Raw genomic sequence first — 72,089 nt, forward strand, 5'->3', positions numbered from 1 at the left:
GAAGAACGCGAAGAACATTGACGCTCGGTAACAGTCGCAGAAAGTGTCGTTGTTTAACAGCTGAAGAACATTAAGCTGTTCAGGGCAGTCTTATTCTAGGGTCTTAAAATCAGCGACAAAGCAACAGTTTTTCTGTAACAGTTCCATTGTAACAGCTTTTTGCAACACCAATACACTGTTGCAAACAGTCTGTGTTATTACTTTTCACTCTTTTAATCATCTTTTGAGCAACAAACACATATTTTGAGATCATGATTAATATGAGGAGCTAAACCCCATTGCTGAGGCGATAGAGGAAGCTATTTTTCCAACAAAAAGTGGTATATTCTATTTTATCTTTTTATTTGCAATAATTATGATTATTTGCCTTGAACTATTATTGAATATGATTTTTATTTGAGTGATTGTGATCTATTTTGATGGAGTATGCTTAGTTTTAAGACTTTTGATGCTTCATACTTGGTATTTACAATTATTACTTTTGAAAATCTACTTGTTGCAATATTTTAGAATCAAATTAAACAAGAAAATTGCATAAATATAAGTATTGGTTTAATCACTTTGAACTTGGAAAATAGTGGAATCTTAGCCTCAGTGTTTCTTTTAGTATTGATATCATCTTTGATTGAGTTTGCTATAATTTTTAGTGAGTTTTATTTTAATATTAGAATTTAAGTCTAATTAATATCCTTCACAAGTCTGAGAATCGAACCACTTTTACCACTATCTACAAATCACATCAATTTTTGGCGCCGCGCGGACTTGTTTTTAGGGTTTTAGATTTATTTTTTTTTTTTTTTTTTATTTTTTGTCCTTTTTTATGTTTTTGGGTATTTATCTTGTGTCTACAGGTTCTGGATCATAAAGAAAATTGAGCCAAGGAGTTTGGTGATTTCATAAAGACTTGGAGCTAAAGATTAAAGCAAAAAGAACAGAAAAGACAATTTTATTTTAGACAATTTTAGTTTAGGGTTTGTTTATTTTATTTAAAAAAAAACTGTATTAGGGTTTATTATTTTTGTAATTTTTTTTTTTTTTGGACTTTTGGACTTTGGACTTTGGGACATTATTTTTTTTATTACCCTACGGAAGGGTACTTTAAATATAAATGTTTGCAGAGAAGGAGGACAATTACGATATTGTCTCTGCACCTTGGGTTCGTACACTAGACATCGGAGTCAGTGGCCCGAGTCGACTACAACCGATTCATCCCCCGTCTGGAACGGGAGGTAAGATTCTAAACACTCGCGAATCCCCTGTCAGCGAGTTACTGGACTCCTTCGTATGCATATATGTTGAGGACTGAATACGGACATTTATTTTTCTAGTAAAGGGCAAGGCCTGGCCATACAAGATAAGGGTTCGGATTTCATCACCGTTCTCTTCTTGCCCGCTTTAGGAACACGTAACCTACGCGAACCTAAGCCTAAAATTTTGACTAGAACGAGACCGATAGGGTAACGAGCTTAACAGGAAAGTCATTCGAAAAATATTGGTTACTCTTTTAAGCATACTTCGAAGTTCTTGACGGTTTCTGTAAGTTGAATGCGTGACTGCGCCGCCTTGTAATACCGGTGAGGCCTTGGGTATCAAAGCTCCACCGAGCTTCCCTCGCCTCTATTCAACTTACGTTAACTCGGATTGATTCCAGAGGGGTTTGCTTAAATTGTAACGAATTCCCGTTCGAAGGATTAGAAGCTGGTCTAGAAACAATCTAAGTGGAGCCATCATGCTTTTTGTTTGCTAGAAATCAATAGGTTTGATTTGGTTGAGTCGGCCTTGATCTGTGTTTGCTTACCCTTCCAATTTAGAAAATTCTATTGTATGCCTGAACGTAAAAGAGACGCACTAGGTAGATTTGTTAAAGAGAAACCTAGTAGTTCGAAGCGTCTCGATTACCTTAATCTAGAAAGTCCGGCTTTTGAAGAGTCTGTTTTTGAACGTTCTTTGACTGAGGAGAGAATCCTGTTGCTCCGATAGCGCCAGAAATGGCAACTTTGAAAGCTTTGTTGAATCCAACTAGGACTACCCGTCCTTCGTGTATTAAGTTAGCTGAAACGGAGGCACCCTATGAACTGAAACCTGGGACCTTACAGATGCTCCCAATCTTTTTAGGGAAAGAAAATGAAAACCCTTATTACCATGTTAGGGATTTTGAGGAAATTTGTAGTACTCTAAGAATTAGAGGCTTAGATGATGATGCTTTGAAACTTAGGTTATTCCCATTTTCCCTGAAAGATAAGGCCAAGTCGTGGCTGTATAGTTTGGACTCCGAGTCAATTGAGACATATGAACAACTTACATCTGCCTTTTTCAATAAGTTTTTCCCTAGGCACAAAACATCGTCTATTAGGACGCAAATATGCACATTTTCACAACAAGAGGGAGAATCTTTATATAGGTATTTGGAAAGGTTCAATGATTTATTATCCCAGTGTCCTCATCATGGTTTAGAAAAGGTTAGGCTAGTTCAGATCCTTTATGAGGGTTTAGATTATTCCACAACGACCATGGTTGAGTCTCTATGCACTGGTGGATTTGAAAACCAAACTGTTGATGCGGCGATGGAATTTTTTAATGAAATCGCCGAAAAAACCCAGCAATGGGAAAATAGTAGGGCACCCCAGAAAACAATTCTTTTAAGTAGAGGAAACGTTAATAGGGTAGAAGGAGGCTATGAATCAGATGCCAAAATTGCTGCTATAGCAAAAAGGTTAGAAGCCTTAGAAGTGGGCCAGACTAGTGGTAGAGTGGAGCCTTTTTGGGAAGGCCAGAATATTGAAGAGCAGGCCAATGCTCTTTATAATAACACTAGATTTGATAACCGTCAAAAGATTGACCCATATTCAGAAACCTATAATCCTGGTTGGAGAAACCATCCGAACCTTTCGTGGTCTAAGGGCCAAAGTCAAGGTCAGTTTAGTAATTCTAATGCTCCCCCAGGTTTTGGCTATACTAAGAATCCTTCAGGACTAGCTCAGTTTCAGAATCAGTCAGATAAGAAAATCCTAAGTTTAGAGGAATCTCTCGCCTTGTTAACTCAGCAAACTGCAAAATTCCAGTTATCCGTAGAACAGAGTCTACAAGCTAGTAACAGGATAGGACAAGAAAATAGTCAGGCTATTTCCGAGTTAAAAACCCAGGTTGGTCTGATAAGTGATTCTTTGAGAGAAAAAGGTAAGTTTCCTAGTCAAACACAACCCAACCCTAGAGGAGTTCATGAATTAGGTGCAAAACCATCGAATCAATTGAATGTGTTAGAACCCTTAGAAGTGGTAGAGTTGTAGACAATAAGGTAACCATGCCCGATAGTGAACATACTGTAGTTCACCCCTCAGGATCTCACCTCTCAGGACCAGTAGCTGAAGAGACTGATAAAGTTTCTGATGATGTGAATTCGGTTCCTGAAAGGTCTGATTTTAGGCCTAGAGCCCCATTTCCTCAGCTATTAGTACCAACAAAGAAGGAATCGAACTTTAATGACATAGTGGAGGTTTTTAAGCAAGTTACCATAAACCTTCCCTTATTAGATGCAATTAGGCAAATTCCTGCTTATGCCAAGTTCCTTAAGGATATGTGTACGCGAAAGCGAAAACTTAGCGTCCATAAGAAAGCCTTTTTAGCTAGTCACGTAAGTTCAATCATTCAGAACACCACAACTCCAAAGTACAAAGACCCAGGTTCTCCTACCATTGCTTGCACAATAGGTAACTTCCGGGTAGAAAAAGCTTTACTTGACTTAGGAGCCAGTGTGAACTTACTGCCATTCCATGTATACTTACAGCTAGGACTTGGTGAAATGAAACCTACTCAGATGACACTGCAGTTAGCTGATAGGTCTGTTAAAATCCCTCGAGGTGTTATCGAGGATGTTCTTATTGAGGTCGACAAGTTTATTTATCCAGTGGATTTCGTGGTCCTAGATACCCAACCTGTCCCTGACCCAGAGAACCAGATACCTGTGATTTTAGGTCGCCCATTTTTAGCTACGTCTAATGCGATCATTAACTGTCGAAATGGTGTGATGAGTTTATCTTTTGGTAATATGACTATGGAGATGAACATTTTTAATGTCAGTAAGCAACCTCATGAGCTAGATGACACATGGGTTGTTGAGGTGAACATGATAGAAGCCTTAGTTCAGGAGTCATTACCAAACATCTTGTCTGAAGACCCATTAGAAAGTTGTCTATCCCATTTTGGTTTAGATTTTGACGACGATAGCACTATTGAACAGGTGAATGCTCTATTAGATTCTACCCCTGTGTTAGACACTGATAGATGGAAAGCTAGGTTCGAACCGTTACCAGTTTCTGAGACTACCCTAATTCCTTCTTTAGAAGAGCCCCCAAAGTTGGACCTTAAACCACTACCCGATACTCTAAAGTATGTGTTTTTAGGCCCATCTGAGACTTTACCTGTGATTGTAGCTTCCAATTTGGATAGTGATCAGGAAAGTAGGCTAGTAAATGTACTTCAAGACAATAAGGAAGCTTTAGGGTGGACTATAGCAGACATTAAGGGTATAAGTCCTACTGTGTGTATGCATCAGATTCATTTAGAGGAAGACTCCAAACCTTCTAGGTCGACTGAACCCTAACATGAAAGAGGTAGTTCGAAAAGAGGTGCTTAAGTTGTTAGATGCGGGTATTATTTACCCAATTTCAGACAGTAAGTGGGTCAGCCCTGTTCAGGTTGTCCCCAAGAAATCAGGTATCACTGTAGTCCAGAATGATAATAATGAATTAATCCCAACCCGAGTGACCACGGGATGGCGTGTGTGTATTGACTATAGGAAATTGAACAAGGTCACAAGGAAGGATCACTTTCCCCTTCCTTTTATCGACCAAATGCTAGAGCGATTAGCTGGACATAGTCACTATTGCTTCTTAGATGGCTACTCCGGTTATAATCAGATCGTTATTGCCCCAGAAGACCAAGAGAAAACCACTTTTACCTGTCCCTTTGGTACCTTTGCGTATAGACGCATGCCTTTCGGGCTATGTAATGCCCCTGCAACTTTTCAGCGTTGTATGATGAGCATATTTTCTGATATGGTAGAACGGTTCTTAGAGGTCTTTATGGATGATTTTTCAGTGTTTGGTTCATCTTTCGATGAGTGCTTGCATCATTTGACATTAGTGTTGACTAGGTGTAAGGAAAAAAATTTAGTGCTTAATTGGGAAAAATGCCATTTCATGGTTAAATCAGGAATTGTATTAGGGCACATCGTCTCTTCAAAGGGTATAGAGGTAGACAAAGCCAAAGTTGACCTTATTAAGACTTTACAGGTCCCAAAAACCGTAAAAGATATTAGGTCATTCCTAGGGCATGCAGGTTTTTACCGTCGATTCATTAAGGATTTTAGCTTGATTTCTAGACCTCTTTGCAATTTGCTTGCAAAAGATGTTAAGTTTGTCTTTGATGATGCTTGTTTAGAGGCTTTTGAGAAGCTTAAAACTTTACTCACTACTGCCCCGATAGTCCAGGCACCTAACTGGAACCTACCCTTTGAGATTATGTGTGATTCTTCAGATTATGCTATAGGCGTCGTTTTAGGACAACGAGAAAACAAATTACTTCATGTGATTTATTATGCTAGCAAAACTCTGAATGATGCCCAAATGAACTACACAACTACCGAGAAGGAACTTTTAGCCATCGTGTTTGCCTTGGATAAGTTTAGGTCCTACCTATTAGGTTCTAAGATCATAATCTATACAGATCATGCTGCTTTGAAATACCTTTTATCTAAGAAGGATACCAAACCTAGATTGATTAGATGGATCCTATTGTTACAGGAATTTTCCCCAGACATTAGAGACAAAAAGGGTGCAGAAAATGTAGTAGCAGATCACTTGTCTAGGCTAGTTGTTAGTTCCCCTAGTGATTCCCTTCCTATAAGGGATAGCTTTCCTGATGAACAATTGTTCTCTGTTTCCCAATCACCTTGGTATGCAAATATAGTGAATTATCTTGTTACTGGTCGAACCCCTCAACATTGGGGTAAGCAAGATCGTTCTAGGTTTTTAGCCGAGGTTAAGCATTTCTTTTGGGACGATCCTTATCTGTTTAAGTATTGTCCGGACCAGATTATTAGGAGATGTGTATCTGAGAGTGACCAGTCTAGTATTATCTCCTTTTGTCATGAACATGCATGTGGGGGTCATTTTAGTGCTAAGAAGACTGCTGCTAAGATTTTGCAGTGTGGATTTTACTGGCCTTCGTTGTTTAAAGATTCCCATAGTCATTGTGTTTCTTGTGAGCGTTGCCAGAAGTTAGGAACCATTTCCCGTAGAAATATGATGCCTTTGAACCCTATTTTAGTGATTGAGGTCTTTGATGTGGGGCATTGATTTTATGGGTCCATTTCCTATTTCGTTTGGTTATCTTTACATACTTGTCGCTGTAGACTATGTGTCTAAGTGGGTTGAGGCGGTTCCGTGTAGAACGAATGACCACAGGGTCGTAGTCCAGTTTTTGAAAGAGAATATACTTACACGTTTTGGTACGCCGCGAGCTATAATTAGTGATGGAGGTTCACACTTTTGTAATAGACCGTTTCTCTTTTAATGAAACAATACGGTATTACCCATAAAGTAGCAACCCCATATCACCCTCAGACTAGTGGTCAGGTAGAGGTTTCCAATAGGGAAATTAAACGTATTCTAGAGAAAACAGTTAATCCAAATAGGAAAGACTGGTCGTCGAGGCTTACTGATGCCTTATGGGCTTACCGTACTGCGTTTAAGACACCCATTGGAATGTCACCTTATAGTTTAGTGTTTGGCAAGGCATGTCACCTGCCTGTTGAGTTAGAGCATCGAGCCTATTGGGCTATTAAGAACTTAAACTTTTCACTTGACAAGGCAGGAGCTCAAAGAAAGCTCCAGCTCAATGAGTTGGACGAGATTCGTAGAGATGCATACGATAGTGCTAAGGAGTATAAGAACAAAATGAAACTTGTGCATGATAGGAATATTTTACGAAAGTCATTTTCTCCAGGTCAAAAAGTTCTTCTGTATGACACTCGTTTGCATCTATTCCCCGGGAAGTTGCGCTCTCGGTGGACCGGTCCTTTTGTGGTCCGTACTGTTTTTCCTCATGGCGCTGTTGAGATTGAGACACCAGATGGTAGTAGTTCTTCGAAGGTTAACGGTCAGCGATTGAAGCCCTTTTTAGAGCCTTTTCCTACAGGTGATGTTGAGGAGGTCCCTCTGGAGGACCCTGTTTACCTTGATTGACCATCGAGGCGATTTTGTATGTTGTATAATATTTTTGTAGGTTTTTGGTTACACTTCACCCAGGTACTATCTTTCCGACTTCTCTCTTTACTATTTCCTCATGTTACTTATATTTTTGGTACTGTTCTTTGATTAGAAACATTGAGGACAATGTTAGATTTAAGTTTGGGGGTGGGGTAGAACTTTTTGTTACCTTTTCGTTGCAATAAATAAACTCCAGAGCCTAGAAATTTATCCCTATTAAGGATGGCACTAACCAATCTAAGTGGATGGAAGCATTTTGGTTGTAGGAGTTGAGGAACCAATCTGACTAGATGGCAACATCTAAAGAGTCTATTCATAAAAGCACAGAGCTCAGGTGTTAGAAATAACATGATAGTTTCACCATATCTCGTTGAGTCCTTTTCACTTCTGTTTTTATTTTGTTTTGTTTTTAAACTATGTTTCTCTAAGTGATTAGGTGGGGCTCACGATTCAAGTTGTTACCAATGCTAGGGTGAATTAGAGTGATTGAGATACAAAAAAAAAAAGAGACCAGACCATCAGACCAACTGGAATAAATTCAATAAAGTCGACCACTGGAACCCTTGTATATGCCAGTTGTGTTGACCTAGAGTTAAGATTATCAATCACTGGTTCCCTTGTATATGCCAGTGTGTTGATATTAGTCAGACTAGTATCTCAGTCCATTAGGATAGATTCATTTTGGCGGAGGCCTTCAGACAGATATGAGAAACACCGTTCACCTAGTAAACATCAAAACCATCTATGTTTTTCTATATCCATCTTCTTGATCTATCCATGTGATTAGTTTTGACTCCGGATATTGATGTCCATAGTGCGACTATCTGAGTAGAGCTCTGTCACTTCATATGAATTTTAGTATGCTTGAGCGCAAACTCGTGTACAACAATTGGAATTTCGCATCAGGGTACTTCCTCCTGTAGTCAATAAGTATGCAAACCAAGGAGATTCTTTAGTGCCTTCCAAGGTTCTGTGTAGATAGTCAGGGTCTGGAGTAAAAAGGTTTTGTGGGTATACCTCTGGTAAGCCCTCCGGAGAAAACACTCTGCCACTAGGGACACCTAGGGGTTTAAAGGCTTATTGCATACGCTAAATGCAATCGACGATGCCTGCGACAGTGAGTTAGGATTTTATTTCTATTTTATTTTTGCTCGAGGACTAGCAAATAATAGGTTTGGGGGTATTTGATAGACACATTTTTGTGTCCGGTTTGTCTCGATTCTATATGTTGTTAGGGCTTATTTTTGTACTTATTATGGTGTTTTATTTATTTGTAGGTATTTTTGGCCAATAAACATTTTTGGAAAAAATTGGCTCGAAAAGTTGTCGGAAAGCACCCGGAGGACATTTGCTATTCAGACTCTCATATTGGATAAGGGGTAACCTAATTACTAAGGGGCATCCCACTTCCAGGCAGTTTCTAATCGCACCCCTACTCTGGATAAGGGGCAACCATCTTCAACATTCAAAAAACAGGTTTTTGGCGGGAAAAAAGTGCAGTTAAAGAGAAGTTTTGGCAATCGTGATTTGAAGGAGTTTAAGGTCGATTAAATCTATGATTTTCATAGGATAGACTCCTTATGGGTCTAGGAATCTGATATGGGTGTTTAAATCGATTAGAATGGGCTCAATCGACGGATTTTTCTCATAACAAGAAAATATGGAAAGTCACGTGTGTGACCTGTTTTAGGGAATTTTAGAGAGATTAAAACGTTGTAAACCTTCCCAAAGATTTGTATCTATCTAAGAAAGAGTTTAGAATAAAAAGGAAAGCTCAGGAACGCGTAGAAATCCTAAAACAAGAAATTTTCGCAACTTGGCCGTGAAGAGAAGGAAAGAGATTTTGGAAGATTTGGGAGAGATTTAATCGGTATTTTTGATATAAATAGATGTCTTGGGTCATATAGAAGAGGTGTAGAGAGCTTGGGAACCTAAAGAGAGCCAGAGAAGAAGAAATCAGAGCTTTACCAAACTCTGTTTCTGCTGCTGCTGCTGCTGAAGAAGAACAACGCGAAGAACATTGACGCTCGGTAGACAGTCGCAGAAAAGTGTCGTTGTTTAACATCTGAAGAACATTAAGTTGTTCAGGGCAGTCTTATTCTAGGGTCTTAAAATCAGCGACAAAGCAACAGTTTTTTTGTGTAACAGTTCCATTGTAACAGCTGTTTTGCAACACCAATACACTGTTGCAAACAGTCTGTGTTATTACTTTTCACTCTTTTAATCATCTTTTGAGCAACAAAAACATATTTTGAGATCATGATTAATATGAGGAGATAAACCTCATTGCTGAGGCGATAGAGGAAGCTATTTTTCCAACAAAAAGTGGTATATTCTATTTTATCTTTTTATTTGCAATAATTATATGATTATTTGCCTTGAAATATTATTGAATATGATTTTTATTTGAGTGATTGTGATCTATTTTGATGGAGTATGTTTAGTTTTTAGACTTTTGATGCTTCATACTTGGTATTTAAAATTATTACTTTTGAAAATCTACTTGTTGCAATATTTTAGAATCAAATTAAACAAGAAAATTGCACAAATATAAGTATTCATTTAATCACTTTGAATTTGGAAAATAGTGGAATCTTAGCCTCAGTGTTTCTTTTAGTATTGATATCATCTTTGATTGAGTTTGTTATAATTTTTAGTGAGTTTTCTATTTTAGTATTATAATTTAAGTCTAATTAATATCCTTCACAAGTCTGAGAATTGGACCACTTTTACCACTATCTACAAATCACATCACCGCCAAACCCTAAATTAGCTACAACACCAAATTCCATGGTTTATGCCAAAACCCCTAACTGAGCCGCGCCTAAAAAATGCGCGAGCATGTTGGCCATGCCGCCATGCCACAGCTTCCAGCACGTCGCTATGCCACGGCTACTGGCAAGCCACCATGCCACAGCTGCTAGCACGTCGCTATGCCACGGCTACTAGCATGCCACCGTTACACAGCTGCTAGCATGTCGCTATTCCACGGCTACAGGCATGCCACCGTGTCACAGCTGCTAGCACGTCTCTATGCCACGGTTACTGGCATGCCCTCGTGCCACGGCTACTGGCATGCCCTCGTGCCATAGCTTCTAGCACGTCTCTATGCCACGGCTACTGGCATGCCGCCGTGCCACAGCTGCTAGCACGTCGCTATGCCACGGGTACTGGCATGCCGTCGTGCCACAGATGCTAGCACGTCGCTATGCCACGGCTACTGGCATGCCGTCGTGCCACTGCTGCTAGCATGTCGCTATGCCATGGCTACTGGCATGCCACCATGCCACAACTCCTAGTACGTCGCTATGCCACGGCTACTGGCATGCCACAGCTACTAGCACGTCGCTATGCCGCGGCCACTGGCATGCCACCATGACACACGTAGCAACTTGCTACACATTTTCCACGAAAACATTCGAGACATCAAAACATGTCACAAATAGGGGGATACTCATCAGGGTATTGGTCTGACGGTTTACAACGTGCGGCGTGCAATACGCCCGTTACAAGAAAGTGCCATAAGAGTGAGGTGGTTAGTAAATACAAGAAGTAATGGTGAAATGTTTTCTTCGTTATGGAAACATTAATTCCAGACGTTACCCGTTACCACTTTCTTCCATTACCTAACCGTTTCCACTTCTTACGAGGCCAGGGTACGTTTCATTACGATTTGTATAAATAGGTTTCACCTATTTCCACCAAAGAAAAGGTTTTGGTCAGGAGAACAATACACATACAGAAATCACCTGGTAGCTTTCCATTCAGCTCGCCAGTTCAACTTTCGGATACAAGTCGCAAAATACCCACACTTCCAGAATCAACTATTCTGGCCTAAACACTTTCTTCGCTTCCCTCCCTAAGACCAACCTTTCTACTTCACTTTGTGACCGAAGCAATACTGGAACAACCATTTCTTGGTTTAGGCCAGGATTGTACAGATTGATCTCTCGAATCAAAAGCACTCCCGTGCAATACAATATTTTGAGTTTAGATTCGTTTCTCACCCGCACTCACACGAAATTACCGAAAACAGCAGAAACGGTTTTCACCCACAAACAATTGGCGACCAAGTGGGAGATTAATCTTTCGGTCAACTTAGGTCTCGGAAGATGGGAGCAAATAATCCGATCAGGATCGACGGATCAGTTACCAACAATTATCAACAATCACACGACGGGGAATAACTGGGGACTTCTCGCGAGCAATACGACGTCGCCCATGAAGCGCGGATTTACGCCCTGGGATCCGTTCTGTTGGAAGGGACCATAAAATCAAGTAAGCCTGATGATTTTATACTTACACTCGAAATTCAGACTTTAACATATCAAAAGACTATTGTTCCAAAATAATCCGAAACTCCTATAAAAGCAATCATCTATCAATCCAAAACCAGAGAAAACCAAACCATAAACTAGGCGTTTCTTCGCCTTTCAAAAAAAAAACCCTAAGTAATAGGAGTTTAGAAAACAAAAAAGTTCAAGGAAAATTGCCTAACAACGGCTCGTTCTTCTTGGAGAAAGCGTCCTTCATGCTTTGAAAAGACGCTTGTTTCAGCTTCAACTCCTGAGATAACTTCTCCAACTCCCGGGACAACTTATCAACTTCTGCCTCCTGATGATTAATCAAATCCGCGGAAGGACCATCAACCGTTTCAGCCTGCAGTCTTTGGATCTCAGAAAAGTCCTTGCAGAACCAGGAGGCATTAAACTTAAAATCTACACACATATCCCGATGAAACTTCCAGCTTGATACCACATCTTCGGAAATGGTGTGGCCATTCACGTTGCGCATATGGTGAATTGAAGATAGAGCTTCTTCCACACGCTTGACCAATGCAAATCGGCTAGTGAGTTTTTTGGTCGTGGAAATATGACCATATTTTTCCCATATCCTGGTATACAACTCGGCATTCTTAGATGGTACACTGAAGCCTCCAATCAACACATGGTCTCGTAAGGAGTCAAATATGAAGGCACAAAAATGGCGCCCGCAACTGAATCTGTGACCGACAAAGAATCCCTGACTACGATTGCGCCAATGGTCGCTGGAGTACTTTCCACCATCTGGGTCTCAGTGTTATCAACACTCATTTCCAAATCACTAATATGCGCGGCTTCCACGGTTGGACCTTCATCGTGGCACGTCTCCACCTCAAGGCCATCTTCAGAAACAATTCCTCCCTGCAAAATTACGATTTAGTTTTGTTTCAAAAAAGCAAAAAGAAGAAAGGGGAGGAAAATGCGGAAACTTACCAACTCATTTGTGGACTCGCCGGAGAAAGACTCAACATTACTTTCAGAAGCGCTTTCATCATCACTGGATCCCGAGATTTCCTCTTCTTCGGATTCCTCTTCATCTTCAGGAAACTTATTGGTCGACTTTTGTGCAATCCTGGTAAAAGCATTTGTGTTGTCAAGATCCTGAGTTGTGAAAGAAGAAAAGATGTTCAGCAACAAAACAGAAGACTTGGGTAAACCAGTCAAAATTAGTAAGGAGTCGTACATACCCGTATGTTGGAAGAATTGAAGGTCACGGGTACTTCCGTGTACGACCGAAAACCACCCGCACGGTTTTTAGACCTTCGTTCCCTTTTCTGAGAACGTCCCGTATCCAGGCTGGGAGACTTTCGCTTAACAGAAGAAGGCTCCCTTAACAGCGGATGCCCCGCCAAAGACGCATGAGTAGGTTTACCACGGGTATTCTCCGCTACGACCTTCACGAATTTTTGGATGGAAAGGAACTCACCCTGCCAGAACGCGTTATACTTGGAGGTCGTCGATGAATCTCTTTCTGAAAGCAAGAAAGGGAGACTTTTACTCGGCACGAGAACACTAGCATCAAGAACGGCTGGTAACGAATCCTCTGGAGCAATCGGCTGACGGAAAAGAGGGACTCCTTGGTCGAAACCCATATGCCTAGCTGCACGATCGATATTGTAAGAGACTGTCTGACACGATCCTCGAAAGAAAGACGGTATGTAGCCAGGCATACAACTTCGTATGAATACAACCTCTCCAACGCCCATGTTCTTTTCGTCATAGAGCAAATACATGCTCGGAGCGGAAGCAAAGGTGTTAATCTGAACTACAGATGCACACACCGTGGCCCATGGAAGAAAGTTGACCGCTTACGAGCTATCGAGGAAATCAATCAGGTTTGAACCTGCTCTTGGGCGCCTACTCGACCAGCGAAGTATCCTCGAACCACCACAATACTTGGAAAGAAAAGTCAACGGTTTAGGAACATATCTCCTGAACTGTTCCCATAACCATGCCTGGAGAAAAGCGGCATGAACATACGAGTTCACTTTCATGTGACCATTTGAAACGCGCATGTCCGCAACCAGGTGATCCAAGTGTGTGTACAAAGAACCGAGAAACAAGTCGCCGATGGGGAGAACGACGCCTTTCGCCAGTTTGATGGAAAATTTAACAAGCCCTAGCCTTATCTCCTTTTTACTGGAGCCGTCATCAAAAATGTCTCTGGACAGCCACAGTGCTAAAAACGCAGCAACATGGAGAGTGTCGTCTAAAACTAGGCCTGACTCCGACTCATCAAGGAACCACTCAGACACCCACCAGATGTAGAAGCACTTCGTCTCGTAATCCTTCTGAACGAATCTTTTTGACTTCTCTAAAAGAGTGGCACATATTTCTTCTTCATCGTCGGAATACGTGATGTCAAGATTCCCTGTTATGGGAAGACTCAACAAAACAGCTACACTCTCTAAAGAGATGGTCATTTCACCCCACCTGCATATGACCGTGTAAGTATCGGGACACCATCTGGAGATGAAAGCAATCAGACCCGGTATATCTTTCCTAATTTGAAGTGTTGCAGAAGCCATGACAACATCAATGATTTGCGCCTTGGTCAAGCTATCTCTTACACAATCTTGACTTATCATGAATCGCACCCATTTGTCAAAAGAACGCGATGGACTCGCGGAGATTTTAAAATCAACAGGAGAAGGGAAGTACTCTTTTCTCTGAAGGCAAAACCGTATTACATCCCCTGACGGAACCGACCGAATCCCTCCTTCACTCTCCGGACCGGTTAGAAGGATCGGCACAAACTTGGAATGATTTCTCCTAGTAGAAAATATCATGAAGAATTCATCATCCGTGTTTGGATTGGAGTTGCCAACGTTTTTCGATGAAGTGGCAAGACTTTTCTCAGGTGACATCTTAACAAAATTCCTTATGCTTTTGAAGAAACTGCAACGAAGCAAAATGAAGAATTACTACTTTAGAGAAAAGCATACATAATGTCTTATCAAAATCGGTTGCGAACAACAACACATTCACTACGGAAATTTCTCTTCAGCCACATGTCATGGCATTCACGGCTAAAGGGATGGGTACTGATGTCGCTCAATAGGGTGTACGAGATGCCGCGGGAAATGCACTCTTGGATGAAACTAGACAATGCCGCGGGAAGCATGCAAGGTCGCGGACGATACAACCTGGGTCAAGTTATGGGAACATGCTTGCGACCAAGAGAGGGATGTTTTCGCACGACCACAAAAGGGAAACGAAACCCTGAAACTAGGTTTTCACGAGAAGAAAACTAATGACGGCAACCTATTCACGCATGCACACTTTGCATAATACTTGGTTTTTCTTACCGTCGACGTGACGGCTAATATTACTATGATACTGCTAGCAAGGAAGAATCATTCATACAAACGTATTTATACGGGTTCATGGGGAATATATCTATGGATAGGGTTTGCGCCGACAAAAAAAAAAAAAGAAAAAAAGAAAACGTTGAAGCAGATATCTGGAATATGCTCGCCTACTTCTCTGCTTCATTGCTAACCCGGAGATGTGGAAACAAAACCAGTACTACAAAAAATACAAGAGGCGCGACACCCTTTATATGTATATTGCTTTGGAGTTTGGGTGAAAGAAGGTTTCCTTTTATAAGCACAACACTTTTGGAATTAGGACGGAAGAAGGTTTCTTGTTTAAACTACGCACGAAAAAGGCAATCGGGCCCACGGAGGCAATGCTCCATGACACAACCATTCCGCAACCAAGGCAACGCCACAATGTTCGCGCCTTCCGTCAAAGCCAAGCCAAGTCTCGCCTAAGCCGAGCCGCGCCCAAGCTAAGTCGCATCCAAGCCGCGTCCGAGTCGCAGCCAAGCCGCATCCAAGCCATGACCAAGCCACGCCGAGCTAAGTCGCGTCCAATCCACGTCGATCCAAGTCGCGCCCAAACCAAGCCAAGCCGCATCCAAGCTGCGCCAAGCCAATTTGCGTCCAAATCGCGCCCAAGTCGCCCATCCGCTACTTCAAGATAACGGTGCCAACGTCCCATGGTCAAAGTGAATCTATGCAAAATCCTCCAACACAAGGATCACAAGTTTCTAACACCTTCCACTTAAAGGTTAGTTGAATTTTCTCGACAATCTCGTCACGTCTTGCTCTCTCGATTTTACTCTCGTCTGTCACCATCTCATGCTTACCTCGCAACAATGCTACTGTTGCGTGCTAGGCAGGGGACTTAATGTTGATGGTGGTTTTTAACTTAGGGTTAAAATCGTAAAACCTTGCATCAGATGTGACGTCACTCTACAAGGAAGCCGTGTTGCGAGTACTAGCCTCTCCACCGACGCATTTATTGAACCGCTTAATATACTTTAAATTTTGGCGCCTCGCCAATACTAGACTCGCTGAGTACTTTCATGTGCTATGTTCCTCAGCAGAACCCTTAAATCAGTATGGCATGATGGATTTATGTTCACTCGCAGCTGAGTAGCATGAAACCTCCAAGTACCAAAATTAAGGCCATTGCCCGAAAGTCTCAGACAGGAAGCATACTGCATTCTTTAAGTAAAATTTTTTATGACAACATACGAAAATCCATCTAATAATTGTGATAACTTGCAAAGAACTCATAAACCCAACTAAATTGAAAATTAAGGTTTTGCGCCTCGCGCCATATACTAGACCCCGTTGGTCGAAACCATGCCTAGCCAAGCTCGGCAGCCAAATTCGACGCAGCGCGCTAAAAGTGCGGCCGCGCCCTAACATCTCGGCCCTCTTTTCATTGACCAATCAGGTCACTTCAAAACCACCACCGCGCGTTGGAAGTGTAGCCACGCCCCTAGCATGCTGGCCCCACTTTCCGACGACCAATCAGGTTGCTCCAAACCTGCCACGGTCTCAAAAGAAGTCGCTATACTAAGCTAGCTTCCCAAAAACGTGCTTGTTTCTCAAACGTGCTAGCTTCCTAAACGCGCCACACGCATACTACACGCGTTAATTAGGGTTTCAACACACTAAACCCTAATTTGGGCAAGTTGCAACCAAACTCGTTCACGATACTTTGGCCACACCGTAACTAGCATACTGCTATGCCGTGGCCACTGGCATACCACCAACATGTTGCCAATATCGCTATGCAAACAAGATGCGGCCACAATCAATGGCCATCTTTTCTCCTGAGATGCAAATCTCAGCCGCCTGAACTCGCTACCAAACCGCAAGAGTTGTGGCGACTTTTGGCCACAACGCCAAATCCCTTTGTTTTGTGCCGCCAAACCCTAAATTGGCTACAACACCAAATTCCATGGCTGATGCCAAAATCCCTAACTGAGCCGCGACTAAAAAATGCGCGAGCATGTTGGCCATGCTGCCATGCCACGGCTACTGGCATGCCACCATGCCACAGCTGCTAGCACATCCCTATGCCACGGCTACTGGCATGCCACCGTGCCTCAGCTTCTAGAACGTCGCTATGCCACGGCTATTGGCATGCCACCATGACACAGCTGCTAGCACGTCGTTATGCCACGGCTACTGGCATGCCACCATGCCACAGCTGCTAGCACGTCGCTATGCCAAGGCTACTGGCATGCCACCATGCCACAACTTCTAGCACTTCGCTATGCAACGGATATTTGCATGCCACCATGCCACATCTGCTAGCACGTCGCTATGCCACGGCTACTGGCATGCCACCATGCCACATCTACTAGCACGTCGCTATGCCACGGCTACTGGCATGCCACCATGCCACAACTACTATCACGTCGCTATGCCGCGGCCACTGGCATGCCACCATGCCACACTTAGCAACCTGCTACACGTTTTCCATGAAAACATTCGAGACATCAAAACATGTCACAAACTGGGGGATACTCATCAGGGTATTGGTCTGGCGGTTTACAGCGTGCGGCGTGCAATACGCCCTTTACAAGAAAGTGTCATTAGAGTGAGGCGGTTAGTAAATACAAGAAGTAATGGTGAAAGTTTTTCTTCATTATGGAAACATCAATTCCAGACGTTACCCTTTACCACTTTCTTTCATTACTCAACCGTTTCCACTTCTTACGAGGTCAGGGTACGTTTCATTACGACTTGTATAAATAGGTTTCACCTATTTCCACCAAAGAACAAGTTTTGGTCAAGAGAACAATACATATCTAGAAATCACCAGGTAGCTTTCCATTCAGCTCGCCAGTTCAACTTTCGGATATAAATCGCAAAATACCCATACTTCCAGAATCAACTATCTGGCCTCAACACTTTCTTCGCTTCCCTCCCTAAGACCAACCCTTCTCCTTCACTTTGTGACCGAAGCAAGCCTGGAACTGCCATTTCTTGGTTTAGGCCAGGATTGTACAGATTGATCTCTCGAATCAAAAGTACTCCCGTGCAGTACATTGTTTTGTGTTTAGATTCGTTTCTCACCCGCACTCACACGAAATTACCGAAATCAGCAGAAACGGTTTTCACCCACAAACAGAGAGTTCTTGGACGATCTCAAAAATCAATATCCAAGAATCAATCAAGTCGTATCCAACAAAAAAGGATGGATATATCTATTTTAATTGATTTACGTACAACCTGTGATATTTCAATTATAAAGATAAATAATATAATGCGGAAAAGAAGTAACACAGATACCAAAATTTTTGTTAACGAGGAAACCGCAAGTGCAGAAAACCCCCGAGGCCTAGTCCAGATTTGAAAACCAAACTGTATTAAGCCGCTACAAACACTAGCCTATTACTAATTAACTACGGTCTGGAATGTTAGTTGAGACCGAATTAGACCCTCATAAAAATTCAGTTACAGTCGCGTTCCTTACGCCTCTTGAATCCCAACAGGACTCCGCACAAATGATTCCCTTAGTTGACGTCCTTTATAACCTAAGAGGCTTCAACTCAATTGAAGAATTTAAACCAATATGCCTCCCACGGATAAGTCTATATGGTGATTTCCTTTTTGATCGTAGATCAAGGTGAGACTGGAATTGATAGCAATAGACAAAGTCTAGCTAACCTCAAAATCCTTACTTATGCTTCTCGAAGAGCAGTCAATATTGTTATTCACCTCACAAGTATTAAACCTGTGGAATCACAAAGTCTGAGACGAAGAGAACTTTTCGATTTCTATCTATCTTGTTCAAGTGAGCATCTCAACAATAGAACAAGATCAGGATACACGAACTATTAAGATAAAAGATAGTTGGACCTTGCTTCACGAATCCCTGTGAAGTATTTTTAGTCGATAAACCCTAGAAGGGTTTTAGGAAGAGGACGACTCTAGTTTACAACTAGGACACACAAAGAGTAGTGTAGGTATTCAAAGATCCCAGTTGCTTGAGGTTCCCCTATTATAGACTTTCAAAGCAGAGGTTGCTTTCGGTTTAAGCTAAGATAGTTTTGGAACCAAGCAAACAATATCCACCGTTAGATTAATGTTTTAAATGAGATTAACATAACAAGATATACACTCTGGGTAGGATGAACTGTAACTGAACCGTGTACAAAGACATTGTTCATGGACGGTTATCCGAAACTAGGCGATTGAACCATAAACCTAATCATTTTCATAAACACTTAAGACTTTCAAGTCTGAATCACAATCATAGGTTATAATGTGATCAATCATGTCTATATATTGTTTTTAGAGATTTATTCAAATGTTAATTTTCTCACATAAATAATTTTATGTGCATCTGAAAATATTCGACAAGGCAAGTACATGTACCAAGTACGTGTACTCAACCTTGTTCGTGATTATATTTGTCATGGTACATGTATACCTTTAAGACAAATATAAATTCCGAATCTTACAGAACTTTTCCATTTTGCGTACCGGGTATGTATACCACACCGATTTCAAAACTAACAATTCTTTTTTCGTATACATACTAGGTATGCGTACCAACCCAGGTTCACGAGTTCGCAAACTATTTGTGGTATGGATACCGGGTATGCGTACCACTAAGTCTCTGTCGACATATAGCTACTCTGGTACATGTACTACGGTTCCGGACATATAACAGTTTTCACCAGTATGTAAGCTGGTATGCATACTGTCATGTATCCAGATTTACAGTAGTTCTATATTTATGTCTAGATCAATTCGAAACATTCCCAAATAACATCAATGACACATATCACTGTTCCAGGATATTTTCGAATGATAATTCTTGAATCACAATTGAGATTATAAACAATAAATTGCCCTTAACCGAAATTCATCAAGTATGAACAAACATTCATTAAGCTTAGTCATATATATTTCGAGAACTAATTACCAAGATAAACTTGAATCGCAATTCTTGTTATGCTTGCAATAGTCTAATTAGTCATGCGACAACGTCTCATAGATATAAGGATGAATATAACTTGAGAAATAGGTGGTTCAGTTTTCACTTACATTTTGTTGAAGAAGTTCTCTAAAAGGTTTGGTTGATCTTCACTTCAAACGGTAGAACGCAGTGATGTCCGATTCTCAACTACATAAAACTATCCTAATCCGAGACTTAACTAATTGTAGATTAGAAATCAAGATATAGTTTTGACAACAAGATTGAGATAGCAACACTTGTGAGTTCAACCAAGCAATGCTCTAACACCGTTGGCAATCAATTTTTCTAACTCCTTATCTTTTTCAGAAGACATGAATAAGGATAATTTTTCTGATTCAAAGACAGTACTACAAGTAGTAGAGGGAGCATATTGTAGACGTACAAGTTCCAAGGCGCTTTCGTTTAGACGCAACTCCAGTGAGATAATTTTCTTATCCAACAGAGCTTTTTCTTCGAGAAGGATCCTTATTCGTGAATCTTTTTCATTAACCTTACCATGAGAGTATTGACTTTGTTTTTCATCCTGTTGACCTCAGAAGCATGGATTCTAAGATTTTTTTAGAATTTAAGCATTTCCTTTGTCTGCTTCCGTTTATACTTCCCAGTCAGACTCATCAGTGAGAAATTATGGGTTAATAAAACTTGATTATTTTATAGGAATAGAATGTTAGCCTATTTTCGAGAAGGATCCGACCTTGTTAATAGAATCCATAAAGATAGTGCTTTTGACAATTGGTGATAAGTTATCAGAGTTTGAACTCTTGTTCATAGATTCAGATCGCCGAAAACACATACTTGTTAGGTATAACAGTGTTTGTCTGCTCTAATACCAATTGAAAAAGAGAGGGTTCCAAGTACACTACGAAATTTTTGTTTCGGCAACCTGTGTGGACAAAACCAATACAATTGCAAGTAGATATAAATTAAAGATCCTTAAACAATCTGTATTTATAATTTTTCTCTTTCTCTTCCACAATCAGTATTTCTATACTTATAAGGTCGTGAACCTAAATATATAGAAGAGTTCTTGGACGATCTCACGAATCAATATTCAATAAAAATCTAGTCGTATCCAAATTAAGAGGATCTGAATTTTAACACTTATTAAACTTGTAATCTATATTTAAGATACGAATTCAACAAGAACAAGTCTCGTTATTGATCACAATTAATAAGGACTTAAAATACCTAGATTTAATGAGTGTTACTTGTGTTATTCCTATTATAAGATAAAACAATATAATATGAAAAAGGAAAAACACAAGACGCCAAAAGTTTTGTTAACAAGGAAAATTGCAACTCCAGAGAAACCCCCGGGACCTCGTTCAGCTATGAATACCAAACTGTATTAAGTCGTTACAAACACTAGCCTATTATCATACTTCGGACTAAATTATAGTTGAAACGGAATTAATACTCCAAGCAGTTCAACTACAATTTTGCTCCTTACGTATCTTGAACCTCGCAAGGATCTATGCAATTGATTCTCTTAGCTAACGTCCTTTACATCCGAAGAGTTGCTTCAACCCAGGTGAAGACTTTTGATACCAATCTGCCTCTAACAGATAAGCTTGTTTAATCTCCCTTTTAATCTTTCAATCTAGGGTGGAAATCTGTTCGCAATAGACAAAATCTAGCAAGCCTCATGAATCCGAAACACTTACACTCAGTTAGCTAGGAAGCTTGGATTACTAAACACCTTTCAAGAACAATCTAAACAAATCATTAAAAAAGAGTTGTAGGTATCTATAGAAGAACTTTGTGATTTTATCTATCTCGTTCCGATCAAAGGTTGACGAAAATCTCAACGATCAATAAGAACAAGATTATGATACAAAAACAATCAGGTAAAACATAGTTGGACTTGGTTACACAAGTCCCCAAGTGAAGTTTTCAAGGTGTAAACCTAATTACGTCTCACAAAGGAAACTTGGGTTAATAAAGGACAACTCTGGAAAGCAACTAGGACGCAAAAGTGTCAGGGATTAATAACTATAGTTGCAAGAGAATCTGTATTTATAGATTTTCAAGGTTCTAGGTAGCTTCGAATTCAAGCTAATTAAGATAAATTGAGATCCAGGTAAACACTTTCTCAGTTTAAGTGAAGTTCTTATTAGAAATTCATGTGATCATGTGAGAAGTGTTAGGATCTTCTCGGACCGCCGGACCCTACTTCTGGGCCCGACCACATAGCACCGATATTTTCCCCACTTAACCACCTGTTGCAGCAGGTGTGGGGTTTTAATCTAAAAGGCCTCGGTGCTATGTAAGGAGATGCCCAAGCTTATTAGGCACCACATGTACTTCCTCTTATTCCATGTGGGACTATCCTAGCTATACATATGTGGTTTACATCACGCCACATACTCCAACAATCTCCACCTTAGCGAGATTAAACCACCTCACCAATCTAATCATACTCCACCATATGATCACCGTCCGTATATGCTACCCATCGAACATGATTATTTTCACTACGCGCCCTGGGACCCTACTCCAGTTTGAGTTAATGGGAAGGCTATCACTAACTCTATCTTGAGCACAACCTTGCCCACCTAGAACCATGCTCCACCTGAGTTAATGGGGTGCGACACTAACTCCACCTTGAGCGCCAGCTCTATTTTGGGCCTTTCCTGCTCCACCTTGAGTCTGAATCCACCTGCGCCTAAGCCGGGTGACATCCACAACCACTTCTCCGTTTGGACAGTAGCCCCAACCATAGGCTCTGATACCAGTTGTTAGGATCTTCTCGGACCGCCGGACCCCACTTCTTGGCCCGATCACATAACACTGATATTGTCCCCACTTGACCACATGTTGCAGCAGGTGTGGGGTTTTAATCTAAAAGGCATCGGTGCTATATAAGGAGATGCCCAAACTTATTAGGCACCACATGTACTTCCTCTTATCCATGTGGGACTATCCTAGCTATACATATGTGGTTTACATCACGCCACATACTCCAACAATCTCCACCTTGGAAAGATTAAACCACCTCACCAATCTAATCATACTCCACCATATGATCACCGTCCGTATATGCTACCCATCGAACATGATTATTGTCACTACGCGCCCTGAGACCCTACTCCAGTTTGAGTTAATGGGAAGGCTAGCACTAACTCCATCTTGAGCACAACCTTACCCACCTAGAACCATGTTCCACCTGAGTTAATGGGGTGCGACACTAACTCCACCTTGAGCGCCAGCTCTATTTTGGGCCTTACCTGCTCCACCTTGAGTCTGACTCCACCTGCGCCTAAGCCAGGTGACATCCACAACCACTTCTCCGTTAGGACAATAGCCCCAACCATAGGCTCTGATACCAGTTGTTAGGATCTTCTCGGACCGCCGGACCCCACTTCTGGGCCCAACCACATAGCACCAATATTGTCCCCACTTGACCACCTGTTGCAGCAGGTGTGGGGTTTTAATCTAAAAGGCCATGGTGCTATGTAAGGAGATGCCCAAGCTTATTAGGCACCACATGTACTTCCTCTTGTTCTACGTGGGACTATCCTAGCTATACATATGTGGTTTACATCACGCCACATACTCCAACAAGAAGTTCTCCTTGAAATTACACAGAAGAATATACATTATAGTCCAAGGTACTGGAACTGTGTACATTGATATTTCATGGAAAATATGCCTTATGAACTTATAAGCATGAATCGTGTTCATTAACGCTCAAGACTTAAAACGTAATTCACAAAGTGATTTAGTGAATAAAGTTGTCTTGGAAGTGTTTATAAGATTTGTAGCAATGCCAAACGTATTTAGGAAAATAGTTTACGAGCATCTTCTTAGTTCGATACTGGGTAGGCATTATAGGGGTACGCATACCTATAGACCAATCCGTGAACTCATGCTGTTGCGGTACGCGTACTGCGTATGTGTACCTTTAGTCCTTCTCGAAATCAGGCCCTTGGGATACACGTGCCTCCTCCCGTTCACGAACTCAAAACCTTAGGGTACTCGTACTGGGTATGTATACCCTTACCCATTCCGGAACTCAGACCACTAGGGTATGCGTACCTGCCCTGCATCCAAAATTTTAATAACTTCTTAAAACTCTCTTTAAGAAATTTGAAACATTCTCGCCATAAAGAATAAATATCATTGCAATTTCAAAATGATCAACTTGAAATAAAAATAGTTCATGAAAAATAAATTGCTCTTAACCAAGATTGTTAAGGATCTATGGACATTTGTTGCTTGAATAATATTTCGAGAGAATTATCAAGACAAACTTGACTCGAAATTTCTTCGTTGCAATATAAAAACTACTAAAGTCATATGACATAGTCTCATAATATAAATGATAAATTACGTGACTAAATAGGATGGTTCAGTATTCACATACCTCTTTATCGACGAATTTCTCCAAATGTCTTCCTTTGATCTTCGGTCTTCAATCTTCAAGGGTTATTCAGTGATGTCTGCTACTCAACTACCATACTCTAATCCTAGTCGGGGACTTAACTTTAGTAGACTAATAATCAAGATGTACTTTTGTTCATCTAACACTGACAACAAGCTTGGGATAGCAAAACTTACGAGTTTGACCAAGCAGTGCTCTAACACACTCATCCCTGGATTATTCCCGCCCGAGCACGCTTAACTACAAAGTTTTCTGCTAAATCTGGTGCCAATTGTGCTGAAAAGTCCTGGGTGTTAGGAAAGGACAAACCATTACCTATATTCCAATCAGCGAATCCTACCTGCCGAATCGGGGTACTACATCCTAGTGACGAATTCACGTAAGTATATGAAAAGCATGCCTTGAAATTAAACATAAGAATACGTACTATGGTCCGGAAAATATGTGTTAGAGCACTGCTCGGTCGAACTCGCGTGAACTATAGCTTGATTTCTAGTTTACTATAGCTAAGTCTCGGACTAGGATAGAAAGTGTAGTTGAGCTCAAGAACTCCATGGCGATCATCATACAAGACGAAGAGCTACTCAAGGAACTGGTGGAATTTCATCGATAAAAGGTATGTGGAGACTTGAACTTATCTATCACTCAAAAGTCTATCTACTCTATCTCATATCTTGAGACAAAAGTCGTTTTGCTATATAGACTTTGATTATACACATTTGCTATTTCGAGCAGAGTTTATCTCGCTTATCTAATTCTCGAAATATGTGTTGGTAAGCTACCGCTTTGGCCAAGTTCATCTTTACCTAGTGACGAAAGTCATGTTATGTTTCAATCAATTGAAAATGGCTTTGACGAAAAATAACTTGTGAATAACAACTATATAACGTCCTCTAAGAATGTTTCAATGATTGAAATGAGAGTTTAGATTATATAACCAATGTTGGATATAAGCATTGTGTGGTAACACATACATGTATAAGTCCTTATTCTTCTTTAGAAAGATATGCTTCCAAAATAGGAGTGATTTGCTCAAATCTCTTGAAACTAGTAATGAAGCTTTCATCGTCAAAGAAATCACCGATGAAGATGAATATTTCGTCGTTGGAGAGCATCACTATCGATCTTGAAACCCAACCCAATAACCAAGAACCGCCATTAAAGCGAAGATAAACCTCAGAAGAGTAGATAAAACCACCGTAATGGTGTAGATAAGAAGAAAACATAATAAAAATTAAGCTATAACTACTAACTAACCTAGAAAACAAGAAATACTGAAGAAATCTGCTCAGATCCAATCCACTTAATGATTTTTTGTTGAAGAAGAAAAAGGAGAGAGAGAGAGAGTAGAGAGTTGAGTTTAGATGGTCTCACTATATAAATATTTCAGACTTGTATATTTTAGGTTTAGAGAATCCCTAATGTTCACTTCTTCCTAGCCACACAAAAAAAGAGAGAGTACATAAACCTAGTTTTGGAACCAATGGGAACTAACGAGAGGATTTGGGGTTGCATCAGTGTTTTGCTTCTATTATTTCCCTAGGATCATTTGCTAGCAGTCAAGGTAGGCGCAACACTAACTAAATCTTGTTTTTTGTTTTTAATTGGGTTAAAATTATTTAAATTCATATTTATAGGTTTTAAATATTGTGGTGATGTGATTAATGGTATTGTATTTATTGATTTCATGATGATGTTGAAGTTGTGTGATCTATGTATGTGTTTGATAAATTTACGGTCCTTGGGAATTGATGGTTGCTTCCCAAAAGACTTTTCTTTTTGACGGGTACGAGATATCCTTGGGAGTTGAAGGTTGCCTCCCTAAAAACAACATGGGGATCATTAGGAGTTGATGATTGCCTCCTATTTAATTGATAAACCCATGGGCTCCTTGGGACGAGAGGATTGATTGAATTTATTGTTGTTTATGGATGTGGTGTTTCCATGTGTTTGCGGTGTTGTTAATCATACTAGTTGTTTTTAAAAGGAATTTAAAAGTGTTTCTTTAAATGTTTTGTTGCTTATTTTCCTACTGGGTGTCACAACTCACGTCGTTTCATGACAAAAATTCCATATTTTATGGCACCACAAGGAGCTAATGGCGGAAAAGCATAGAGATCGGTTTTGGTGCATTAGTAGTTTGCATAGGATTTGTGATTGGAAAATTGTAATAAAATATCATCAAATTCCTTAATGATTTGTTAAGTTATTATTGATTATTAGTGCTTTGGATATTATTTGGTTAATGTATAACCAAAGAAACAATGCTACATTAAGAAAATTCTCTTTGATTAGACAATGAAAATTTCAGAGTTATGATGGTTTGACTGTTAATGATAATTATTATATAATATATTTTCGTTTAATTCTATTTTTAATGGATTTAATACTCCTTCAGAATGTGTTGATAAAATATTCGGAATTTTCCAAGTACTAGAAGTATTTTTGAAACAATTTTTTATCACTGTATTAAAACAAGAAATTTTCCGACAGATTCAACTATATTGAAGATTTCTTGTTTAAAAGTAATTCTATGACATGTTTTAGACTTTGGTGTCTTCTGTAAACTTCAAGATCTTTCTTTTTAATTTTTAAAATGATGGACCAAAGATGATTTTGAGTTTTGACTGATTTTATATGATTTTTATAAAATGGACTATCTCTGTTTTCCTTTTTCTGCAGTGCCGGTCAACTACATGTTTGACTGTGGTCAAAGTGTATTTAAATAAACCAAAAATTATAGAAAATTTATGACTAGAAATATACTCAGTTAGGATTCATAAAATATAATCATAAAAAAAATGGATTTGATTTATGCTCAGTAAAATTCTTGGAGTGAACTGATGTCTGTTTTTGTTTTACGTTTGTTCCACAAAAACGTGACTCTTTTGGATTGAATCTGGAACGTGTATCGGTGAAATTAATTTTTATGCTAAACTAGAGTTTTATAGGATTCATGTGTATTAAAAACCATGTCAAAGTAACGGGTACATCTTTCTAAATAATTTTTTTTCCGCTGCGACAGAATTTCTGAATTGAACATAGATTAATTAAGCCCAAATAAATTATTTAATGAGCTTGGGCTTAGTAGCCGGGCTTCGGCTATGGTATTGATGTAGCACTTCGGGTTTTCGGGCGTGGGATCCGGGCCCGAAAATCGGGGTATTACAAGTTGTATAAGCTAGAGTCGATTCTCCTTTAACCTTAGGTTTCTACCCGAGACCTTGTAGGTTAACGACTTGAAGACTTCATTGGGATTGTGATCTGATCTTGCTGATTTTATCGTATTGAGAACAATAATAACGATTGTCTTGAGATTGATATCTCTGATAGGCAAGATATAAAAGTAATCACAAACATCTTCGTCTCATCGTTTGTGATTCCACAATATCTTCTTTCACCGCGTCGATTAAGATTATTGTGAGGTGATCGATAATACTGATCTTTTATTCGGGAATATAAGTCCGGTTTATCAATTGGTTCATGTTCACCTTGATTTATCAAAATACGGAACAAAACTCGTAGGTATTTCTGTGGGAGACAGATTTATCTATTACCGTAGACTTTTCTGTGTGATACAGATTTGTTTATTAATGTCTTCGACTTTGGGTCGTAGAAACTCTCGGTTGTGGGTGAGATCAACTAAGGAAATCAAGTGCGTAGTATCCTGCTGGGATTAGAGACGTAAGGAGCGTAACTGTACCTTGAATCAGTGTGAGATTGATTAGGGTTCAACTACAGTCCAGTCCGAAGTTCATTGGTAGTATGCTAGTGTCTGTAGCGTCTTAATACAATGTGGTGTTCAAAGCTGGACTAGGTCCCGAGGTTTTTCTACATTTGCAATTTTCCTCATTAACAAAATTCTGGTGTCAGTGTTATTTCTTTTCCGCATTATATTTTGTTATATTTTGTGTGATCTGATCTTGCTGATTCTATCGTATTGAGAACAATAATAACGATTGTCTTGAGATTGATATCTCTGATAGGCAAGATATAAAAGTAATCACAAACATCTTCGTCTCATCGTTTGTGATTCCACAATATCTTCTTTCACCGCGTCGATTAAGATTATTGTGAGGTGATCGATAATACTGATCTTTTATTCGGGAATATAAGTCCGGTTTATCAATTGGTTCATGTTCACCTTGATTTATCAAAATACGGAACAAAACTCGTAGGTATTTCTGTGGGAGACAGATTTATCTATTACCGTAGACTTTTCTGTGTGATACAGATTTGTTTATTAATGTCTTCGACTTTGGGTCGTAGAAACTCTCGGTTGTGGGTGAGATCAACTAAGGAAATCAAGTGCGTAGTATCCTGCTGGGATTAGAGACGTAAGGAGCGTAACTGTACCTTGAATCAGTGTGAGATTGATTAGGGTTCAACTACAGTCCAGTCCGAAGTTCATTGGTAGTATGCTAGTGTCTGTAGCGTCTTAATACAATGTGGTGTTCAAAGCTGGACTAGGTCCCGAGGTTTTTCTACATTTGCAATTTTCCTCATTAACAAAATTCTGGTGTCAGTGTTATTTCTTTTCCGCATTATATTTTGTTATATAATTGAAATATCACAGGTTGTGCGTTTGAATCAATCAATTGGGAAATCCAACCTTTGGTTGTTGATTGAAATTGATTGATACTTGAACATTGGTCTTTGGTACCGTTCAAGTGATTTCTCTTATATTCAATTAGACTCGCAGATTTCTTTTTGCTTGAGTAAGTATTGAATCAAGAAAGAGAGATATAACTCTTTGATATACTTTATTAAGATTGAGTCTAGTTGATTCTCTTGAAAGTATATTAGAGTTAGTCCATACAGATTGCTAATCAAAATATTGGATGTGGTTGTTGTACCCCCATATTTTCAATATGGAACAATGCACAATGATAGTCCACAGAGGCTAAGTAAGGTCGTGAACTTACAAGCAATGATGGTGTTCAAGAACACTCAAGACTAAACAATAATCCAAAAGCCCAAAAGGATTTTGTGAGTAAAGTTGCCTTGAAAGTGTATGGGAGATATAACAAAAGAAAACTATATCCATGGTCAAGGTAAGCACAACGAGTATGCTTAGCCTTAGGTAGTTCATATTTTTTCCTTTGAACTTGAACTCCATGACTGGGTCAGATCGACCAGGTATACATACTGAGTATGTGTACCCATGGAAGCTTGCAGACTCAGGTCATCAAGCTATGCATATCCAATATTGTACTCTTGGAAGTTCGCGAAGTTAGATCTAAAGGGTATGCAAACTGGGTAGTGTACCCTTGGTAGATCACGAACTCAGATTAAAAAGGCATGCATCCTGGGTACACGTACCTTTGGCAGTTCGTGAAGTCAGATCGACTTGGTATCCATACTAGGTATGTACATCTCCAAGAAGTTTGTGTACTTTGCTCTCCTATTCCCAAACATTCCCAATACAGATAGTACACATACTAGGTATGCATACCCTAAACAGATCGTGAATTGTTTGCTTGGGCAATTTTCCTAAGATCAATTTAAACAAAAATAGTTTGTGAATAATAAATTGTTCTAACTAAGATTGCTAAAGATTTACGTCGACATAGTCTCATAAGATAAAATGGTAGATCCAATGAGTAAATGGGATACATCAGTGTTCACATATATCTTTGTTGATGAATTCCTCCCAAATGTCTTCGTTTTGTTCTTCAATATTTAATCTTGTAGGGACTTCGGTGATATCTGATACTCAACTACCATGCTCTAATCCTAGTCCATGACTTGACTTTAGTAGACTAGAAATCAGAATATGATTTTGTACGTCTATCATTACCAACAAGCTTGAGATCGCAAAACTTGTGAGTTCGACTGAGCGATGCTCTAACAAAATCGAAATCGGTGAAGTAACTCAAATTTGACAAGTTTTGGGTTAACTATATCCTACATAGTTTGTTTCTAGCAACTCTGACAATAGGGTTCAAACTGGTGGAGCTTAATTTCATGTTACACAAGTGCTTACACTTTTTTGGATTTTCTGGTACGAGTTTTATGCTATAATGGGGCACCTACACTAGATTTTATATCAAGAATAAGCAGTAATATCTTTACATATGCTTTATAAAGTTGAGCAGGAACCAAACCGACATCTAACTATTCTTATATTGTAAAGAAGAAAAGAGTTTGCACGGATATTTTTTGGGTAATTTTGGAGTTGAGAGGGTTTTCTTAGGCGATATCAGAGCTAATAATGATATGGGGGAATGGGTACTACGAAGAGCAAGAAGATTGTGAGAAGAATATGGAGGTATGTTACTATTTGTTGTTTAGTGGACCATTTGGAAAGAATGCAACAAGAAACTATACGGCAGTAAGTTTAGAAAAATGAATTTGCTGATAGTCGCATTTAAATTTACTCGGTTACTCCCACGGGAATTTCTTTGATAATATGTAATATATGTTGTTACTTTGTTTCAGGATGAGATTGATAAACGATTCCATAAAAAGATTTTTGTCTAAGAGGGGATCCTAGAGGATGAGAACAAACATGAAGGTGAAGACGATGGAAAAGAACTTGCTGGGAGCTACTGTTTTGAAGGTTTCAGCTACCATAGCTGACCGAGTTCTATGGGCTATGACTATAACCAGCATTAGTCTTGGGATAACCTAAAGGCCTGTGAATTTCCCATCTCTCTCTCTCATCTATCGCAATCTCTTCTTCAGTTTTAGTCCCACACAAACCTAATACAAGTGACACTTCGACACGTCACACATTATCACCATGGTAAGGTCATTGAGTTTTCATACCTAGATCATCTAAGTTCAAAATTTCTCGAATGTAATGCTACGATTGAGAAGAAACAGACAGATGAGTCGCATGACTGAACTGTGAAATTCTACCTCAAAATGAATTATAACATCAACAACTAAATACATTAAATCTGTAAAAAAAAGATAACGAGGGGATAAAAATAGAAAGAAAATCTGTTGAGCAAAAAAAAAGACAAGGTGAGATTCACCTCAACATCTCAACTATTCATTCTAAACAATGGAAACCTTAGCTCCGGCTTCTTCAAGCTGTTTTTTAGCATCGTCAGCTTCTTCTTTTGACACGGCTTCTTTGAATTTCTTAGGAAGTCCTTCAATCAATTCCTTAGCTTCTTTCAATGCCAAACTTGTTAATGCTCTAACAGCTTTGATTGTAGAAATCCTTGCACTACTTGGAACTTCGTCAATCACCACATCAAACTCAGTTTTCTCCTCAACAACAGCTGGTGCCTCAGCTCCAGCTCCAGGAGCTACGGCGACGGCAGCAGGAGCAAATGCAGCTGCAGAAACACCAAGTTCCTCTTGTAACCAATCTACAAGTCCGCGAGCTTCTTCTAAGGTCAGGTTTTTGAGTTCAGTCCCTATCTTTTCAATCTTCTCTGAGGCCACAGCATTGATTGGTGGTAGAAATGTGGCTTTCCGGGACAATTTGGAGTTTCGTGAAGGGAAATCTGATGTTTGTTGGGGAAACGTCGAAGATGAGGATGTAGGAAAAGCAGAGGTTAGTGCAGGAGTGCGCAGAGTGATAGCCGAAAGAGTGGAAGCCATTTTTGCTGAGCCTTGAAAGGTCTAGAGAGAGAGAGGCAGAAGGAGAGCAAGAAGGAATGGAAGAGGAATGGATAGGATGAGGTTGTTATATTGGGAGGGACTTGGGAGCGTAATGGGCTAAAATAGATAAACCCGAGGCTAGTTTTGTTGACCTTCATGCCAATTGGGTAACGTTCACCCACTGACCATAATTGCTAACGAACAATATTACTGCTGAAGTACAGAATAACAATGCTGGATTGTTCAAAAAAATGGCTAACATTTTCTGTATATCAATCGTGTCACTAAAATCTTTATAACGTGTCTACATTGTATTAAGTAGAGAAATTAGAGAATAATAATAAAATATTATACTAGTTTCAGTCAGCTGGTTCAAATCGGCAGACACAGTCGTATATATTTCCTTTCAATAGTTTCTCTGCTAACCTTTGGTTCTTCACCATTGCAAGCTGAAATACCAGATCAATTCATTTTAATGTAACGGCAGACTCGAGAGAACTACTCTAGTGATGAATTTAAAAGAAAATATTTCAGAATAGATATTCACCTTCAGAGCATCACATTTAAAGTGAGCATTGAAGTTGGTATGAATAGCACGACCCATTCCTTCCAAGATAATCTGACGAACTCAAGTAAGCCAAGTTAGGATGACATCTATATTTGGAACAGTGTTCATCTATCTTCCGTTGCTTTAGACTTGTAAATCTTAAGAAGAAAGAAGCGCAAGTCAAGTTAAGCTTGACAAAGATTTCAAGAAATGGTAGTAAAAGTTTACCAGATCTGCATCATTAGCAGCGGCAGCAAGCTCTGAGCTAACTTGGCGGAAGTCTATGCATGGACCTCCACATCCACTCTCAATAACTGTTAGAGGCACTGATGGTATACTTTTTGCCATTGTATCCATGAGCAGGCCTCCTGCTTCAGCGGCTTTTCGGAGAATATCACAGTACTGTGGGAGGTGGATTAATATGATAGGTTTGTTAACATCACTAAAGAAGAAGAAGAAGAAGAAGAAGAAGAAGAAGAAGAAGAACTATAGGAGAGGCTAGATGATCAAATAGAGATCATATGCCCAAAAAAAATTCTTACAAGGGTAATAAATTGAGAAGTGAATCCTTGAAAAGGACTCCATAAGAATATATGACAACTGAAGTAAATGTTACTTAGAAACAGACCTTTGAAGCCTTGGTAACAATTTCAAGAAGTTCCATCGCAGTCACATCATTTAGGGCAGGAAGGGAGTTTCCGACCAGAACAACCTAAAATAAGATACAAAAAGCCTAACTGTTCAACAAAAACAGATTAAGCACTACTTTTCAGAATTTGGTCATAGAGACAAACGAACTCACCTCAGTTCCACGGCGTAGGAGTTCCCGAGCTAGTGGAAGCATTCCAAGAACAATATCGGCACCAGAGTTGTCCACAAATAGCAATGCTCTCCTATGTGGCTTAGGTTTCTCGGTAGCAGAGCCTAGCACTCTGTCCCTAAATATATCGAAGTCATCCACCTGAAAGCATAAGAACTCGGATAGTCAGATTCCAGCAACTTTAAACAAGCTCCAAAATATGGTGATATACGCTACTTACACGCCAAGGCCGACACATTTTGTTGCGACTCATGCGATATATTTCAATAATGCTTCCATTATGATACAGGTCCACACATGCACGTGATCCCCAATCAAATATATTTGCAGCTAGAACACCTTCAATTACAGAATGTAATCGATTCTCCTGCAGATTACAGGACCCCACTAGTCAATAGCGCGCAGGTCAATCACCTCTAAAGGAAGGAGATATTCAATATCTAGCAACTCTTGTTAGGTAGAGTAGTAAGTCACCACTGGACATACCTCAGTCATACTATCGAGCTCCATTAAAAGGTCAGGGAAAACTACAAGTGATGCTTCATTTTCTCTGCCACATAGGGAGAACATGGTGAGGCTCAGGAAATCATGCTATGTAAAAGCCTCAAAAGAAACATTTCATCTTGTTCACTTCTACCTCTGTTTTATGGTTTTATACGCATCAACAAACTGAAACTCCCTCAAGCAATCTTCTCTTAACTCCAGAAGAGTTGCAAGTCCCAGCTTCCCGTAAGCAGCAGGCTCTTCCATCAATCTATTTTTTTAATGCGAAAACAAAATAGTTACTACTTTTGTAGTAGCTGTGCATAAACATGTTATTTGCCAAGTTATGCCAGAAATTATTTATGTTACTGCAAGTTACCTAGCCAAATGAGCTGAGAATGCATGTGCAAAGCCGTCACCCTTTCTTCTAGCAATGTCTGTTCCACCTTCACTTGCTACCGCCTGCCATGATGCACACAAAAAAGCCCGGACTGTTAAAAAACATTCTCAGGATAGCCTCTAAACGTAATAAGATTAAGAAAATAAAACCGAAAACAGTCATCTAACAAATGCAGTTGTTCGAGCACACTGAAAACTTCGCATCATAAATTTATACTCAGAATCTTTAGTACTCTATCTCTGGAAGATGATTTAGAGAACTTCGTATGCCTTTTAACAGTGCTAGTTTTCCTCTCTAATACATGCACACACACACACACACACACACACACACACACACATTTGACATCCAACTCACAAGCATATAGATGCTTACCTTATCAACAAGGTCAGGCAAAACTTCTGATAGGATGGTCAACCAATACCTACAGAGAGGTTTTGTTACAATCATAAGATAGGCATTACATTAATGATTACAGTCATCAAAGCAGTTGAGAGATAGTCAAACAAGTAGACAGAACGAATGCACTCACTTAAGTTCTGTTTGATCCGAGAGATCAAAAGTGTTAGGGTCATACCTGTAGACAAGAGATTGATATGGTGTTAGGAGTTCCATGCTTACAAAGGCTAATCCAAATAAATAATATTGTGATGGGTTACTTATCACCACCACAAATACAAATGCAGCTAAGACTTATCTATGTTGTTCTTTCTTCAATCTTTACCTTTACAAACTGATGAAGTGCCTAGCAGAGGTTATTGACAATAGGATACTAGAGAAGGAGAGGATTACAACATACGAACTTAAGGAAAAGCGAAGAGTAGGAGGCGTTGTTCGCAGTGATCTAGTCCAAGTGGAAATATGTACTTATTTCAATACAAATAAGATATGATAAAGAATGAGATGTGACGCACGTTTTAGGATCAGCCAATAATGGAAACACCTCGAGTGTCGGTACGACATGAAGAACTCCAACGTTTAAAGCATCTCCTTTCGAGGAAGAATGTGACAGGCCTTCAGGACCCCTGATTCCCTTTAAAACAATGGGTACCGGTGCAATAATCTCAGTTCCTTTCTGGACAAATTTTTCCATCCATGTAATCTACAAAAAAAATGGTCAGTCAGATTTCAGTTCGCTCAGCTACATATTGGTGACATAGGGTTCTTACATGCTTCGGATCCACTACTCAAATTTATCAGATATAACAAGTAGAAAAAAAAAAACAGAATTGATTCCATATACTAATTGCACTATCCAGTGGCTGTGTTACGAGCTTTTTAGTTGCTGCCACGTCACTTCTGAGCTCGGTCATCAAACCATTTGGACCTGCTTGGTGTTCTTTCACTTCCTCTTTGCAATGCTTTGGATGTCCAGACGTTCTATTCTTTTTGGCGAAAAAAAATATTTCAAGGATAGATCATCCATGCATATGTAGGGATGAGGTTATCTATATGTAGACAGGCTTTTGCATTTCCGTAACTAGTATCATGCTCCAATATATGATTTTTATTGTACTTGCCTTCTCATTTAGATCTCTAATAGGTGGACCATGGATCCTTCCTCCCACATAAGGTGCGCCCATTGGAAATCGCTCTACTAGCTGGTGTGGCATTAAGTCATCCAGACCGTGCTTTTCAGAGCTCAGGAATGCACCCAAAGCTCCTAGAAACCCCTCATGCCGTAAAAACATAGCTTGTGCCTCACCCTTTGACCTAAATGAAAATATTGTATAGAAGATGCATTACATCAGTACACAATGGAGAATATATAATACATATTAACTGGGTAAGTACGGGCAATAACTTGGGTTCCTGGCATGTTACAGAAACGTATAATGTAGCATGTTATACAGATTCATGTATTACCAGTAATTGAACGCATTGGAGATAGTATTCATGGTATAAGCATGACCCCGAATAAAAAAACCTCCAAAAAATATCCGCTTGATCCCAAACCTAAATGCATTCAAGTAAGCGATCTACTGTCCAAACGTCCAATCAAAATTACCATTAATCAGAATCTAGCAAGCTCATAAATACTGCATGTGAAAGAGAATGACCAAGAATTATTAAATTACTTTAGAGAGAAACAAAAAGATCTGACTATAGATTTATATAACAGAAGAAAGCCAAAATGTTACAGACAAGAAATTTGATTAGCTGAAACTCACCTGCCCAATATTGTACGATATCATTCTCAAGAGAGATAAGGTGAGATCTTCAGGCCTGTAGTCGTCGAGCTCCTTATTTTCAGAAATTGCCTTCCCAAAGCTAGAAGCAATATTTGTTGCTGACAGACCAATCTACAACCGTCAAAGGAATAACCAAATAAGAATATGCTTAATAATTCTGAAAAGGAACATGAAAACTGAATGCTGGAATCCAAAATAAAAGATCTTATACCAGCTAACATTTGCAGTGACTAGTAGAGCTTTGAAGTTCAAACCTGGTGTGTATCTAAGATCCTATACAATTGTAGTGTAGTCTAATCACAAGTTTTGTACTTTCATCTTACCACCGAAAGTCAAAGAGTGTGTCCACATTTAGTTCAGTGGTTACGGTCACATAGGTCCTAACGAGTCCACCAGCAGATAGCCAGAACGACTATTTTTGCAGAGGCAAACCTATCAAGCACTTTAAATTCCTGATAACTTCCATTGTCATCAACTGGAATAGGAGAATTGCATTACACACTTGCTTGTCAAATCTGTTTTCAGGCATATGATGTAATTTTTGGAACTAAACATCATCTTGAGTTCTGCAATTTCAACAATTTGATTCCCATGCATACCATATCTCTATTATGAGCTAAGATACATTTGAAGAGCACATACTTGCTAAACCAACAAGGTAACAAGAGAAGAGACTAGAATAAAGAACAATAAATAAAGATACCTTGGAATAGTCCATACCACCATAGATGTCTCCAACAAACATGTCTACAGCTTTAATATCACCTCGCTGACTCATCTCAAGCAACTCATCAAAACTGGATGACAGATGCATGTGAGGAATAAATTGAAAGTTTATATTGAGAGGACAAGATTAAGGACAAATATAGTAAGACCAAACCCAACGGACCTTTGACACTTCGTCAAAAGCTTTCCCAATCCCCAAAAAGTACCACCTCCAACGTTTGTCCCACTAACCCGCTCAAACGTACCATCTCCATCCACCTAAAATCCAGCTCAGGTTTGGCAGAATGATTAGATTTTTCAAATATTGAACCTTGCTAGGCTAAAGGTCACAAAGTAGGACTATGTTGTTACCTTTATTATACTAACGCCAGAGCCGATATTAACAAGAAGATAGGGGTACAAGTCATCATGGTCAATCTGCACAAATTCTTTCTGTCCCCCAACATGTGTGAAAGCTTCATGAGAAATCGCCTGATAATAAGTGCATTAAAGACATTAGATGACATACCAATCTGCCGAACTTCCCTACAATACTATGGACTTTGTTGTTCTCTCTAAAATACTTCCCCGATATACCAAAAATCTTAGAGAAAGAGATGATGCATTTAAAGACATAGATAAGTCTCGACTGAAAATAAAGGTTACGGTTGTTTTGCATGTCATGCCATAATCAGTCAACAATCTAATGTCATCGATGATAAGCCCATGCATAACTAAAAAAGAAAAGAAAAGTGAATCCACCTTCAACAAAAAATTTGCTCCAGCCACCAAAGCATCCATCTCATCTTCCTTATCAATGCTAACCCCAAGTTTCTCTTTGAACAAATCAGCAAACTTAAACGCCCCGCCACCTGTTGCCTGCTCATAAGCTCAGTTAATAGTTCTCACATACGTTAAGCATCGATACAAGTCATCTACGACAATTCTATTATAATATCAATTTGCAAGTAAATCCGCAAACCATGATTTACATCTTATATTACAGTATTTTCTCACTGGCAAACATAATAAACCTACAAAAATGTATTGTTTAGAAGTAAATTCTTGGCATAGAAATTACCTTAATAGTTGCAGAATTTCCAGAAGATATTTCAGAAGAACCAAGATGAAGTTGCTTAGAAGAAATGAATTCCAAACACTCATTAATCTTCTGTGTTTCAAAGTTAACAAAATGCAGCCTCCCACCACCAGAAGAACTAGAAGATAACATGTTCCTCCTATTAAAACTAGAACTCCCAACTGTATCCTTAGGTGATTTCTTAGAACGATCTTGATCATGTCTTGAAAAGTATACTAACTTAATCAATGATCCTATCGAACACAAACAAAACACAAAACCCTAGAGATCAAGAAATGATATGAAAATATAATGGTTCCTCATTAATGAGTTGATTAGTTAGTTAATTACCTCCAATGTCTAGAGCTAGATGAGAAATATCATCAGATTGATTTGGTAATAAGATAGTTGGATCTTTTTCTTCATAATTTCCTTGAATCTCAGCACCTCTTAAATTCAATTGAGGCCGAACAATATTCTTCTTCTGTACAACATCCTCCATTTCTCTCTCAATCTCAACTTCTTCTGTATCTTTGTTATTCATTTTATCAAAATGAATCAATCAAATCAACACTTTATTAAAATTCTCACACTATACACTTATTTAAATCTCTCAGTCTCTGATTAAGTATCACTTGTTAATCAGAATCTCAGCTAACAGTATCTTCAACTGTAATTCAAAAAAAGAGATTTTGACAAGAGAGATTGGAGGAATTAAAGATTATTCGATGAAGAGTCTGAGAAACATCAAAGTGGAAGGTGAATCAGTTAACGGTGGAAAATATGTTTATTTACTGACAACTTATGCATATCTTTGTGGCATGACTTTAGCCTCGCTGGTTCTGGGCCTAGTTTCCACATCCACCGATAGACAAGGGTACGGGGTGTCTAAATTTTCTGAAACTATCAATTTATCCTCTAAAAATATTAATATTATCAATTAATCCCCATTAACTCTTAATAATAAAATTTAAAAACAAAATCAGAATTTCATTTCCATTCCCTCATAAACTGATTCTTCTCTTCTTCTTCTCCCTCTTTTTTCATTTTCTTGAATTGAAACCAAAACATCGTCGATTATCGACGATCCAAATACGATTAATCGTTTTTTTTTCTATATAATGACGAAACAACTGCGAGTGAAGCATGCTACTAACCGGAACTATCTTAGTGCGAGTAATCCCAGAATTGTTCAAGCGATTGGAAACAAACCGAAGAAGAAAACGGTTGAGTAAGACGAACCATCTTTGATCGCACAAGAGGAGGAAATTGGTCGAATCAGGTACTTTTCTATCAACTCAATCCTCTAAATTAGGTTTTAATAACATGCAATCGCTCAAAAATTAGAAATTTTGAAATAAAATTTTTCTGGGTTTACCAGAATCTGACGATGTTATATGTGCCCACATAAACCGATTGTGTAGCCACTTCTTAGCTATAATCAGATTTCATTTGCATTTATAAAAACCGACTGTTGATGTGTAATGTTAAATCGGGTTTTATAACAGTATCGAGTAAACCGATTGTTGTAAGAAAGAATGCCCAATGTTTCTGTAACTTTTTCTTGTTAGAATCGGATTACATTAACACTTATATAAACCAATTGTCAATGTGTTATGTTAGGAATCGGTCTTTATATGTATATCGAGTAAACCGATTGTATACCTTGAATTCAAAAATATGCATTGAATTCCATTGTTGTTTGTTGCCTATCTCCGTATTTTACAGGCCAAACAAAGACAAGCAACAAAAGCAAGCCGAAAAGAAATATAAGAGGAAAAATGACTTTGATTCTCCTCAGAGTTTGGGACCTCGTCGAAAGGGCGGTAAAAACTTGAATGCTTCCCACCGAAGGGGCTCGGGGAGTAAAGCCAAAGGAATCTGCATCAATGACCCACCACCTCAAGCGGAGCAACCAAGACAAGAAGAATCTGATTCTGATACACCTGCTGAAGAAGGAGTGGTGATAGAGAAGTTGATGAAGAAGAAAGTGTTGAGGAGGAAGTTAATGAAGAAGAAAGTGGTGGCAAGGAGATCAATGAAGAAGAAAGTGGTAGCAAGGAAGGTGATGGAGAAGAAAGTGAGGATGAAGGTGATGGAGAAGAAAGTGAGAATGAAGTTGATGAAGAGATAGCATAAGTTCAAGAAAAAGTCCAAGGAGGAGAAGTTCAACAACAAGTCCAAGGATGAGAGGCTCAAGAACAAGGTAAGACAGATGGTAAAAAAGATGGTCCAAAGAAGAAGAAAGGGGACCACATGCCCGACCTGGATAAGATGTTTCCTCGTGGCCCTAATGATCGTGTTTACGGGTTACTCGGTGATGGAGGACGGGTGTTATGAGGGTACAAAGAGAGTTGGGACGCGGTCATCTGCGATAGCATAGTAACTACCTAAACCTTATGCTATGTAACATAAAACTTATTATCCGTGTAGTGTTTTGATTATTGTCCATTGGATTTGTTTTGTTTTATAGGATCACAGGGATGTCGTTCGTTGTATGAATCCAGGAACATCGGTGAGTATGATGAATAATTGGCCACTGCAAGGAATAGAATCAACCGTTGAAGAAGTTGAGGAAGTAATTGATCTAGTCAAATATATGGGGTTGTTGTCTGCGGTCGAGAATTTGGATCTTGGTTACGACAAACCTCTTTGTTCCGCCTTTGCAGAGAGATATTACGGGGAAACAGATACTTTGCATCTTCCGTTTGGCGAAATGACAATAACTCCAAATGATGCGAAGTTCATTACCGGGATAAGCATAGACGGTAAAGCCGTGAAACACGAAGAGTACGCGCAAGATCTTGAGTGGGATAAGATTTACGCGTTCACCAAGGAAGTGTTCCAATGGGATGAGGAGATGACCAAGTCGCATATGCTAGTAGGCAAATATAAGCAGAGGATATTCCATCTCTCGAAGTTGAAGGACCTCTTCAGTGGAACAAAGAAACTTCGTGCTGAGGGAAAATAGGTGACCAAGGAACGTATCTTCGCCACGGCCAATGCGTATGTCCTCTACGTCCTGGGATCTGTTATCTTTCCCGACGTTTCCAGTGCCCTTATGAACGCCAACTTTATTCAGTTGTTGCAACCATTTGACAAGATTCACGAATACTCTTGGGGCACTACCATCCTTGCACACTCGTTGAACGAGTTGAGAAAGGCTTATAGGGATGACAGGAACCAAATCAGAGGGAATATGGCTTTTCTGCAGGCGTGGATATATTTGCACTTCCCAATATTTTCTAAAAGGGCGTTTGAGAACAAGGAATGGTACGGTAACTTTTATGGAGGCGTGTATACCTACAGGAGTAAGGAAAAGTCCCAAGATGTGGTTTATCAGAAGTTGAGACGCCAGTTGGAAAACTTGACGACGAAAGATGTTATCTTTGACCCTTACAAGAATGATTTGGCCAAAGGAAAAGGAAAGATGGTGGGGTGCGCCGAGCAAGATAGCTGTTTTGGACCTTTGTTTCACCCAAGAGGATATGTAATGTACAACCTGACGAGAGTCGCAAGACAATGCGGATACGTACAAAAAATCCCAAAGGAGTACAAGAAGTTTAAAATCGATGAGAAAAAAGCGAGTCATTTGATAATGATATTGAGATTGTTCACCACCCTTTACCATCATGTAAATATTGGGAAGAGAGTACAACATATATGCTATGGATGGTCGATTGAGAACAGATAATGAGGAAACTCCAGGTTACATGCCATGGTATCTCAATATTTCGCATCCTCGAGTGATACGAGTAGATGAGAGGCCTCGGATAGAGGACAACGATACAACTCTCAAAAATGTGGTGCGTATTATTTCTCAATTACGGTTTTGTTAATTATTTTAGCATTATTTGTTTAATGTTTGTTGTTTAAAATGGAAACAGAGAAGACGAGTCGGGCACTTGATAACCCAAGCACAGCTAGCTATCATTAAAGGGAAAAATGTTAAGGCCAATGAAAAGCTGATTAATGAATTGAACAGTCTCGAAGATGTAGAAGCGGGTGCAAAGTTTGGGGAACCGGTGGAGGAGGAGGGGCCAAAGAGAAATAGGAAGAGAGTTGCCTCAAAAAAGAATTCTGAAGGTGTATCGAACAACACCCAACCTACTAAACGAGGACGAGGTGGTCGTGGAAGTGGTCGTGGTGGGGATGTTGATGAATGAACGATTTCAAACTTATGTTTTTAACTATGGATAATTATGGTGTCAAAACTTATGTCTTAAACTTATTGTCGAATTATGTTTGGTTATATTCTTAGTTTATGAATGACTGAATCTGGTTTCTTTTGAAAATTATTTTTGTTTATCTAAGACGCTACAAAAGAACCAACTACAATGTGTGTGTAAAAAATGCATGATTCTGGAAGTTTTTCTGTCACAATCGGTTTACATTTACCTGTATAAAATCCGATTATGACAGTTCTCCAAAGGCACAATTTCATAATCGGGTTTTGAAGGTGCACCACATAGACCGTTTCTGAAAATTTCGTTCACCTGGTTTTTAAGTTTTCAGAATCGGTTTATAAAGATACTTTTAAAGTCCGATTATGACAAAACAAAAAACTCCAGAGTTTTGATATCCTTGAGAACCGGTTTATGTGGGCATCCCATATAATCTTGATTCTTGTGAGGAAAAGTGACAATGTTACTGTATCTTTTTTTTGACAAGAATCGGATTACAAGTGACATATTAAAAACCAATTATTGAGAGGCATATTTTGACAACCTTTATAATCGGTCTAGGTTGGCATCACATGTAATCCAATTCTTGCAAGGAAAAGTGGCAGTTCTTCTGTAAATTTTTTTTTTCCAAGAATCAGATTACATATGCAACATTAAAAACTGATTATTGATAGGCACATTTTATATGATTTTGCAAGGACACAATCAGACCATGCGTACATACCTAAACTCCGATTGTTTGAAAATATTCGTTGATCTTTATCTATATAAAGAAAACTTCTTTGAGCCACTCCCACATCACACACTTAGCCTAAAAAATGGAATAGGATCCGGAAGTAGATAAGCAGCTCGTGAAATGGGAACCATATGAATATTTGTGTCTCGTTAAATCGTTTGCTAATACGTCCCGTGAACGTCCGAATGAAATTTATTCAATGTTTTGGAAGAGAGTTAAAGAGTTCTTTTACGGGCGTACCGCGAATCTGAATAACCGCAAATGGAGAGACTTGGCATATCGATTCAACTACATAAAAAGCGCAATGCGAGAGTATGTTAAAGTTAGAAATATGGTGTACCAAAATCATCCACAAGCTCCTCTTAGTGAAAAAGTGAGTAATCCAATAATATTTATACTTATGTCATCGTTAAAAGTTCGCATATTTACTAGCATTTAAGAATTCACTGAATTTCAGCTGGAACGTTTCACTGGGCTTTGGAGAATTCTTAATGGGGAAACTTAGTTCATTCACCACAAAGAATATACGAAGTTGTACCGACGTGCTCGGAGATTCATTGACGAATGTGTCAAATTCTAGAATTCCCGTACTGAATCTTATATATGTAATGCGCTAATTTCCTAAACTAAGTAATGAATATTTTGTTTCTGAAAGTAGGGTATAATCGGATTATGTGGGCATACATAAACACCGATTCTGATAGTCGGTTTATGTGGGTATTGAAAAAACCTAATTCTAGGTTTACTTCATCATTTGAAAAACTCAACCCAAAATCGGTTTACAACTGTACTAACATCGACCGATTCTGGATCGAGATTTTTATTTTTTTTTTAAAAAAAGGAGGGGAGGGGGGCGACTTTCATGCTGCTAGGCGACTGGCGTTTTTTAAGTGTTTTTGGTGTGGGTCGTGGTTTTCTTTGATCAAACCAGTTCTACCAAATCCTTCTCTTTCGATTCTTGCCTCATCTTCTTCCCCTCTTCCCAAGCTTTCGATTGACACCCTAATTTTGGCATTTGCATCTCTATGGATTTATTTGTGCAGTTAGGGTTCTCATGGGTTTTTGTTTAGTCATGGTAAGAACAAGAGGTTCTTCCACTTATGACACCATAGACAATACTGCAGATTCTTCAGAAGATGCATGTTTCCATTGCCTATTCTCTGGGTTTGATGGATGTTCTGATGGTGTTCGGGGAAGAGGTTACATCAAGGGTTCATTGTTAACACACATGCGTGATAAACACTACCCTAATGAAGAGTGCAAAGCTGCATGCCGCAGAAGGATCAGCAACAACAACAAGGTTTACAAATCATGGGAAGATGTTTTGCGTCAGTTGAAGATGTGGCTGTGTACAGATTGTATGCGATTACAGGTTTGGAGGAGTTCATGTAGATCACATAAAGGTGATGTAACTAAGGGTCCGTTTAATGGGGTGGATGCTAGTTTTCTGATTCATGATATTCCATGTCATGTAGACTCACCCTCCTGTGATAGTCCATCTCAAACTACTTTTACATCTGATCACTGCCATGTTTGAGCTTGGAGTTGCTGGACAATGTGCTCCAACAACAGATCAAAACTGTGTCCGGGATACCAGCTAAATGTAAGCTTTTCTTTGCTAGAAACTTTAATACGGTTATACAGAGAGTCATCCATAATCCCAGAGATATCACATTGTGGATTCAACTGCTACTTTTCTCAGCTTGTGTACTCCGTGTATACATCCCAAAGAGTAGCCTAGAGGAACAGTCAAGTAGTAGAAAGAAGCTTCAGATTGCATCCGTCAATTCTGCCCTGTCGATGTGGTCTGATATTCAAGGGTGTCTCACTTTAATTCACCGGGTTCTGGACGAGCATAAGGCTTGGCAGGAGCAGCTGCTGAAGATCAAGAAGAAAAAACATGATCGTCAGGAGTCCAAAAATTTGCGGATTTGTCGTAAAAAGATGAATTATGGCATGTACACAACAGCTATACATACCCTAACATCTAGTGGGGTCGCTCCTGCCAATTCAGGCACCTTGGAAGAATTACAGCGCAAGCACCCATATGTTGCACCACTCACTGTCCCCACTGAACCTCCTATTCAAGCTGCTCTTACAGCCTCTAAGGAGATGGTCTTGATCAAGATCAAGAGTTTCCCAAATGGAACCTCATGTGGGAGAGACGGGCTACGAGCTCAGCACTTGATTGATGCAATTAGTGGTTTCGCAGCTGCTGTCTCAGACGAACTGATCACCTCCATCGCACACATTGTTAACATATGGTTGGCTGTCTTATGCCCCTCGGAGTTGGGTGTTTTCATTGCTTATGCACCACTCACTCCTCTAGTCAAACCAGGAGGGGTATTACGGCCAATTGCTGTCGGCTGGGTGTGGAGACATTTAGTGTCGAAAGTTGCATCCGCTCATGTAGGCAAGGAGACGGAAACCTATACGGAGGACTATCAATTTGGCGTGGGTGTGGCTTGTGGTGGTGAAGCTATTCTCCATTTTTCCAATTGCATGTTGGAGGCCCACGGGTGCTCTGATACGCATACTATGTTGTTAGTCGACTTATCCAATGCCTTCAATTTGGTGAACCGCATTGTTATGTTGTATGAGGTTAGAAAGAAATGTACTTCGATTTCATATTGGGTAGAGTTCTATTATTCAGCTCCAGCAAAGTTGTATTATATGGACAAGTCTTTAGTATATGCACAAGGAGTGCAACAAGGGGATCCCCTCGGACCCCTCGTGTTCGCTTTAATGCTCCATCCTCTTATTCATAGCATTACAAGGAAGTGCAAGTTGGACCTCCAAGCTTGGTACCTGGACGATGGGACCTTGATTGGAAACACGCTTATGGTGGCTAAAGCTTTGGAGAGTGTACAACAAGAAGGTCCGCTACTTGGGCTACATATTAATATGGCTAAGACAGAGGTTTATTGGCCTATAGTCGATGAAAGAGGCTTGGTGCCAGGTGTGTTTCCAAATGACATTAGAAGGCCCTCAGGCGGTGTGAAATTGTTGGGAGGGACAGTGAGTATGAATGACCAGTTCTGCAGGGATTTCATGGTCAAAAGAGTTCAGAAAACTACAGCTTTAATAGAGGCTATCAAGAAGCTTAAAGACCCGCAATGTGAGCTCTTTATTTTGCGAAATTGTACTGGTGTTTCCAGGCTTTATTTATCTATGCGAACGGCCAAACCAACACATTTTAATGAAGCTCAACCTTTGTTTGATGAGTTTTTGATGACATATCTTTAGCACCTCATCACAGGAGATGGTCCAGGTTTTGGTAAGCTTCAACAGAGGTTAGTTACTTTACCTATTCAACGTGGTGGTGCGAGTGTTTATACTATGTATGATACTGTGCAATATGGCTACATTGCATCTAGCTTGAAAACTATTTTGCAGCAACAAAACATCATGCACCACTCCAATGTGTCTGGTTTTCAGCCCTAGTCTGGAGCATGCTATAAGTGCCTACAATCAAGTATGTGGTATTTTTGATTCACCACTTGGCGTCCATCATATCGCCCCCCCACTTTGGCGATTAGATACTTTAGTGCTGTGTTGAAAGAGTTACCTCTTAACTTTAATTCGTCTGCACGGTGATGCTGCTCTTTGGCAATGCAATAGGATTAAGTATGCACAAGACTACTTGTTGGTTGTTCTTGTTGAGGGTCTTAATCAGAAGATAGGTCTTAGGAAATTCAGTGATGTTATGTGTTATAGACTAGGTGTACCACTTTTTGAGAAAGGCAGTAAGTGTCCTAGTTGTGGCAGGGACATGGACATTTGCGGAGATCACGCATTGCATTGTGCCAAGGAGGTAGGGATTAAGTTTCTACATGACCTTGTTCGTGACACGTTCGCTGACATGTGTTATCGTGCAGGTGTGCCAGTTAGGAAGGAGGTTGACGTGGGTCTCCTTTCCAATGATGGCTCGGACTTAAGACCAGCTGACATTTTTGTTTATAGTTGGATTGATGGTCGTGATGTGTGTATGGATTTGACGGGTGTCTTTCCCTTCACGGGTGATGGAGTACGTGCTTTTACCCCCGGTCAAGCTTTTTCCAATGCTATTGATCGCAAACATGTTAAATATCTTGAGAAATGCACAAAACACGGGCTTGGTTTTTGCGTCCTTGCTTTCACTACTTTAGGAGAGCTCGGAGATGACACTGTAAAATTCCTCAAGAGACTTCGTAATTATATGGCTAGTCATGATGCAAATGTCAAAGTTGAAGATTTTTTTTTCCATAGATTAGGTGTTGTCATTCAAAAAGCGACTGGGGCTCAGCTTGTTGCTAGGCTCCCTTCTAATTTCTTGAAATTTGATAATGTATCTGACGATTGTATGATTAAAAAAAAATCAAGTTTTGATGATGAATTAATGGTAGTTGATTTCAGGGTTAAATTGATTAAACATCATTTAATCACCCAAATTAGCACTAATCAATCAGGGGTAGTTTTGCCATTTTGTAAAATAATTGGATAAAGGGTTATACATTTTACTTCAAAATACTCTTTTTTGTCTTGCAGTCGTAGGCCCCAAATTAGCCGGTTATTTTTCTCGTTTTACTTTTTTGTTCCGTCGAGCAGAAAAACTGTGAATATGTTAAACACAATTACTAAGATGTCGTTGTGTCTATTAGGTACTTTTATTTATTTATTTATTTTTTTTGCTAAGCGTGAGTTGTTGAGCTCTGGCGATTGTCAGGCAATTAGTAGTGCGGTGTTGACTTAGTCAATCTTTCTTATTCTCTCATCTTCTTTGATTGATTTTTCTATGGATATGATTTCTTTATGGGTATGATTTCTTTTTAAAAAAAAATTACTAATCAACTTTTAATGAATTGATTGTATTCTTCCTGTTCTTATTATACTTTTTTTTTTTACCTATTTCCAAAATCCCCAATTTTTGATGGTGTGGTCGGTTCGGTTATGATAACTTGTTTTTCAAATCTTATTTTCTTTATCTGGTATCATGAATAGTTTTATATTCTAAGTTGATTTCTCTCAATTGTTCTGTATTGATTTATCGTTACTAATTAATTAAGTTTTTCCCCAATTTGTTTTTCATATTAGATCATGGGTTGAAGGAGGTAACGTGCATAGGGTCCTAGTTTTTCGCCATCATGAGTTTGAACAGAAAGGGATCATGGGGTTTTTTGTAGCGGATTTTTCTGGGTATGGTTCTAGATTATTCTTCAATGAATCTTAAGAATTGGATTTTGTCAGTATGATTTAGAGCAACTACAGTGGACGACTAAACCCAAATTTTTAGTCGAGTGGGCTGGCATAGTGGGACGGACCATCGATCAAAATTTGATCAAAGAGTAAAATCCAGACCAAATTTGATCGGCGATCAAGACCAAACCCAAATATAGTCGGGCGTTTATATAATGTCCGCCTACACTACGAGCGTTGATATAATCTCCGCCTTTCATCGCGCGTTGGTATACATAACGCCTCTCTTTAGGCGTTCATATAATGTACGCCCCACTCCTAAAAGTTTTCCAAATCTTTCTTTGGGGCGTTATCTTTATCAACGCCCCACTTCTTTTTTTTTTTTTTTTTTTTGTGAATCTCCCCTCCTAAACTCAGGCGGGATCTTTACAAACGCCTCATTTTAGGCGTTATTTTTATCAACGCCTGATTTCAGGCGTAAGCTTTATCAACGCGCGACCAAATTTACTCTTTCCCCACTGCGTCACACGACGGATTAAACCCAAATTTGATCTTTTTTTTTTAGTTTTTGATCTTTGGTTATACTCGCACCAGTGTGGACGCTCTTAGAGAAGACTAGTATATTTGGATTGCTTTTTAGCATCATAAGATCCTACTATGGTAGGGATTTTTTTAAAATTATTGTTTTCATGAGTTTGAGACGTTTCGAGATTGAGTATGGGATATTTTTAATCTTACATGTGAAGTTTATGGGATGTTGTTGTCTTATAATGATGAATACCTACTTCATTGGTCATATTAGTTACTGTCTAATTCAATTCATCTTTGGAGGTTACTTGAAGAATGATTTTAGGGATTTTATTGTTGTCTGCTTATTCTGGGATTTAGATTTCCATTAATCTTTCTTAAGAATTTCATTATTTAATGGGTCTATCTCAGAAGACATCCCACTGAGAGTTAAACTATTTTAATTACAATTTTTTTTAGTATCTGACTATTATTATCAAATGTTTGTTCTCAGTATCTTTAACACTTGGCAGTTCTACTTTTAAGCATGAGTATGATATTCTTTTTCATTGGGTGGTGTGGTTTGTCAGTTGAGTCGGAAGATATTAAGATGTGGTAATAATGCTAATCTGTTACATTCATCCATCCATTCCTGCAAGTTAGCTGAATTATTTTGTATCCTTCCAGCTTCCTTTAAATATTTATACTTTGAGGAAGACCTCTATTACCTTTTCAGTTTTGTTAGAAAAAAGATTTTTAGCTGTAGGTTTGTTTTTCAAACTCTTTTACTTTGTTGTCTGATTATGGCTGTTTCTGAAGAACATTTGAGAGTTCTAGACTTATATGAAGATGATGAAGAATTCCCATTTAGATTTGCTGGTTTGATTAGTGATGGTATTGTAACTACCACAAAATTTCTGTCAAACATCATCTAAATAGAGTGTGGACTATCACTTCTTCTGATTTCAAGTTAGCAAAACCTTTTATATAGGGAATGCAAGATTTTCTTAACCTTTTTGTTATTATGTTTTAGTATAAGAAAGATCTTGATTTAACAATTGCTGCTAGGCCAACTTTACTCTTTGGTCAGTTGTTTGTTGTTCATGCTTTGGGAGATTTAGAGTCTGTTTTTGTTTTGGAATTGAATACTAATTTAATGCATGTGCAAATTACTATTCCTACTTTTCTTATCAATAAGGGAATGGCCAGAGAAATTATTGAGCAGATTGGTACCATAAAGACAGTTGAAACACCTATGGGTAATTTTTATGAAGCAAAAGTTATGGTTCCTATGAATTCACCAATGACAAAGAAAGTTGTGTATAATACTTCTAGGAAAACTTACTATATGTATGCTTTCTATCCTAAATTGCCTTTTCATGCTTGTACCAAATGTTTTGTTCTTAATCATGATGAGAACAAATGCAAGGAAATACAAATGAGAATTTATGTGAAGGAACTTCCTGCTCCGTCTCCTAAGGCTTCTCATGTTACTGTAACAAAAGTTGCTTCTGTTTTGGAGAAGGGAGAGAGTTCTGGATCTATCAAGATTGCTGAATCGGAAGCTCATAGATGAACTGTCTCTCAGCCTTCAGCCTTTTCAGTTAGTCTTCAGCCTACCAGTACTTTATGAGGTTCAGGTTCTACTTCTTTTCATGTTGTCTCATCTGTTGTACCTTCAATATCTTATTTAGTTATTAGGGAACCTGGTACTTCACTTGTTAAACCTAATTTAAAGGTTCCATCAAATCAAGTAGTTATTCCTCCACCTGCATATTCTTCTCTTGAAGAGTGCTTTTTTTTTTATTCAGCTTCTTTAATGCATGATAGGAAAGGGATCTAGAACTTTTTATGAATCAGTGTTTTTGGGTAGTAGTTTTTTTCTTCTATCACCGCCTATGATCTCTACCCCTCATTGGCCTCCTATATCTTCATTGCCATCTTTTGCACCACCTATTGGTACTTCAGTCGTGTTGATACTACTTTCTCAGAAAATGTTGAATCAAAATTTTTTTGGTCAGCCTCTTGCACATCAATATCTCATACTGTTTTCACTTCCTTTGGAGTTGTGTTAGTACTTCTACTGAGATGAACTACTTTTCGGATTTGTTTGTAAATCCAATTACTGACAATGTTATTATGAGTAATCCAATCGTTGAAGAATGTTTGGACAAAGTAGTTGTTCTTGAACCAACTCCGCTTATTACTTTAGCTCATGAACCTTTGGTTACTGATGAAGAATTTGAAAAGGAAGTTAATCTCATGATGGTGGACTCTGTGTACTCTATGAATGCAGAACCTTCTTCTGCTCATGACCTTGTAAGTCCTTTTGAACTTTAAAACTCTTTTTTTTTTCCTTTATAAATTTTCTTTTAATCAATCATGAAATTTCTTAGTTGGAATATGAATGGATGTTGTTCGAAAAAAAAGTAGTTACATCTTTCGAACTTGTTTAAAAAATTTAAGCTAGATGCCATTTTTTTAATGGAAACCATGGTAGATAATAATTTTGTGAAAAAATATAGTCATCATCTTCCATTTGATTCTTGGTTTGTAGTGCCTGCAGTGGGTAAGACTTTGCTCCTACTAGCTCCATAGCGGATTAGTTTCCTAGCTTGCCTAGGTTTTTCCTCGACCAATAGGGTTCGAGATATTTGCATAGGCGCAAAAAGGCCTAATTTTTGCAAATTAATTAGGTCAAAACTTGAATTTTGTGAGTTATCACAAAATTGAACAAATTTAAAAAATTCTGTGTGTTGACACAAAATCCTTTTATTCTCAGAGAGCAGTTAGCGCATCTTTTGATTGAGCATTTTCATGCAGACCTTAATTTTGATACTTCGGGAAATTTGTGCTACTCAGCTGCGAGTGAACACTAATTATCATGTCATACCAATACTAAGGGTTCAGCTGGGGAACATAGCATAGGAAAATACTTAATAAACCATACACTAATGAATAATGTAGGCGAGAGTTTACAGAGTGTTTGGGATTGTTGCTACATGCACCATTCTGAATAAATATACTGAATTGTTCAGTACATGTGTAAGTAGAGAGGCCCGGGAACTCATTACTTTAATATGGCTCAGTCCTTTTGCAGATGGCGCATTAAATATAGGGTTTTACATTTTTAGCCTTGAACTAAAAACCACCATCAACAACCCTACATTTTTATAATTTGTATGGAAACTTTATTCCAACTTCTTCTAAAAGGTGAATCTGATAAAATGATTCAGGGTTTTAGAATTAGAAAGGATATTCCTTCAATTTCACATTTGTTTTTCGTTGATGATTGTATGTTGTTTTACAAAGCTTCTTTAAAATATGCTAAGAATCTTATGAAAATAATTAATATTTTTGCAAAAACTTCTGGGAAACTAATTAATTTTGAGAAGTCTGGTTTCTTACTAGTGCTAAAATGCATCTGTTTGAGGGTGAAAACGGTTTCCGCTGATTTCGGTAATTTCGTGTGAGTGAGTGAGAAACGAGTCTAAACCCTAAACAATGTACTGCAAGGGAATACTTTAGATTCGAGAGATCAGTCTGTACAAATCCTGCCTAAACCAAGAAATGGCCGTTCCAGACTTGCTTCGGTCACAAAGAGGAGGAGAAGGGTTGGTTTTGGGGAGGGAAGCGAAGAGAGTGTTGAGACCAGAATAGTTGGTTCTGGAAGAGTAGTTGTTTGACTTGTATCAGAAAGCGTAAGCTAAAAGATGGGAAAGCTAACAAATGTTTTATGAGTGTTGTATGCTCCTGACCAAAACTTGTTTTTTGGTGGAAATAGGTAAGACCTATTATACAAATCGAAGTGAAACGTACTCTGGTCTCATAAGAAACGGAAAACAGATGAGTAAACGGGAGGAGGTGGTAACTGGTAACGCCTGGAATTGATGTTCCATAATGAAGGAAAGAGTTTCACCATTACTCCCTGTATTTACTAACCGCCTCATCCTTATGACACTGTCTTGTAACGGGCGTAGTGTACACCGCACGCTATAAACCGTCAAACCAATACCCCAATGAGCATCCCCCAGTTTGTGACATGTGTTGATGTCTCGAGTGTTTTCGTGGAAAACATGTAGCATGTTGTTGCTGTTTGGCAAGTTGTGCTTGCGAGACTTGACGGCTCAGTGGTGACCTTCGACGGTCGAGATTTTGCATATTGAGAGGAAGGGTAGCCGTTGATTATTGTAACCCTTCGTTTGGTAGCCAGCGGCGTGAAAGCATGTCCTGCGTGACTTTAACATGGTTAGGCATGGCCAAGCTAGGATTTTGGCATTGTTTAGGCGCGACCAAAAACTAGGGTTTTGGCATTTATTGGGCGCGACCAAAATTAGGGATTGGCGTCGGGCTAAAGGTTGTCATGCGTTAGCTGGTAGCCTTGGACGGCTAAGATCTGCATCTTAGATGGAAGGGCGACCATCGATTGTTGCAACCCTTCGTTTTGGCAGCCAATGTCATGAAGGAAAGTCTGGCATTGTTTTGGCACAGTGGTGCGGTTTGCATGCCTTGGCGTGTTGATGTGGCTGGCACGGCATGCCATTGGCACATGTGGCATGGTTGGCATGCCTTGGCGTGGAGATGTGGCTGGAATGACATATCATTGGCACATGTGGCATGGTTGGCATGCCTTGGCACGGAGAGGTTACACAGCATGCCATTGGCACATGCGGTGTGGCGTGGTTACCGTACCTTTGGTGGCGAACTTGGACGGTTGAGATCTGTATCTCAGATGGAAGGGTGGCTGTCGATTGTTGCAACCCTTTGTTTTGGCAGCCAGCGGCATGTAGCAGGCCTGCATGGATTTGGCATTTGAGACATGTCCAAGCTAGGATTTTGGCATAGTTAGGCGCAGCCAAAACTAGAGTTTGGCATTAGTTTGGACGCGGCCAAAATTAGGGCTTGGTGTTGGGCCAAAGGTTACCACGCGTTAGCTGGCGACCTTGGAAGGCTAAGCTCTGCATCTCAAATGGAAGGGTGGCCGTTGATCGTTGCAACCCTTTGTTTTGGAAGCCAGCGGCATGAAGGCGTGGCTGACATGGATTTGACACGGTTTAGGCGTGACCAAGCTAGGATTTTGGCATAGTTAGGCGCGGCCAAAAACTAGGGTTTGGCATTAGTTTGGGCGCGACCAAAATTAGGGATTGGCGTTGGGCCAAAGGTTACCACGCGTAGGCTGGCGACCTTGGACGGCTAAGATCAGCATCTCAGATGGAAGGGTGGCCGTTGATCGTTGCGACCCTTCGTTTTGGCAGCCAGCGGCATGAAGGCGTGGCCGGCATGGCTTTGGCATGACCAAGCTAGGATTTTGGTATAGCTAGGCGCGGCCAAAAACTAGGGTTCGGCATTAGTTTGGGCGCGGCCAAAATTGGGGCTTGGCGTTGGGCCAAAGGTTACCACGCGTAGGCTGGCGACCTTGGACGACTAAGATCTGCATCTCAGATGGAAGGGTGGTCGTTGATCGTTGCAACCCTTCGTTTTGGCAGCCAGCGGCATGAAGGCGTGGCCGACATGGATTTGGCACGGTTTAGGCGTGACCAAGCTAGGATTATGGCATAGTTAGGCGCGGTCAGAAACTAGGGTTTGGCATAAGTTTGGGCACGACCAAAATTGGGGCTTGGCGTTGGGCCAAAGGTTACCACGCGTAGGATGGCGACCTTGGACAGCTAAGATCTTCATCTCAGATGGAAGGGTGACCGTTGATCGTTGCAGCCCTTCATTTTGGCAGCCAGCGGCATGAAGTCGTGGCTGACATGGCTTTGGGACGCTTTAGGCGTGACCAAGCTAGGATTTTGGCATAGTTAGGCGCGGCCAAAATTGGGGTTTGGCGTTGGTCCAAAGGTTACCACGCATTACCTGGCGACCTTGGACGGCTAAGATCTGCATCTCAGATGGAAAGGTGGCCGTTGATTGTTGCAACCCTTCGTTTTGGCAGCCAGCGGCATGTAGCGGGGTCAGCATGGCTTTGGCATGAAAACGTGGCTGGAAGGGTTTGTCATTGGCACGGTGGCGCGGATGACATGGTTGGCATGCCTTGGAGCGGAGATGTGGCTGGCACGGCATTCCATTGGAACATGTGGTGCGGCTGGCATGGTTGGCATGCCTTGGCGCGGAGACGTGGATGGCATGGTTTTCCATTGGCACGGTGGTGCAGCTGGCATGGTTGGCATTCCTTGGCGCGGAGACGTGGCTGGCATGGTTTTCCATTGGCACGGTGGTGCGGCTGGCATGGTTGGCATGCCTTGGCGCGGAGAAGTGGCTGGCATGGTTTGCCATTGGCACGGTGGTGCGGCTGGCATGGTTGGCATGCCTTGGCGCGGAGACGTGGCTGGCATGGTTTTCCATTGGCACGGTGGTGCGACTGGCATGGTTGGCATGCCTTGGCGCGGAGACGTGGCTGGCATGGTTTTCCATTGGCACGCTGGTGCGGCTGGCATGGTTGGCATGCCTTGGCGCAGAGACGTGGATGGCATAGTTTGCCATTGGCACGATGGTGCGGCTGGCATGGTTGGCATGCCATGGCGCGTAGACGTGGCTGGCATGGTTTTCCATTGGCACGGTGGTGCGGCTGGCATGGTTGGCATGCCTTGGCGCGGAGACGTGGCTGGCATGGTTTGCCATTGTCATGGTGGCATTGATGAGTGCCAAATAATGTATATATTTATCCCTTTTTGTTGGCATTTAACTCATCTTTTGTACATTAATTCTACATTTTATCCCATATTCTGTATTTTCATTGTTTTCAAGAATAAATATTTTTCTTAATTAATTTTGCATTTTTAGGTACCAAATAAAGTCTTGATGATTTGCGGAGCAGAAAAGTAGTGAAAAGCCGGAAGAAATTACGCAAGGAAGCCGCGAAGAATGGTGCGCATAAACCCAAAAGACTAGAAATGGGCTCAAGAAGGAAGATTTGTTCTTAAAGAAGAAGTGGGCTCAAGATTTCCCAAGCCCAAACTCATTTCTCAAACCCATATTCTATACCCAAAATCCTAAAACCCAAATCCATATCCGCTTGCGTTTTCAGCCGTCAGAACAGTTCTCAGAAGCATCCTACGGTCGCTCCCTTGCTGTGCATCAAAGTTTGATATCTCCGCTTTACACTACAGTACCTAACTCCACCAAGTGCCGTTCGTTTCGTTGTATCCCTTCATCCGACGGTTGCTCATCGCTTGCCTCCGCATCGCCGTCAGATCTACCTACCATCTTCTCATCCTACGGCGCAGATCGCATAACATCTTCCCTCGCTGAAACCGCTCAACACCATAACATCCGAGCCATATACCCCTACCAAACATCCCCTTCCCCTTCTTCCATCGACCTCTCCTCCTCCATACCCTGTGCAGAACCACCACCACCTTTTCCACCTGCTCTGACCTCGCCACCACCACTCCCTACGCCACCAAACCAACCCTAAACCTAAACCCATCATTACCATCACGTCCTATTTCTTTATCAACCACTAATTTCTCCAATTTCTCACCTTTCTTCTCACTGAAACCCTAGGTGAGAAATTGGGGATATAAGTGATGTTAAAGCAACAATTGGAGCATGAGATGAACCAGGAGAAGTAATTGGAGAGTGGGTCGACGAGATGGAGTGAGTATCTCAACAAATTAGGTAAATCAATTTTACCTAATTTTCTGTTTTTGGGGAAAAGGGGCTGGAACCCTAATTCTGATATGGGGAGTATAAATTTGTAATGTTTTGTTGTGTGTGAGGAGGAGGGTATCAATATATATCTCTGGACTAGCCAGTAGAGAATGAAAACAAATTTAATTTGATGCAATTCCAATTTCAGTTCTTCTTATGCAGTTAACAGTGAATGTGTGCATGTTGTTTTCAATTATCTCGAATGTTGAATGTTGCTTGAATTATCATACTCAATGAATGTTATTGCTAGTTACATGTTTAGCATGAGCTAAACTGCATTAGGCTGAGGCTCAGATGAAGCCTAGTGCATTTTCAAATGGTGAATTGCTAGGATAGTTATCTTGATGTCTGTTTTGATTGAGCAATGGGAAGAGACTAATGCTCATAGTGCCTGTGATTGATTGTTCTGTCAAAAGACAGTCAATGCTAGGGGCAAACTGGTGAGAAAATTAGTTTTCCTCCCATTCTAGATGTATGCATAGGATATTCAACTCAACCTAGGATCACATTGTTTGGCTAGGACACAAAGGTGGACTCTAAGCCTTAGCTTAGACCACAATACCTTATTTCAGTCACTTACAATTTCAGTCTTATTTTGCTCCCTGCTCAGCTAAATTTCTTAGCTATCTTGATGTTTATTTCTTGTATTTTGAAGCCTGTTGTGCATTGAAATCAGTGCACAAACTCACCCCTGCCCTTGGCTCACAGCCTTGGTTCCATGCTGTTTTGTCATCTTTGCTTTGTTAACTGTTTTGGTTCTTTGCAATTGCCATATTACTTTGCCTTGCTCACTGCCATAGTGCCTTGTCTCCATTGCTAGCTTAGGAAAATTTCTTGTATGCTCCCACTCCCTGTGGACTAATCCCTTGCTTACTCTCTATACTAAAACTTGGCCTTGTATACTTGCAAGTCTTTTGTGTGTCTTTTCTAACCACACCAAGTTTTTGGCGCCGCTGCCGGGGAGTGGTGCTGCCATCTGCTGATTTCCTTTGCTGTCTTTCATCTACCATTGCATCTCTGTCAAGATCATTGCAGAGTTGTCTGAGATCATTGCACTCTTGTTCACTTGCAGGTGCCACTGAGTTGCTGCAGAACTGTGTTGCTGGCCACCTGAGCTGCTGCTGCTGCTGAAGCCTTGTCTGTTGCTGTTGCTGCAGCTGGGACTGGTGAGTTTCTGCTGCTGTTGAACCTGGCCAAGGAAGCTGCTGCTGCTGCCAGACCAAGCCCAAAGCTAGTGCATCTCTGCCGCTGGGCTGTGCTGCTGTTGCTCCTGGGCTGCTGCATCTCAACAAGTTGCTGGGCTCGTCCAACTGAGGTGGGCTTCGTTGCTGTTGCTTCTGCTGGGCTGCTAAACCCAACTGCTGTTGCTGGGCTTGCTGCGTGAGCTACTTAGGACGATCCTAAAGCCCAACTGGGCTGTGCAACTAAAAGGGGACCAAAAGCCTATTTTTGGGCTTCCCTCCAAAAATCAAGTAAGCCTAACCCATGAGTTAACCCACTTGTGCCTCATTTAAATTCAAATTCGGGCTTGTAATAATTAATTTAATTATTTAGTTGGGATTGTAATAATTTTTATTTTTCCTTTATTTTCTTTTTCTTTTTCTTTTTCTTTGGGACTGTAATTACTTTTTTTTGTCTTTATTTTTCTTTTATTTTTTTCTTTTTCTTTTTCATTTTCTTTTATGAGCTTGTCTTAATTATTATTATTGTTTTTATTTTTTTTCTTTTATGGGTTGTGCTAATTTATGCTAGGTTTAGTTCAAAAATTTTTCCAAAGCCCAATTTTAAACCAAAAAAAAACCAAAATCCCTTGTTAGTCCAACACCCATTCAAAACCAAATCTTCGTAACCCTTGTGGGCCAAATTGTTTCTGATTGCTCTGTCTGACCAACATGTTAGTTGAGGTACCTACAAGGACATGATTGTGACCTATAGAGACCAAACAAACAGACTTGTTAGAATTAATCAAGAAGAACCTATCGAAATTCTGAGTTCTGAGGTAGACAGCCCAGATCAAACCGAAACAATGGGAGAACCCCGTACCCTCAAGGATTATATGTACCCAACTAGAGCCAGTCAACCTTCTTGTATTGTGCTACCCGAGGATAATGGCCATTATGAGCTGAAATCGAGCACAATACAGATGCTTCCTATTTTTAGAGGTGTTGAGAATGAAAACCCGTACCACCACGTGAGAGAATTCGAGGAAATTTGTGGAACTCTGCGTTTCACTCAAATGTCCGACGAAACCCTAAAGTTAAGGCTCTTTCCTTTCTCCCTGAAAGATAAGGCAAAGGCCTGGCTTTATGCTTTACAGCCTCAATCCATCATGACATGGGATGACCTCATAAAAGAGTTTTTCAAAAAGTTTTTTCCGAATCACAAGACTGCGACAATTCGTCAAAGTCTGAATATCTTTGTGCAATTAGAGGGTGAAACCTTAGCTAGATACTTGGAGAGATTCAATGAATTATTGCTCCAATGTCCCCATCATGGTTTTGAAAAATGGAGACTTGTGCAAATTTTGTATGAAGGTCTAGATGTGTCCACCCGAACAACGGTTGAGTCGATGTGTAATGGTCTATTCGTAGACAAAACTGCTGATGCGTCTTGGGACTTCTTGATTGAAGTAGCTGAAAAGACGCAACAGTGGGAATCCATCCGTGAACCCAGAAAGACTACATCCGAAGCGAAGGCTTTTAGGATTGAAGCAGATTTCGAGGGAAGAGCAAACATGGCATCAATAGTTAGGAGATTAGAAGAGTTAGAACTACATAAAAATTCAAAACCTTCCACCACTACTCTCCGAGAACATGTCGCTTCGTCTGTATGTGCCGCTTGTAACGATCCCAACCATCAATTCCAAAATTGTCCCGATTTGCTTGCAGTCCAGGAATCTAGGCTTGAACAGGCACATGCCATGTTTCAAAAACAAGAGCATAACCCCTATTCACAGACCTACAATCCAGGATGGAGAAACCACCCTAACTTTTCATGGTCAAAGGACCCACTCAGGGAGGACCATCTCAACCCAATCAGAGCTATCAAAACAATCAGGGATATCAGAACAATCAAGGTTATCAACACCCGAGAAACCCTCAACAACAATCAATCAAACAATCAACAACAATCATATCCTCAACACAATACCGACAAGAGATTATCCGCCCTAGAGGAGATGTTCCAGAGTCTGGTGCAAAGTCAGAAAAGTCTTGATCAAAAGATGGGTCAAATCTGTGATTCCATAAGTGAGAGAGAAAAGGGTAAACTTCCTAGCCAACCCCAACAAAATCCAAAGAGTGTATTTCAAACAGGCTCTCATCCTGCAAGAAACCTCACCATCAAGTCCATGCCATTACCACCCTCCGAAGTGGTAAAGTCATCGAGAACAACGTGGGCGAACCTAATGAATCTGATACAAATTCCACGCTGTCTCCACAACCCCAGAAAACCAAAGAATCTGAGCAAGTTGGAAAGCCTGACAATTCTACTGCTGTGAATGTCCCTTTGCCAACTCATTCTCCTGTTGCCCCATTTCCTCAAAGATTGATCTATCAACAGAAAAGTACCCATTATAATGAGATGTTAGATCTGTTCAAAGAGTCAACATCAACATTCCTTTTCTTGAAGCAATCAAGCAAATCCCTGCGTATGCCAAATTCCTCAAAGACTTGTGTACTCAAAAGCGCAAGCTCAATGTGCACAAACGTGCTTTCTTAGCTGAGCAGGTGAGTTCCATCATTCTGAACAAAACTCCACCCAAGTTTAGGGACCCAGGTTGTCCAACAATATCTTGCACTATAGGAGAACACACGGTCAATAAAGCGTTATTAGACCTAGGTGCAAGTGTTAACCTACTGCCATATTCTGTTTATGAGCAGTTAGGTCTTGGGGAGTTGAAGCCAACATCTATCACTCTACAACTGGCAGACCGATCTGTCAAGATTCCTCGTGGAGTGGTCGAAGACGTTTTGATCAAGGTTGACAAATTCTATTTTCCCGTAGACTTCATTGTCTTAGACACTCAACCTGTACAAAACCCAGACTGTCACATTCCTGTCATCTTAGGACGTCCTTTCTTGGCTACGTCCAACGCAATCATTAATTGTCGTAATGGAGTGTTGAAACTGTCTTTTGGCAACATGACGGTAGAATTGAATGTGTTCGATATTAGTCAACAACCTGTGAATCTTGATGATGATGATGTGCATGAAGTTAATATGATTGAAGGATTAATAAAAGATTCGTTGACTAACATTCTATCCGTCGACCCCTTTCAAGCATGTATGGAGAACTTTAACTCAGATTCCTATGATGATGCATACTGTAGTGACGTCCTATCTCTGCTCGAATCTGTACCTCAAATGGACGTCACTGAAAGGAAATATGAAGTGGAACCACCCTTACTCTCTGATTCCAAGCTCATTCCATCCATTGTTGAGCCACCCAAGCTTGAATTGAAAACATTGCCTAGTACGTTGAAGTACGCATTCCTAGGTTCTTATGATACTTTACCTGTCATTATTTCATCATGTTTAGACACGGAACAGGAAAGTAAGCTTTTAGAAGTACTTAAGGAACACAAGGAGGCATTAGGATGGACCATCTCAGACCTCAAAGGAATTAGTCCCACCATTTGCATGCACCACATTAACCTCGAAGAGAATGCCAAACCATCGAGGGAAATGCAAAGGAGACTTAATCCTAACATGAGAGATGTAGTCAAAGGAGAGATCCTGAAACTACTTGATGCGGGTATCATATACCCAATACCTGATAGCAAATGGGTTAGTCCCATTCAAGTTGTGCCTAAGAAGTCAGGCATTACTGTAGTTCAGAACGACAAGAATGAGTTAGTCCCTTCACGTACAACCACAGGATGGCGAGTATGTATCGACTACAGAAAGTTGAACACAGTAACAAAGAAAGATCACTTCCCGCTCCCTTTTATTGACCAAATGCTAGAACGTGTGTCTGGACACAGTCACTACTGTTTTCTAGATGGCTTTTCCGGTTATAACCAAATCCACATTGCACCAGAAGATCAGGAAAAAACTACATTCACGTGTCCATTTGGGACATTTGCTTTTAGACGTATGCCCTTCGGGCTGTGTAATGCACCTGCTACTTTCCAGCGTTGCATGATGAGCATTTTTTCAGACATGATAGATAGTTTTCTCGAGATCTTTATGGATGATTTCTCTGTGTTTGGTTCTTCTTTTGACGAATGTTTGGACCAACTAGTCCTTGTGCTATCAATATGTAAGCAAAAGAATCTGATTTTAAACTGGGAAAAATGCCACTTCATGGTGAACTCCGGCATAGTTCTAGGACACATCGTATCGGAAAAAGGAATTGAAGTAGATAAAGCTAAAGTCGACCTCATTCAACATTTACCCCAACCCCACTCTGTGAAGGGGATTCGATCATTTTTAGGTCACGCCGGATTCTACCGGAGATTCATCAAAAACTTTAGCCAAATCTCTCCCCCTTTGTATAACCTACTTGCCAAAGATGTTGTCTTTAACTTTGATGTTGCGTGTGTGAAGGCGTGGGAAGAACTCAAGACTCTCCTTACCACAGCTCCTATTGTCCAACCACCCAACTGGGATTTACCGTTCGAACTCATGTGTGATGCCTCTGATTATGCCGTTGGCGCTTTTTTAGGACAACGTATTGATAGACTACCATATGTGATATACTATGCTAGTAAAACTCTTAATGACGCTCAACTCAATTATTCGACTACCGAGAAGGAGTTACTTGCTGTGGTATTTGCATTAGACAAGTTTAGATCTTATTTGATAGGATCTAAGATCATCATTTACACTGACCATGCGGCTTTGAAGTTCCTTCTTTCTAAGAAGGATGCTAAAGCTCGCCTTATTCGATGGATAATATTATTACAGGAATTCTATCTCGAAATCCGTGATAAGAAAGGGTGTGAGAATGTGGTTGCTGATCACTTGTCCCGATTAACCATAGAGTCTATTGACGAATCTGCGCTGATTAGAGAATCATTCCCTGATGAACAACTGATGTCTGTGTCAAACCTTCCTTGGTTTGCCGACATCGTTAACTACCTTGCTGCAGGTAGGATGCCCTCACATTGGTCGAGACAAGACCGCTCCAAGTTCTTGGATGAAGTTAAACATTTCCTTTGGGATGACCCATATTTGTTTAAGTACTGCCGAGACCAAATCATTAGGAGATGTGTACCCAACATGGAACAGAAAGATGTGATATCATTCTGTCATAACCAAGCATGTGGAGGGCATTTTAGTGCCAAGAAAACCGCTGCGAAGATCTTGCAGTGTGGGTTTTACTGGCCATCGCTGTTTAGAGACTGTTATGAGTATTGTATTGCTTGTGAGCGCTGTCAGAAACTAGGAAGTATCTCGAGGAGAAACATGATGCCGTTGAATCCGATTCTGATCGTTGAGCTATTTGATGTGTGGGGGATTGACTTCATGGGTCTATTCCCTACTTCTGAAGGTAAATTATACATCCTAGTTGCTGTTGATTACGTTTCGAAGTGGGTCGAAGCTGTTGCAACCAAGACGAATGACCACAAGGTGGTACTCTCATTTCTGAAGGAGAACATATTTTCACGTTTTGGTACCCCTAGAGCTATAATCAGTGACGGTGGTTCGCATTTCTGCAACAAGTACTTTGAGTCTTTAGTACGCAAGTATGGCATAACCCACAAGGTCGCTACTCCGTACCACCCTCAGACTAGTGGACAAGTGGAAGTTTCTAATAGGGAGATTAAGCACATTCTGGAGAAGACGGTCAACCCGTCCAGGAAAGATTGGTCATTGAGATTGAATGATGCTTTGTGGGCCTATAGAACAGCTTATAAGACACCAATTGGCATGTCCCCTTATCGTCTGGTGTATGGAAAGCCATGTCACCTTCCTGTGGAATTAGAGCATCGAGCTTACTGGGCTATCAAGAAACTTAACTTTTCTCTCGACAAGGCGGGTTCACAACGGAAACTTCAACTCAATGAGTTAGAAGAATTAAGGAATGAGGCTTATGACAGTGCCAAGCTGTATAAGCAGAAGATGAAGCTGTTTCATGACAAGCGTATCCTAAGAAAGTCTTTCACTCCTGGTCATAAAGTCTTGCTGTATGACTCCCGATTACATCTTTTTCCAGGAAAACTGCGTTCCAGATGGAAGGGTCCGTACCTAGTACGCACAGTTTTTCCTCATGGAGCTGTAGAGCTGGAGGATGTTTCCAACAAGAACGTTTTCAAAGTCAACGGGCAGAGATTAAAGCCATTCCTTGAGCCATTTCCACCCGACATTGAAACAACCAACCTGGAGGACCCGGTCTATGTGGACTAAACTGGTCCACTCTTTCCCTAAATAACCAAAAAGTTTTCATTCCCGACAAAACCAAATTTTTCCCAAAAAGTCCAATCCCATTAAAAACCAAATTTTCTTGTAGATAATATGTTAGTCGAATATTTTATTTCCTTGTGTATATATTTTGTGCTCATCCATTGTGACTCCTAATATGATGGATTTTTGCCTTGAATAACGGAGTTTTAATCGAGCTTTCGCCGTACAATCGGGTATTCTCTCTCCTTTTACTCTACTCAGCATGTTCCTCTTCATATATTGTTTTATAATTCTTTCCATATTTTGAAACATTGAGGACAATGTTTAGTTTAGGTTTGGGGGTATGGAATGGATACCATGATAATATGCTATAATTGAAAACGAACTCCTTCTTCTTTTGAAAAAATCGAAAAAATTCAAAAAAATTAAAAAATGAAAAATCATAAAAAATGGAGCTCATTTACCTTGAAAAGTTGATTTATGTGCATATATGTTATACGTGGGGTTCTTAGTCTAGAACGATTGGGCACTCCTATTCTAGCACATTTCACATAGTGATAAGAAACTTGCACGCGCACGATCTACCAATACATGTATAGCCTCATCCTTGAGGTGTTCTATCGGAAGTTACGATTGCCATTCACTTTAGAATACTGAATGAAACTTGACTAGCTTGTTCTTTAGTTGGTTGGGATAGAAGGTGGAGGTTACATTAAGAAAGACAACCATCGAATTTTACTGGGTGCATCAAAAAGGGCTACCTCTTGCTAAGAGTCATGTAATTATTATTTTTCTTTCTTTTTGTACATATATCAAAAATGTCAATATGTTGTAAAGATCAAAATTTATGTTCTTCTTAAAAAAAAAAAAAAAATACAAAAAAAAATAAAATAAAATAAAATAAAATAAAAAATCAAGTAAATATCAGTTTCCATGTTTTGTAATATTTCTCTCTTGTCCAAAAATAAAAGAGAGTAGTCAATGTAAATAAGAGTCATGTAAAGAGTCATTTTTTGTTTTATTAAGCAAGGAAGGGTGCATGCCATTGATGTACAACGCGAGTGATTGTGAAATACCTCCTACTCATTCACAATTCTCGTAAAGTCCGGACAGCTAGCTAGATTTCGACCTCGGTTCTTAGCCTGAGAAACTATCTCTTGGTGATTAGTAGTCATAACATCCGATCTTTATTTACACATGTGTAGATACACTTTACACTCTTATCACATGTCTTTAGTTGTTATCAGTGCCAGGATTGTGCCTTTGACAGCTAGATTGACATATTCCTTTGCTGTGAGCTTAAACTGTCTTGCACATGTCACGTTTCATGGAATCTGAGCTCATATTTTGTCCTAAGGTTTTGTAGGCACACCTCTGGTAAACCTTCACGAGACTTCAACTCGTCCACTAGGGACACTTAGTGGTTTAAAAGGCTTAATGCATACGCTAAATGCAATCGAGAGACCAGCGACAGTGGTATAGTTAGGATTTCCTTAGTTTTGTTTTACTTGAGGACAAGTAAAATTCAGGTTTGGGGGTATTTGATGAGTGCCAAATAATGTATATATTTATCCCTTTTTGTTGGCATTTAACTCATCTTTTGTGCATTAATTCTACATTTTATCCCATATTCTGTATTTTCATTGTTTTCAAGAATAAATATTTTTCTTAACTAATTTTGCATTTTTAGGTACCAAATAAAGTCTGGATGATTTGCGGAGCAGAAAAGTAGTGAAAAGCCGGAAGAAATTACGCAAGGAAGCCGCGAAGAATGGTGCGCATAAACCCAAAAGACTAGAAATGGGCTCAAGAAGGAAGATTTGTTCTTAAAGAAGAAGTGGGCTCAAGATTTCCCAAGCCCAAACTCATTTCTCAAACCCATATTCTATACCCAAAATCCTAAAACCCAAATCCATATCCGCTTGCGTTTTCAGCCGTCAGAACAGTTCTCAGAAGCATCCTACGGTCGCTCCCTTGCTGTGCATCAAAGTTTGATATCTCCGCTTTACACTACAGTACCTAACTCCACCAAGTGCCGTTCGTTTCGTTGTATCCCTTCATCCGACGGTTGCTCATCGCTTGCCTCCGCATCGCCGTCAGATCTACCTACCATCTTCTCATCCTACGGCGCAGATCGCATAACATCTTCCCTCGCTGAAACCGCTCAACACCATAACATCCGAGCCATATACCCCTACCAAACATCCCCTTCCCCTTCTTCCATCGACCTCTCCTCCTCCATACCCTGTGCAGAACCACCACCACCTTTTCCACCTGCTCTGACCTCGCCACCACCACTCCCTACGCCACCAAACCAACCCTAAACCTAAACCCATCATTACCATCACGTCCTATTTCTTTATCAACCACTAATTTCTCCAATTTCTCACCTTTCTTCTCACTGAAACCCTAGGTGAGAAATTGGGGATATAAGTGATGTTAAAGCAACAATTGGAGCATGAGATGAACCAAGAGAAGTAATTGGAGAGTGGGTCGACGAGATGGAGTGAGTATCTCAACAAATTAGGTAAATCAATTTTACCTAATTTTCTGTTTTTGGGGAAAAGGGGCTGGAACCCTAATTCTGATATGGGGAGTATAAATTTGTAATGTTTTGTTGTGTGTGAGGAGGAGGGTATCAATATATATCTCTGGACTAGCCAGTAGAGAATGAAAACAAATTTATTTTGATGCAATTCCAATTTCAGTTCTTCTTATGCAGTTAACAGTGAATGTGTGCATGTTGTTTTCAATTATCTCGAATGTTGAATGTTGCTTGAATTATCATACTCAATGAATGTTATTGCTAGTTACATGTTTAGCATGAGCTAAACTGCATTAGGCTGAGGCTCAGATGAAGCCTAGTGCATTGTCAAATGGTGAATTGCTAGGATAGTTATCTTGATGTCTGTTTTGATTGAGCAGTGGGAAGAGACTAATGCTCATAGTGCCTGTGATTGATTGTTCTGTCAAAAGACAGTCAATGCTAGGGGCAAACTGGTGAGAAAATTAGTTTTCCTCCCATTCTAGATGTATGCATAGGATATTCAACTCAACCTAGGATCACATTGTTTGGCTAGGACACAAAGGTGGACTCTAAGCCTTAGCTTAGACCACAATACCTTATTTCAGTCACTTACAATTTCAGTCTTATGTTGCTCCCTGCTCAGCTAAATTTCTTAGCTATCTTGCCGTTTATTTCTTGTATTTTGAAGCCTGTTGTGCATTGAAATCAGTGCACAAACTCACCCCTGCCCTTGGCTCACAGCCTTGGTTCCATGCTGTTTTGTCATCTTTGCTTTGTTAACTGTTTTGGTTCTTTGCAATTGCCATATTACTTTGCCTTGCTCACTGCCATAGTGCCTTGTCTCCATTGCTAGCTTAGGAAAATTTCTTGTATGCTCCCACTCCCTGTGGACTAATCCCTTGCTTACTCTCTATACTAAAACTTGGCCTTGTATACTTGCAAGTCTTTTGTGTGTCTTTTCAAACCACACCAGGCATGAGAATTAGGGTTTGGTATAGATGATGTCGGTCAATGCTAAGGGTTCTGCCGTGGAACATGACACATGTATAAAAAAAAAGGTACCCTGGTAATTCTTACGTAGGCATGCTGATTGGTTCAATAAATGCGCTAGTGGTCGTAGTGACGTCATATCAGATGTATGGTTTTACGATTTTAACCCTAAGCTAAAAAACCACCATCAACATTAAGTCCCCTGCTGCTTAGCTCGGAACAAGAGCATTGTTGCGAGGTAAGCATAAGATGGTGACATGCAAGGACATAATCGAAATGACAAGTTGTGAAAAGATGGTCAAGAAGACCCGACTAACCTTTTTCGAGAGGTAAGGAGAGTTCGTGATTCTCGTGTTGGCGGCCTTGCGTAGATTCTACTTGTGGTGTTGCTGGCTAGACCGTGAAGTGGTGATATGTAGATTGTAGGCTTGGAATGGGAGCCGCAGGCGTTGGTCGGCTCGGAATGGGAGCCGCAGGCGTTAGTCGGCTCGGAATGGGAGCCGAAGGCGTTGGTCGGCTTGGAATGGGAGCCGCGGGCGTTGGTCGGCTTGGAATGGGAGTCGCGGGCGTTGGTCGGCTTGGAATGGAGCCGCAGGCGTTGGTCGGCTTGGAATGGGAGCCGCAGGCGTTGGTCGTCTTGGAATGGGAGCCGAAGGCGTTGGTCGGCTTGGAATGGATGAAACTGGCTTCGGTCCGCGGAGTGGTGGAAACTGTCTTCAGTCCGCAAAATGGTGTAAACTGTCTTCAGTCCGCAGAATGGTGTAAACTGGTTTCGGAACTTCGGCTACCAAACGATGGTGATGTTGCTGGAACTTCGGTTATCAAATGGTAGTAATGGCGCCTGGCAACTTAGTTTAAATTAGGGTTTGGCATGTCGAAACCCTAATTAGCGCCCCTTACTAGAATCGTTGTAGAATTCTCTTACGAACTCGGATATTGACGGTCCGCCCCTCCATCTGACTGGAAAACAATTTTCTATCTCCTTCGCGGGCATATTTAGGTTTTGATCTCGTTTAGGAGGTGAAAACGGCCCTACAGTGAAACTCAGGAAGAATTCAGGAGGGATGTTGCGGGTCCGTGGAATGATGTCGACTGGATTCAGTTCCGTGGAAGGATGACGACTGGATTCAGTTCCGTGGAAGGATGGGAACTGGTTTTGGAACTTTGGCTACCAAACGGTGGTGATGACGCCTGGCAACTTTGTCGAAATCAGGGTTTGGGATGCCGAAACCCTAATTAGCGCTCCTTACTAAATCGTTGTAGAATTCTCGTACGAACTCGGATTTTGACGGTCCGCCCCTCCATCTGACCGGAAAGAATTTCCTATCTCCTCACGCTAGGATATTTAGGTTTTGAGATCGTTTGGGAGGTGAAACTAACTCTACAGTAAAACTCAGGAAGAATTTAGGAGAGATGTTGCGGGCCCGAGGTGGCATAGTCGCGCCCAGTCATCTATTCTCGTTCATGGAGCAGGAAGGAATCTTCATTCTGTTCAAACTCTATAAACTTCGTCTGCATGAAAAGAGGTATCGACCCTCTTCTGTTGCTCGTCTTGATCCGTGCTTTCGTTTGCAGTGTCTCTCCAGTGGATTCAAAATTTACCAAAACTCCACTGCATTCTTGGGATGGGTGGATAAAATATATGCTCGGAAACGATCATGTCAGGGCTAATCTTGGATATTGTTGTTGCGGTTGTCGGTCCATCCTTGACTTTAGGTTGTTCAGTGTCTGAAACTTCTGATCGCGATGATGATATGTTGTGGATGATTTTATGGTAGAAATCTTTCGAAGACACATGATGAAATATATGAGTTGGGAGACATTCTGTTGTCGATGTGCTGTTATCAGGTCTTCAAGGACTTTGTTCCAAGAGACATCCTTCGAACCAGCTTCTGAATCTTGGACTATCGTATGGAATGGGATTTGGTGAGCAGTCCCCAGTTATATTTCTGTCAGATCTGATGGAATGGCCAAATTGTGAATATATCTTTGTGGCGTGCTTTTGGAGTCTTCGATGCACATGCACGGCTTCATGTTGAGAAATTCATGTGGCTCGTAAAACTTTGGCAGTGATGATGTTGAAATCAGAAATAACCAGGTTGAGGGAAGTGAAAGCATCCCATGATGGTAGTCCCTATGTGTAGCCTACTTTTATCGCATCGCCTTGAATCCATGTCCACCAGATTTGATACAAGCTTATTGTACTCTTCTGGATGTGACGCTGGGATGCACATGGACGAAATATTCTGGATAGCGAGGAAATAGGAATTTGAGAGTTATGTTGTTTATCGTGGCTCCCTCTGTTTCTTCAAGAAAATGTTTCAGCCGTGTCTCTGGAGTTATCTCATGAGTCTTTGATGGTCGTCGGGATGGACTGCGATGAGCAGTCTCCGGTCACATTTTTCTTTAGTTTCTGAAGTTGTTTTCCTCTGAGCGGGCTTGGGATCCGCCGCGGCCTCGTAAAGTGTTGAAGGCGTCTTCTAGACAGAGAGGTGATGATATTCTCGCGCTACACCCTTGAAGAGTAGATGACCTTGTTGTGGCTATGGCCTTTTGGTTGACCGTGTCTTATGAGCTTTGACAGTGAAGGGATTTCGTGTAGATCCCAGTCCCCAAGTATGGTCTACATGTTTCCATATTTGTAGTGATTGCTGCTAAGGTGAAGCTCTCGCTGGTACCAACAAATGAACGGCAACAGTTCTTGGTAGCATATGTAATCAGAAGAGGCTACATTGTCGTGGGAACAAAGTAGGCTGGATGCGTAAGCGAGCAAACTGTCCATGACCATGAACTTTGGCGGGAAGGAGGCGTTGAAGCGACTTTGGTTCTTGAAGAGGACGTTGAAACTTATAGGGAAAAAACGCTAAAGCTTCGTCTTCGGATCCTGGAGCAGCTTATGGATAGAACGCTGAAGCGGAGCGGCTGCTGGGGCGAAATTTAAAGCGGAGCGGCTGCTGAAGCGAACGTTGAAGCGGAGCCGCTGCTGGAGGACGTTGAAGCGGAGAGGTTGTGTCAATCAGTGTGCTGTCAAACTGGACACTCTTCAAGCGAACAATGGTTAGGAATCCCCAGTTCCACCTATCAATCGTGCTTTCCAATAGAGGTTGGGGTTTGGGAATGACCCCCTGGCTGAAACAGCTGCTTTCCTGATGCAGTGCGGCTGAGGGATGCAAATATGTCTTGACGTTGCGCCTTGGGAAAACATAGAATCTCACATAAATGTTTCATCATAGACTGCACGATTTTGCGGGCAAAGTCCCCAGAAATCATGCATCTCCGGACAGGAAAAGAGTCTTTGTGAACTCAGGGGGGTTGCTGATTTTCTTTGCTTCTATTTTGTAGATGTCTTTCCTGATCTTTACGTATGATGAAATTTGATTGCTGATTCCCTTCTACTGGGCGTTCAAGAGCAACACTGGAAGGATGCAAGCTGCTGGCGCTGGGAAGATGCAAGCTGTTAGCGCTGGAAAGATGCAAGCTGATGTAAAGATGCAAGTTGTTAGCGGTGGAAGGATGCAAGCTGTTAGCGCTAGAAAGGATGAAAGATGTTAGCGCTGGAAAGGATACAAGTTGTTAGCGCTAGATCGGCTTGTAATGGGCGCTGGCTTGGCGTGGACGCTGGCTTGGCATGGACGCTGGCTTGGCGTGGACACTGGCTTGACATAGACGCTGGCTTGGCGTGGACACTGTCTTGGCTTTGGTATGGCGCAGACTGTTGGCTTGGCACGGCGCTGGATTGGCATGGCGCGAACTTGTTCTTGTGGGCCCAGTTGCCTCTTTCCATACGTAGCTCAAATAGGAAATCCTTTCCTTATTCAAATTCCAAAAGTGTTATGCATATGAAAGGGGTTGGCTCTCCTTTTTATCTCGAATCTTTGTTCTCACGTCCTGGTGTTAGCGGTAGCGCGGTAGCAATAAAGTAGGCAAGCATATTCCAGCTATGTACTCCAGTGTTTCTCTTTTAATTTGTTTTCTTGTTTTCTTGTGTTGGTGCAAACCCTAGCCATAGGTATGCCTTTCATAAATCTGTAGAGATATTGTTCTTCTGAACTAGTGTAAACCCTAGCCGTGGGTATGGCTTTCATAAACTTGTAGAAATACTTCATCATAAACAATTCATCTTTTAACATCACCGTAGTAACGTCGGCTGCCTCATGAATAGTGACGTGTAATCATTATTATGCAAAGTAGGCATGTACGGGTAGGTGACTGTGTTTTGTTGTTGTTTTTTTTTTGAAAGGCAAACAAAGCGCCTAGTTTATGGTTTGATTTGAACTGATAGATAATTGTTATCTATGAGGTTTTTGGATTATTCTTTTGGAATGAATTGTTTTAGAATAATGTTGTCTTGGTTAAGATTGCAAGTGACGCAAACATCCCAGGAAAACCATGGAACCGTGAGCGTTGCGTGTCGGTAGAGGGCATGGGATGAAACATAACATGGCTATCGGTTTTTATCATTCCCGTGAAAACTTGAAGTAGTAGACCATGCATTTTGTCGAGAAAGACTTACTCGGTTTTTCGGATCTCCTAACGAAAAATGGATCTTCCGGGTGCAAGTCCGAGTTTTGTGGGAAGCGCCGCCATGATCGTGGAAAGTCCCCAGTCTTCCCTGAGTCATCTAATGTCGACGATCCCTGGGCGGATCGTTTGCTTCTACCATCTTGGAAGTCCCCCAGTCACCCCTTGTCGTGTTATGACTGGTAACCGGGTCGTCTGGTAACTGAGTCGTTTGGTGACTAAGCCATTGATCCCCGAGCGGATCGTTTGCTTTCACCATTTTATAATATGGGTTGAAGAATGAAATTGGGAATTGAAATTGATATTGTAACCGAGAGATTAATCTCCCACTGTGGTCGCCAATTGTTTGAGAGTGAAAACGGTTTCCGCTGATTTCGGTAATTTCGCGTGAGT

The 72,089-nt window shown here is 40.4% G+C and overlaps 2 protein-coding genes and 1 pseudogene across 2 annotated transcripts; all 3 read right to left on the minus strand.

The window, feature by feature from the left end:
- Positions 1-2,352: 2,352 nt before the first annotated feature.
- On the minus strand, positions 2,353-2,452 carry LOC113276770 (annotated as a pseudogene).
- Positions 2,453-31,111: 28,659 nt separating this feature from the next.
- Positions 31,112-31,904, minus strand: LOC113276458 (50S ribosomal protein L12, chloroplastic-like). Its single transcript, XM_026526058.1, has one exon. The coding sequence runs from the start codon at positions 31,827-31,829 to the stop codon at positions 31,275-31,277; it is 555 nt and encodes a 184-aa protein (XP_026381843.1). The 5' UTR covers positions 31,830-31,904; the 3' UTR covers positions 31,112-31,274.
- A 164-nt stretch (positions 31,905-32,068) lies between these two features.
- Positions 32,069-38,821, minus strand: LOC113276457 (pantothenate kinase 2-like). Its single transcript, XM_026526057.1, has 21 exons — positions 38,406-38,821; positions 38,058-38,308; positions 37,739-37,855; positions 37,349-37,468; positions 37,161-37,255; positions 36,975-37,068; positions 36,251-36,382; positions 35,946-36,058; positions 35,600-35,792; positions 34,994-35,181; positions 34,612-34,656; positions 34,455-34,503; positions 34,059-34,141; positions 33,834-33,950; positions 33,683-33,746; positions 33,417-33,563; positions 33,179-33,337; positions 33,005-33,088; positions 32,605-32,778; positions 32,377-32,448; positions 32,069-32,278 (listed from the first exon to the last, which is right to left on the minus strand). The coding sequence occupies exons 1-21, from the start codon at positions 38,596-38,598 to the stop codon at positions 32,189-32,191; spliced, it is 2,580 nt and encodes an 859-aa protein (XP_026381842.1). The 5' UTR covers positions 38,599-38,821; the 3' UTR covers positions 32,069-32,188.
- Positions 38,822-72,089: the final 33,268 nt, after the last annotated feature.

This window comes from Papaver somniferum, chromosome 4 (genome assembly GCF_003573695.1).
Source record: "Papaver somniferum cultivar HN1 chromosome 4, ASM357369v1, whole genome shotgun sequence".
Lineage (NCBI taxonomy): Eukaryota > Viridiplantae > Streptophyta > Magnoliopsida > Ranunculales > Papaveraceae > Papaver > Papaver somniferum.

Coding starts and splice junctions, on each gene's coding strand:
- LOC113276458 (XM_026526058.1), bottom strand. CDS start 31,829: ATGGCTTCCACTCTTTCGGCTATCACTCTGCGCACTCCTGCACTAACC.
- LOC113276457 (XM_026526057.1), bottom strand. CDS start 38,598: ATGAATAACAAAGATACAGAAGAAGTTGAGATTGAGAGAGAAATGGAG. Junction 37,856..38,057: donor GAAATTCTGCAACTATTAAG/GTAATTTCTATG, acceptor GCTTATGAGCAG/GCAACAGGTGGCGGGGCGTT. Junction 37,469..37,738: donor GAGCAAATTTTTTGTTGAAG/GTGGATTCACTT, acceptor ACTTATTATCAG/GCGATTTCTCATGAAGCTTT.